We start from the raw sequence: 58,234 nt of genomic DNA on the forward strand, positions 1-58,234 counted from the left end.
ATTAATGCTTTTATTTCAGATTTCGAGCAAAAAGCACGTAATTCGACTCCTCTCTTGGCGGTAAACAAACATAAAATTGCCAACCCAAACTGCATCAAGTTTTAAAAACAATTTATCAATTTTATTGAATATAATCAATGCTCCATGCTGTTTCACTCAGAAAAGTCTTCAGGTGAAATGTTAGAAGACAAGACAGTGCATTTCTATATAATTCTTTGCATATTGTAGCTGAATAGAAAATGCGAATATTGAGTTGGTTGGAGCAAAATAACTTCCCAGTACAGAGTTAATTAGATTTATAACACCAGCATTGGTGAGAAGGTTGCCATTACAATTATAGTAATGTGTTTTACAGGTTTTTGTTATTAATGTGGATAAAGGAAAATATGATGGAAATAAATCAAGACAAAAGTGGGACAAAATGGAACATACTAATTATTGAATGTATGCAGATCAATTTAAATTTATTGTAGGTGTTTTTGACTGTGCTCAATTTTCTACAATCTAGCTAACCTGGAAGAATGAAATTTGGAAAAATCCAGACTGGATCACCTTGGCATGTGCACTACCTCCTTGGGGTAGGGCCCAAGGAACACAGCTCTTTTATTGGGATGTCCATTGTGAAAATGTCAGCCATGACTACCTTCAGAGCATGATTGCTGTTCACTTGCCAACATTCATATTAAACCCAAGAATGTAGTGACATGGGGCAGTCTGAAAGTCAACGGTGGCAAAACTGTTTAAGGGAACAAATTCCACCTTATTTCATTCTCAGTGCCACTTTCAAGGTTTTATAGCTATTCGGGAAGCTCACTGGAATAATGCAAAAAATTTCTAGCTAAATAGGGCAGTGCCAAGAATGGGTAGCACAAAATTATCCTGAAAGTGTTATGTCAACAGCGATCTGCAGATAAGGAATATTGGATATTAACTACTGGAGTCCAAAAATATGAAAATATGGATTATTTCTGTGCAGGCAGTAATGCTCAGCAAATCATCAGCCAAATGAATTTCTCCTATTAGTTTCAACCCACAGTACATCAAATCCAACTAAATCCTATTAGAACCTTGAGACAGAACTAAGGATTACTCCAAATTTATTGGGAGTTAAACCATGTGGCACCCAAGGGAAAAAAATGCAATAGATGGGGCATGGCTCCATATCAGATTTTGACAAACTAATTAATAAATCTTAGGAATGTACATTACGAGCCAAGTTAAAGTAATGGTTGAAATCAAGTCATAGTCAAGTTGCAAACAAAAACAAGTCAACATACCAAGCCAAGTTAGCCTGCATGAAAAAGCAGCAATGCCATCCAGGCAGGGAACTTTATATTTGGCAAACCTCGATAGATTTCTTGTTCCATTATATTAAATTACAATGCTCAACATTTACCTTGGGTGGGGCATGTTTTGTTATAATTAACTTATCCAAATAAACTGTAAAGAGATCTTAGTGGAATTTTTTTATAATCAGCAGGATCAGTGATTTTGTTGTGCATCTACTTTATCAGTTCAAAAAGAAGAAAACCGTTTTCTTTTTAAGAATTAACTTTTATTGCTTGGCCTGTCATTAGGACACTCTATAACAAAAGGATTATTTTAGCACATACAGTAAATCTGATCTTATACAGTCATTGGGAACAATACAAAAATGGTCCTTGGATAATCTACATATTATCACGCCGTATTCTCACTTTGCAAATTTGTTTTGTAGGTAAGCTAGCTGAGGATGTCTAATCCCCATATAAGATAGCTAAGGCAAACTACATCAAACCGTGGTCGTTTGTACGTACAGTTCTGATTGCACACAATAGTTAAAGCTTCAACTGCATCAGATTATTCAATAAACTCATTATCAGCTGCTTTATAATAAAATCATTTAGGTAAATAAAAACCTTAAGAATGTGCAGCAAGCCAAAAATCAATGTGCTAGGTGCCAGGGTTGTCACAGTAGGGAGATTTTTTATCTGAGAATGGTTTCAAAATTATTGGAATACTGCATTAATCTCACTCTTACTGGTAATTTATGATACTAGTAAACTCAATTGAGGAATGACCTTCACCTAATTATACAATTTGTCCAAGATAACAGATATTAAATATAAAGTACCAGATTTCACCTGTGCAAAATACTGGTCTATCTGGAGAGGGCACCTCCCATAAGCAGCAGCTGACTTAATTTTGTCTATACCAGGAATATCAAAACAAATTAGGCCAATACATCTCATCCTTACTCTCAACTTTATTTCCAAGGGAGTTTAAAGTGATGAAACAGGAAATAGCTCTCATTAGGAAGTAAATTCCAATTCAACATCAGGCATTAAAAGTCTAACTTACAGACTTCTATTAAGAAAAAACTCAACAGATGCAATTCATTGCCACAACCAGAAGAACTGGGCATGGCACTCCATTACTCGAGGCATTAATTGGATAACAAAAATCAAATCTTTAGTTACTACAACTGCTTAATAAAATGGAATATTGACCAATGCCAACTCCTACTCAAGTGAAAGTCACCATGCCCTCAGCACATAGTTTTTTTCCCAGAGATGTTTACAAAAGCATTCATCACCCTACACAGCATCATAAGGGAAGTGCACTAAAAAAAACTGAAAGTAATATGCAAGTTATATCTAATCATTTGCACTGTGCACATCATAGAGATAGCTGAAGTGATTTTGCAACTTTTCAGTTATCTCACTTATAGCAATATTAGTGCATAATAAACCTGGCTTAATTCTCCATGGAAATGCAATACTTGCAGAGCAAAATCTACAAACAGCTTATGTCCAACCCAACTCTCCAAGCAATTTAGTTTTAGCTTGCTGTACAATCCAAGCAATTATTCTAGTCTAAGTCATTCTATATAGAATAATGGATATAATTTGATCTAATTACAGCTGTGTGGAATTTGTAAAATGTGTGTGAAATAAGTGCACATGTAATACAAAGCTGTGAAATACTGAAATGTCATTAAGACTCAGCAAATGAGTTTCTCGCTTTCTTGAAAGCCTCAAAAAAAAAAATTGCATGTCATGCCTCACTAAAAAGCTGTTGTGGTACATTTCAGAATGCCAATGCATCGGCTAGTTCAGGATCAAACATCCAGTTTTTGGTTTCTGCCTTTTACTAGTGTGCCTGGGTGTACATTTGTGCAATATCAGCTGAGCTCTGGTGTATGCCAATAATGGAACAACAGCGCCAGCTACTGTGAGCTGCAAGGAAGTGCAACTATGATTAAACACAAAATAACACGGGTACTAAAAGCACTGCACCAACTTAAATGTCAGCCATTAATCTTCATTTAAATAGATACCATTTGCACCATTCCAGTTAAGCACAGGACAGTTACTTAATCCGTAAACATGTCCAGTGCTATTAATAAGAACCAGGAAGTAGTGGATAGTTTATAAGCTGGGTCAGGACTGCAGAGGAATTAGGGATGCCATCGCCCAACCTTGTGCTACCAGTGCTGGTCAAGTACAAGTGCACACTGTACCAGTACCTGTGATGGTGGTACTGGCTCGTTACCAAAAGGAATGTTTACTTTTTTTTGCCTTGGAATGAAATTACATCTGGTTAATACATAAAGTTTCATTTTGCAACCCTTTCACTGGCTCTGTCTCAGCAACAAATTGAAAGGCAACGCTGTGTAAAATTCAGGAGTAAATCCACAGGTTATCTAGTCTGTACCAACTGGTTCTCATGGTCACGAGCAGGGTTACTTTATCACAATAGCTGTACTTAAGTTAAAATCAGATAGTGGTGGCAATATAATACCCACGTCTACACAAGATCGATCATATTTCTAACTTTTCATTGTGATTGCGACTGACTTGAGGTTGATACTTGAAATTACATTTGTCTAGAAAAGAGCAACAATTGACATGGATAGTGTTTGTTGTCCTACTCCATGAAAGGACAATAATTTTCATAATATCACAAATTGAATCTGATCTGTAAAATCTATACTTTTACTTTGTGTCAGTAAAGTTAATATAAGCCTTTCAAATGAATGTGTTACATTTCTTGCCTGCAGAGAGCAAACCAATATATCTTGCTCTGTTAATCCATTCCTCCAGAATTCAACACTGTATATCCATCTCAATTTAGGTTGCAGAAAGTTTCTATTTATTCCAATAACTCCACCACTGCCCAGCAGGAAGCACGGTTCATGTGGAGCAAGACTATTCTAATTCCCTTGTTGCTGGAAATGGAATGGTACACTACACCTCCACGCAGTGCTCCATCATAACCAACAAAACACACCCTAGAAAACCAAACTCAAACAACACAAAGTTCAGAGGTTACTATCGGTACCCTTCTGGCTACAAATCAAATACCCCCAAGGTTATTGGAATTCAGCTGCTGTTATGTTTGGAAAAGAATCAAATGAAAAAGGGCTCCACTAATTCTCCGTTCACAAAGCATGCTTTGATACAGCCTTAGAACTGACATTGCAGAAATCTTGCAATGGGCATCTGTACAAAATCACTACCACTACCAAAATCTGTGCTCATCAAAATAAGGTCAGATCATCAAAAGGATTTCTGGCTTCCAAAGTAACAAGCTGACCCTTTAGCTAAACCCCATTAACCAAAGCATCACAAGTCCTAAAGCAGCTGCAATTTTGTTGTTTTATTTGTACCAAACAAACCAATTGGTATTGTACATAAATCAATACAAGTATACACTAACCTTTTCTCGAGCAAAGATTTGGCTGTCACAACCACTGCACAAAGACAAGCAGGTAAGTTTTGATAATTGGGTGACCACTAAATACAAGTCAGAAATTCCTGACAAAAATTAAAATGGGCTATCACCTCATGGATTTTTTTGTAAAAAGTCTGAATGTAACTTAATATGCAAATGGAGTGACATGAATAAATTTGGCAAAACCACACAGGCTGATAGGATCCTAAGCAAGACCTAAAACTACATAAAAGAAAATTCAATTTTAAATACTTTACAAATTGTTTCCAAAAAGGTTAAAATGTAACATTTATCTCAAAACTAAAACGTATGCGTTGAAAAAGTCTAACATCTCAATTTGGGTGTTTTCTCCTTGAATCTAAACAGAAATTATATTTTCAGAGCATGTTTATATTTAAGTGTTTTCAATCCTAGCCACATTAGAATAAACACATTCTGTAGTAACCCACATGTGGGTTTGAGCAGTCTCGAAAATAATTTTGAAGCCGTCCAGCCTACAACCCAAGATTTTCCATTAGTACACATTCATGGGATCCAAGACTCACGAATGTACGACAACATCGCTTGAAACAGAGCAAGCTAAAGGGTTCAAAAATCCTCTGCTCATGTAACCAAATCAAAGCTTAATTATCTGGGTATCAACTACATTTTATTTAAAACAGCGGAGTTTTAATCTTTATAAACAAGAACCAATGGGAAAGGTTCTACACACAAGCATCAAAGCAAAAAAAAAAAATCTTAACCGAAGCTGTATTGACTGTGTAGAAAGCTGGTGCAGTGAGAGAAAGACACAAAAGCAAATGTGGCATTGAATTCTACAAAGGGAATGCTTTCTCTGATGGATAGGAAGCTGTGGGACTGGTGGTGGTCTTGCCACAGGAAGCGGCATTTTAGACAGAAATGAGGCAGTTCGCTCTGGCAGATGTTACAGCGGAGGAGAGGATTTCAGACAGACAGCGATACAAAGCTGTTGTACTGCTGGATGTTTCGTTTGAGTATGTCAGAACAGGGGCCCAAGACACGTTCAAACCGAGGTCTGTCCAGTTTCACACACTTCAACGGACCACGTGCTACCACAGTAGCAGCGCGAGGACGGTTCATCAGAAGAGCAATTTCACCTGAGAGAAAAAGAAAAATTAACATTTCAAATCCATCCCTAGTGCTGAAAAACTGAAACCTATGAGCTACAGAACCAAGTTCCTGTGCTCTTCATGACCGAGGAGGTGAATTTACTCTGCTTTACTGTAACAAATTCGAGACAAATTATCAAGTTTGATTCCAATTGTTATTTGTCAGACAATCTTCAGCTGTACTGAAACTACATCACTTCAGTAGCCTACTGTTAGTGTCAGTAATCATAGTTTACCAGCCAATATTCTCACTTCCAAGGTCTACACAATTGAGAAACATTTTGGTTTTTTTTAAAAATCCATCAATTAGCTTCCCAGCTACCTTGATTTTTTAACAAGTTCATTCATTACAACACTTACGGTATCGAACCCAAAGATTTCTATGGTATGACAAACTCACCAAAATAATCTGATGGCCCCAGTCTTCCAACTTCTACAAACTCTTCGTTTTCTGATCTGCGCTGTAACACAGCTGCTGTACCCTACAACACAAATTTTAATATAAAGTACATTTGAAGCATTGTTATGAATGGTGCTGTATATTCCTATATGCCCATATATTCTGAACTTTGATCTTGAACTGGAAGGTGAACCCCACAAGAAATATTGTTCAAAACATCTCTTGCAATATACTTTTTGATAATGGGAGTTTCTTATGGCAAGTGAAAATAATCAGACTTATGGATATATTTATTGCTCTTAATACCAATAAAGTAAGGCTATCTACTTTCAAACTAAAGAAAACACTGAAAGGAGGAATTTGGTCACTGGAAATTTGAGTAATTCAGAATAAAATCTGTGCACAATTATTTTTCTGGAAATCCACGTTTAAATCGCTAGGAATCAGGTTTCTGCCCTGCCACAGTACCAAGTTTTAGAGAGAGAGCTTTAGTAAGAAATGACAGCTGATGTGACTGTAACAAAGGTGTTCCTCAATTTTTGACTTGTCTGTAGTCATTGGCATAGGCCATTTTCCTCCAGAGCCTTTTCACCGTCATTTCGATGGGTGGACCTACATATACCTGGTTCCATTTTTATCTATGGCCAGAAATTTATCTACAATGGCTTCTCTTCCCACTTCCACACTTAAGGATCCATCCTTACCTCCCTTTTTCTGATTTATGTGCTTTCCCTCAGTGACATCATCCGAAAAAACATTTTCCTATGTAATCTTACAACACCAAGTTCTACCTCACCAACATCTCTTTCGACCCAATCCCATCTTTAAATTGCCAGATTACATGTCCCAACATCCAGAGGATGGGAAACATTTCTTCGAACTAAACATTACAAAGAATGAACCCTAGTGTTCAGTGGGACACCAGAAATTCACGTTCCTAGCCATTGACTCCATTCCTCTTCTCGTCAGGTGTCTGAAACTGAACCAACTTTGGTGGCATACTTGAACCCAAAATGAGCTCCTGAGCACAGATCTGCACCAACGCCTCTGCCTGCTGTTGAAGTCCTCATGCATGACTATTTCAATGCACCTGGCTCCCCATGTATTATCCGATGTAAACTTGAGGTCATCCAAAACTCTGCCCATGTCCTCCCTAACCTGCACTAAATCACATTCATCCATCACCCATGCAGGCTGAACTAGTTCCACTATAAAATTCTCAGTGTTTTCAAATCCTTCCATGGCCATAACATTCCCCATCTCTGTAACCTCCTCTAGTATTGCAGTCCTCAGACATCTGTGCTCCGCTAATTCTTTGACGTTTGAAATCATTGGAATTTTAATTATTCCAACTTCTAGATTTTGACACAATTTAAACAATATGCACCAGAAACAAAATCAGCGGCAGAAAGGAAAATTATTTTTGTAAAGATCCATCAATCTTCATAAAAGAAAAAAATTGAATGAGCAAAATTTATAAATTGCCATTGGTTACATTCCTTTAATGGCTATAAATGTATAATTGTGTAGACATATATGACATACAAATATATTCTAGCATAACAAACAGCTAGCCCATGCAATATTCCATTCTCAAATGGGTTATGTCCTATATTTTAATTATTCATACCTCTAAAATAATGAAAAATTCATCGCCAGGTTCTCCTTGCACCACAATCTTCTGTCCATCTTCAAACTGTACTGGTTCCAAAGCGTCAGCCACAGTCAAACGCTCCCACTTATCCAGAGATTCTGAAAGGAAGAACTTTCCTTTACATTTTGAACAAAATGAATTTAAATGCTTTTTTCTTCATCTGTAAGCCTGTGTATAATGGTTTATAAGACTTCCAAAAAATCTTGCAAAATGCTGATATCATAATCTCCCTGTACAGTATTCATCCTAGTCTTATTCAAGTTATTACTTTGCCCGGTTATTAGAATTTGGCTATACACCTTGGCAAATTTTACTGGTTTTCTGTCAGAGTTCTAGGTAGGGCGGCACGGCAGCACAGTGGTTAGCACTGCTGCTTCACAGCTCCAGGGACCTGGGTTCGAATCCCGGCTCGGGTCGCTGTCTGTGTGGAGTTTGCACATTCTCCCTGTGTCTGCGTGGGTTTCCTCCGGGTGCTCCAGTTTCCTCCCACAGTCCAAAGATGTGCGGGCTAGGTTGATTGGCCATTCTAAATTGCCCCTTAATGTCCCGGGATGCATAGGTTAGAGGGGTTAGTGGGTAAATATGTAGGGATATGTGGATTGGGATTGTGGTTGGTGCAGACTCGATGGGCCGAATGGCCTCTTTCTGCACTGTAGGATTCGATAAAAAGGAACGCCCCACTTTACAGGCAGAATGATCCACAGTGGGGATAAAATAAAAATTCAGTTCAGTTCCATGACAGAAGCAGCAGGACAAGTAATTTAGTACGATGAGATGTTAAACCGAGTCCTTGGCTATCTGTTAAGGTAGCTGGGAAATAACTCATGGCACTTTTTTCCAAACAGGAGTATTCAAGCTTGTGCAAGCTAAGAATTCAATCGAAACAGATTAACTAATCATACATCTCAGTCCTATTTGTACTACACTGCTGTGTGCAAACGGATTGAAGCACTTGGGACTATTTCAAACCACCATGCGAATGCAACTTCTTACTTCAATCTGCTTTAAAATTCTATGGTGCTGGTCAAGTTTTTGCACGTAGAAAACCAAAGGATACATTTTCTGCTTACCTAAAATGGAGACCTTACTGAGAAACTCTTCATACATCTTTCTCTTTCTCAATGTACTTCCCTATAAAAGTAAACATTTTAATAATTCAACATTTTATACAGCTACACTTTTCAGCAATTTTACTCAGTCAAAATATTTAAAATTGCAATTCTTTAACAGAACTGGTATATAGGAAAGATAACTTAAAGAATACCTGTATTTAAAAGGCAAATACAAACACGTGTACGTTTTGCATGTACTAGGCAGTCAACTGTGATGTTGTACACATGAAGCCAAACAGTTTTCAGGTGAAGCAAATTGACACAGTCAGGTGGTGGTGAAGTGATAATTTCACCACATTTTCATATTATTTCAAATGAAATAGCAAAATTGCAGCAATTGTGACAGCAGAGAAACAGACAAACTTTACTGCAATTCCGACTAAACAACTGAGAGGTACATAACAGAGGCAGTACGATCCCATCAATAACGGATGGTTAGAATCCTATTATAACAAGTTTACATTGGCTGGGTTCATAATAAATAGGGCCAGGAGTTTAATGTACAAGTTGACACAAGTGTGAATTCTGAAAAGTTTTTTTTTGAGACCTTAAATGCAAAAGTACATGGTTTGGTCTTCAGCAATGAGAACATTGGTAAATAGAAAACACATTAAAAAGATAAGAGAGGCGGCACAATGGGACACTGGCTAGCATTGCTACCTCACAGAGCAAGGAACTCCGGTTCAATTCCAGCCTTGGAGGACTGCGTGGAGTTTCATTCTTCCTGTACCTGTGTGGGTTTCCTCCAGGTGCTATGGGGATAGGGCCTGGGTAGGATGCTCTGTTGGGAGAGTTGGTGCATACTCCTTCCGCACTGCAGGAATTCTATGATTCTATGATAAAAGGTGCACTCCCTGCATAGCAGGGTGTGACAAGTGGAAATTAGCTATGAACAAGGACTCCCTTCACTCTTCCTCCTTCTGCGATCACTTGCTAACAATTATGATTGTCCACCTAAGAAACTCGGCGTTACTGGTCATGGGTTCTGTGGGCCCTTGTGCGGCTGATAAGCTGCATCTCTGACCAGGCAGTGTTGCCAGGAGGTGAACTCTCAGATTGCTGGTATTCCTTTCTCATGCTCCACTACTGGGCTTGGTCTTGTGGTCGGGAGTCCTTGAAGTATTGGGTCCCCTCAATCAGGAGGTTCCTCCAAGTAGGTCTCTTCTGAGCAAGAGTCTCCCAGGTATTGATGTCTATGTTGCATTTATCAATGTCATCTGCATACTCAAGTTCCACGGGCAATGGCAGCATCATTTTCTTCTTGACTTTCAACTGGTTGAGGTTGAAACGTTTTCCTCTATCCTGTAGACAATATCCACTCCACTGGGAAGCTTGTTCTTGAAACGGTGAAGGGTAGTAGCAATTGAAGATGGAGAAAAAGGTGAGGGCAATGACACTTCCCTGCTCGACTCCAATCTTGATCACAAAAGGTTTCTGTCTCATTCCCATCGGTGAGGGCTGTCACTGACATCTTGTCATGAAGGTGTCAGAGAACGTTATGAATTTCTTTGGGCAGCCAGCCTTTGACAGGGTCTTCCAAAGCACTTCTCAATTAATTGATTCAAAAACCTTGTCAGATTGCCGAAGGTCATGTCTGGTTGAAGGCTATGTAGAGCAGTTGATGTTACTCCTGGCATTTCTCTTGACGTTGTTGAGCAGTGAAAATCATGTCCACTATTTCATGGTTTGGTCTGAAGGCTTTCAGAAAGCACTGGCTTTCTGGAAGGATTACTTCAGAGACTGGGAGAAGGTGGCTAGATGGAGAGTAGGGAGATTTCCCAGTAGTTCCTGTGTTCCACTTTACCAGATTGACAGAAGCAAACATTGAAACCTGAAAATTTTTCAGAGTTTTAGAATAATGTGAATAGGAAAATACTACTTCCTCCAATTGGAGAATCATAAGATAAGGTGTCAAGAAAATAGAGTATGAAGGGTGTTGACATTTATTTACACGTTTTGTCACAGGGAACTGGTTAATCAAAAACATTGCATCTTTAAAAGGAGAAAATAGGCTACCTTTTGAAACAGAGCAAAATACAGGATAATTATATGATTAATTTTGGATTCCTCCAGCCAAGAGCCAACACGGACACCATGCTGGATCAAACTCCAATGACAAACATGTGTTGACTAAAAAAGACAATAAAAGCCAAAAGTAATTCAATTCAAAAATGTTAATTTATAGTAAGCCAGGTGGTATAACTTTGTGTAATCAGTCTTACCATTAAGATTCGCCTATAGCTGTCTCGGTCAATACCCCACAATTTCACATTGGTCTTTGCTCGGACAGTTGCTGCTCTTGGGGTTCCATAAATCAGTGCAAGTTCTCCAAAACTGCCACCCTCCCCAATGCTGGTCACCCATTCATTGTTCACATAAACCTAAAAGGATACAGGAAAACAATAATCAAATCAAAACTAGTTTTAACTGTCAATACTGAAGTTCAACTTCTCAAAAACCACACAGTTATGAGGCAGTGTGTCAATATCAAAAGACAGATGGAATGTAACCTGTTCAGTTCTATTGGAAATATTTTAGAAGGAATATCTTGGCAACACTATTATCATCAATTCAGCTCATTTCATAAATTCTACTGCTATTGAGAAAAATTACATTTTTAAAAATCTGAACATCCAACTAGCTTGCTGAAAAGTATTACGCAGTCTGTATTTTCATAAAGCTGGAATGGCAGGAAGTGGCTTTTTTTTTAAAAAGCTGTAACTGGATTTTACTAGATGTCATCATGGTACCTAATCTATGACTTACACTGGCAATCCAGAAGCATAATAGTTACCAGAGCAATAGAGATGCTACCTACAATAAAAGGTCTCCATAATGGTAACATACTCAGCTGTACCACTTATATCACACTTGTGATCAAGTGACATGAGTGACTCATAGCAACTTCCCAGAAAATTCTGTCCTGACTTCTGTAAAAGAGGGAGTCACTGTCACGTCATGTTTCATACATCTCAAGCGTTTCATTCAGCCAGAGACAAACTATTTACCAACAGGAATGTTTTTAGGGGAGGGAAAATACATTTTCAATCTTTCATGTTTAACTGACAGAATAGCAGTTATGCTTTTTAGAGCAGTGTGTTGCTGCTGAAATTGTACACGTTTTGCACATGACTACAGCACAAAGTCATACTTAAAAGCAAACAGTTTACAGATTTTTGCACCTGTGTGCCATCAGTTTGATATGGATTTATAGCTGGTTATTAATTTGATACCAGATTTATTGTACATTACCAACAAGTCCATCTCCAAATTGAAGAAATCCATCTTGCACCAAGAAGAAAGCAATAACGCAATGCAATGGATGTACCTCTGTACGCCCATTTTGAAACCGTCTCAGATTTTAAAAATAGGCTCTACTGTATTATGTTGAGTCATTGGGCAGCCTGCAAACTTACATCCATCTCTCCTTGATCAATGACATAGAAGTTATCCCCTTCATCGCCTATAGGAATAGAGAAACACCGTCAAAACCACTTCATAGTATAACACCCCAATGACAATTCAGATCTATTTTAAGTATTTTTTAAAAACACTTCCTTCCCTGTCCCCAAAGCAAGTTATCTACCCTCAACACTGCCTCATCCCATTCCCCACAGCAACCAATCAAGTTTGAAGTACTCTTAACATTAAATAAAAGTTTGGGCTGCAAACGTTCAAAGTAAATTTCTGGCTTTCAAACCACTTCATCCACTGAACAAGAAATTAAATATCTGCTTTCTCCTCTCCACACATACATTTTCCCTTTCAAGGCACCTACTGGTTTCCAATAGAATCAATGTGATACACCACAGGAGGCTATTAGCAATTCGTCATGCCCATCTATGCCAGATTGAAAAATCTATCCAGTAGTCCTACATCTCCCCTCTGTACTCAGAGACCTGAAAACTTTCCATGCAAATACTTATCCAATTTCCTTTTGAAAATGATTGCATCTGCTTCCTCCTCCCTTTCATGCAGTGCATTCCAGAGTTCAACAACTCACTGCATAATTAAATTTGCCAATTCTCTTAAATCCCGCTGGTTGCTGACCCTCCTGCCATTGGAAACAGTTTCTTATTTACTTTACCAAGAAGACCCTTCAAGATTTTGAACACCCTCTAACAAACCTCCCCTTTTCCTTCCCTGCTCCAAGGAGAACAACCCAGTTTCTCCACTTAATTGAGGTTTTCCATCCCAGGTACCGTTTTAAATAAAAATAGTTCTATAGAAGGGTCATATGGACTCATAATTATAATTGTTTCTCACTTCACAGATGCTGCCAGACCTGTTGAGTTTATCCAGCATTTTGTTTTTATTTCAGATTTCCAGCATCCGCAGTATTTTGCTTTTATGCTACCTTTTAATAAATCTCATCTACTCCCTTATTAAAGCCTTTGCATCCTTTTTGGCTACAGCCGCCCCTCACTGGCTCCCCTAACACAACTCATTTTATCATTTGCACCTCCCCAGGTGGTTACATTTTCCCTTCCCAATGACTGGTTGTTGCACACCTCAATTCCCCCTACTTTTATGGGATCCAAGGGAAATGGACAAGTTGGATCCAAAACTGGCTCAGAGGAAGTCGAAAAGATCAATGGTTAATGGGTGGTTTTGTGACTGGATGGCTGTTTCCTGTGGGATTCCACGTGGCATGTTACTAGGTCCCTTAATTTTTGTGACATTTATCAATGGTTTTGACTTGCAAGTTTGTAGATGATACAAAAACCAGCCATGTGTATGATAAAGAAAGCTGCAATATGCAAGAAGATATCAATGGACTAGCCTGGTGGGTGGACCAGGTGGACCAATGGTGTTCAATCTTGAGAAAAATGAGATAATGCTTTTGAAGAAGGCTTGCAAGATGAGCAAACCCATAATAAATGGTTGGATACTGGGAGGTGTAGAAGAACAGAGGACCTTGGAGTGCATGCACACAGATTTCTGAAGGTGGCAGGACAGTTAGATAAGTTGTTCACGAAGGCATTCAGGATACTTGTCTTCATTGGCCAAGGCATAGAATATAAGCTGGGAAGCCGCAGCTAGAGAACTGCATTACAGGAAAGATAGGGGATTGCATCAGAGAGGGTTTCGAGGAGATTTATGAGTATGCTTAAACAGAAGAATTTTAGTTATGAGGCAAGATTGGGTCAGACTAGGGTTGTTATCCTTGAAGCAGATGACTCATTGAAATGTGTAAAATTAGACAGGATGTAGACAGAAGAGATAAAAAGGCCCCATTTCCCCTGGGGGTCCATATCCCAAACAAACAGCATGGTGGCAAAGTGGTTAGCACTGCTGCCTCGCAGCACTAGGGACCTGGGTTCGATTACCAACTCAGGTCACTGTCTGTGTGGAGTTTGCATTCTTCCTGTCTCTGCGTGGGTTTCCTCTGGGTGCTCCGGTTTCCTTCCACAGTCCAAAGATGTGCAGGTTAGGTGGATTGACCATGCTAAATTGCCCCTTAGTGTCAGGGGAACTAACTAAATGCATGGGGTTATGGGAATGGGGATTGGGTGGGATTGTGGTTGGTGCAGACTTGATGGGCCGAATGGCCTCCTTCCGCACTGTAGGGTTCTATGATCTAAATGCCCCCTAAATTAATATATAGGAAGTTTAGAGGGGATTTAAGGGAAAAGTACTTTCACCCAGAGGGTGGAGAGGATCTGGAACTTCTGAACCTGAAATAATAGAAATCCTCATTACAGCTAAGAAGTAGTTGGATAAGCACTCAAAGTGCCATAACCTTCAAGGCAACCAACCAAGAGCTGGAAAGTGGGATTAAGCACAAGCAGAAGGGTCCTAATTCCAATGATTGTTATCTAGTTCACCCTTCCTAGTTATAACTATCAAGTGTATCAATGTTATCTTCTTTCAAATGTATCCTTGTATCTTTCCTCCTTCTTGATTCATTATTTCTATTTTGCTTTCCGAGTTATCTGAAAGTTATTTTGAGTAAACATTCCAAGATAAAGGGTGCTACACAATTTAAGGTACCCAGCAAGGAACAGAATTGGGAACAATACTAAGCTATTGTATCATTCTGCAGAACTTGGGACAGAGGTGAAACCTTGGGGTGGGTAAAGGTTGATGAGAAGAATTCCCTTGAACACAAGAGATGGACTGGAGAAAAATCTAAAAATCATAACTATCTTCATTTTGACTCCATCCATATTTACATTTAGAACTACATCAAGTAGAGGCACAAACATAAAAGAGGAGCTCTACTGTTAACAACTAATCTCAAATCTGGACACAGTCTACTTTCAAGTTGTAAAGAGATAGATAGCCTTTTACCTTGCTGAATGACTGTTTCGCCAGCAATGTAAGTGACTGGAAACATGGCATCAAAAATATCACTAAGAAATAAAAAATAAATAATGTCAAAAATTGCTTCTCAGAATTATTTTAACAAACATAACTATGGCAGAAGTAGGTGTTGTGGTATTGTCGCTGGACTAGTAATGCTCTGGGGACCCGAATTCAAATCCTACCACGGCAGATGGTGGAATTTGAATTCAATCAATAAAAATCTGGAATGAAACTATTGTCAATTGTCATTAAAAAATCTACCTGTTTCACTTCAAGGAAGGAAATCTATCACCCTTACCTGGTCTGGTCTACATGTCACTCCAGACTTTAGCACACTGTGGTTGACTCTTAAATGCTCTCTGAAATGGCCTAACAAGCCACTCAGTTGCATCAAAGTACTGGAAAGTTAATAAGGAAGGAAACCAAATGTACCACCCAGCATTGACCTCTGCACTGGAAACAACAGCAGCAAACCCAGCCCTGTTGATCCCGCAAACACCACCTTGCTAATGTCGGTGCTAAATTGGGAGAGCTGTCGCACAGTTTAGCAACAATCTGATACATAGAATCATATCTTAATGCCCCAAACACCACAATCACCATCCCTGGATATGTCCTGTTCCATTAGCCAGAAAGAGCCATCAGAGGTGATGGGACCTTGGTATACAGTCAGAAGGGAGTTACCATGGAACCGTCAACATCGATTCCGGACCCCGTGAGGTCTCATGGCATCAGCTCCAACATGGGCAAGGAAACCTCCTACTAATTACCACTAACTACCTCTCTCAACTGATGAGTCAGTACTTCTCTATGTTGAGCATCACTTGGGGGGAGCACTGAGGATGGCAAGGGTGCAGAATGCACTCTGGGTGAAGGACTTTAATGTCCATCACCAAGAGTGACTCAGCAGCACCATTACAGACTGAGCTGGCCAAGTCCAAAAGGACATAACTGCAGCTGAAGGAACCAAAAAGAGGGAAAACAAACTTGACCTCATCCTTACCAACATGAATGCATCTATCCATGACAGTATGGCTAGGAGTGACCACCACACAGTCCTTGGGGAGATAAAGTCCCATCTTTACATCGAGGAGACCCTTCATCATGTTGTGTACCACTACCACTGTGCTAAATGGGATAGATTTATAGTAGATCTAGCAATTCAAGACTGAGCCAACACTGAGGTGCTGTGGGCCATTAACAGCTGCAGAATTATACACAATCACAATCTTATCTTCATATCCGCTACTCTACCTTTACCACCAAGCTAGGGATCAACTCTGGTTCAATGCAGAGTGCAAGAGAGCATGCTAGGAGCAGCACCAGGCATACCTAAAAATGAAATGTCAACCTGGTGAACCTACAACACAGACTATTTGCATGCATGCCAAACAGCATAAGCAGCAAGCATTAGATCTAAGCTCTACAGTCCTATCAAATCCAGGCATGAATGGTGGAGGAGAATTAAACAACTCACTGGAGGAGGCTCCACAAATATGCCCATCCTCAATGATGAGAAAGCCAGCACATAAGGCAAAAGATAAAACTGACGCATTTCCAACAATCTTAAGTCTGAAATGCCAAGTGGATGATTTATCGCAGCCTTTTCCAGAGGTCCCCAAAATCACAAACGCCAGACGACAGAAAATTCCATTCACTCCACGTGATATCAGGAAACAGCTAAAGGCACTAGATACTGAAAAGGCTACAAGCCCTGACAATATTCTGGTACAATAATGAAGACTTGTGCTCCAGAACTTGCAGCAGACCTAGCCAAGGTGTTTCCAGTACAGCTACAACATTGGCATCTTCTCAGCAAGATGGAAAATTGCCCAGATATGTCCTGTACACAGAAAATGGGGCAAATCTAACCCAGCCAATTACCACCCCATCAGCCTACACTTGACATCAATAAAGTGATGGAAGACATTAAACAATACTATCAAGCTGTACTTACTGAGCAATAGCCTGCTCATTGACACTCAGATGGATACTGCCTGGGTCAGTCACCTCCTGACCTCATTTCAGCCTTAGTTCAAACATGGATAAAAGAGCTGAACGGCAGAGGTAAGGTGAGTGTGACTGCCCTTGACATCAAGGCAGTATTTGACCAAGTGTAGCATCAAGGAGCCCTAGCAAAACGACAAGGTCAATGGGAATCGGGGAAAATTCTCCAATGATCGGAGCTATTCCTAGCCCAAAGGAAGATGGTTGTGGTCGTTAGATCAATCATCACAGTTCCAGGGCATCACTGCAGGTGTTCCTCAGAGTAGTGTCCCAATCTCAATCATCTTCAGTTGCTTTACTATCAATGATCTTCCTTCTATCATAAGGTCAGAATTGGGATGGTAGCTGATGACTGCACAATGTTCAGCACCATTTGTGACTCCTCGGTTACTGAAGCAGTCCATTTCCAAATGCAGCAAGACCTGGACAATATCCAGGCTTGGGCTCACAAGTAACATTTACACGCCAAGTGCCAAGCAATGACCATCTCCAACAAGAGAAAGCCAAACATTACCCCGTAATTTTCAATACCAATAGCTTTGCTGAACATCCATTATCAGCATTCTGGGGGTTACCATTGACAGCAAAACTGAACTGGGACTAGCCATATAAATACAGCTCCAAGAACAAGTCAGAAAGTAGGAATCCTGTAGCAAGTACTCATCTCTTGACTCTTGTTTACCATCTACCATGGAATACTCACCAATTGCCTGGATGAGTGTAACTCCAACAACACTCGAGCTTGACACCACCCAGAGCAAAGCAGTTCACTTGATTTGCATCCCATCCAGAAACATTCACTCTTTCCACCACCGATGCAGAGTGGCGGCAATATTTCGGGTAGCACAGTGGTTAGCACGGCTGCTTCACAGCTCCAGGGACCTGGGTTCGATTCCCGGCTTGGGTCACTGTCTGTGTGGAGTTTGCACATTCTCCTCGTGTCTGCGTGGGTTTCCTCCGGGTGCTCCGGTTTCCTCCCACAGTCCAAAGATGTGCGGGTTAGGTTCATTGGCCATGGTAAAATTGCCCCTTAGTGTCCTGGGATGCGTACATTAGAGGGATTAGTGGGTAAAATATATGGGGGTAGGGCCTGGGTGGATTGTGGTCAGTGCAGACTCGATGGGCCGAATGGCCTCTTTCTGTACTGTAGGGTTTCTATGGTTTCTATGATGTACAATCTAGAGGCACTGCAGAAACTCATCAAGACTCATTATACTACACTTTCCAAACCCACAACTACTACTACCCAGAAGGACAAGCGCAACAGTTGCAAGGGAACGCCACCGCCTGGAACTTTCCCTCTAACTGACAAATCATCTGACTTGAAAATATATTGCTGTTCCTTCACTGTCGCTGGGTAAAAATCATGGAACTCCCTCTCTAACAGCACTGTGTGTGTACGGACATCACATGGACTGCAGTAGTTCAAGGCAGCAGCTCACAACTACCTTTAAGGGCAAATGGGGTTGGGCAATAAATGCTGGTCTCGTCAGTGACACCCATGTCTCATGAATTAAAAAAGATATCAGGCAAAAGGTATGAAATGAAGGTTAAGCTCTCTGTCGAAACAAAATTCATCATACTTTCATCCCATTGGTACTCATTCCTATCAGAATACAGCATTTAAGCTTTGGAGCAACGTTCACTCTAAGCTGCACAGCTTTATAGCTGGCAGCAACTTGGAAATAAGTGTGCAGACCTCTTACTAGTATTCCCCTTTAACTGACCATGTTTGTGCAGCCACAGAAAAAGATTTAAAGGTAGCATGTTTTTAAACTTTAGTCTGTGCAAAACAAAAAAGGAACATTATTGAAGAGCATCCATAGAAACCATATATCACTATCTTCACAATTTCTGGCCGAGAGACTAATTAGTGGGATGGGAAAGGGAGAAGAGAATAATAGGTGAAGATCAAAACTGCAATTCAAGTCCCTAGATGTCAACAGAAAATAGGTAAAAATGAGAAACCTCGCAAAATACTCTGCAAAATGACTCAATATCGTGTTTCTTCAAAGTTCAAGTTAATCACAAATTGCTGGGGTAGTCTCTAGTCAGTAATCAATTTGCCCTATGTTTGGGGCAGGCTAGGGTATCAAAAGACTTAACATACATTGTTACATTCAAGACCCTCCCACCACCCAACATCATCGTCCGAAAGACATTTCAAACCCTTTTACAGTTGAAGAATTACTTTTAATGTATTATGTTGATGCATAAAGTCCTGTCAAAGATAAATTAAATGAATGGCCTGCCAAACTTAGTTATGTGATTTGGGTGAAAGAAGAATATTGGCCAGACTGCCCATCTCTCTACAAACAGGGTTGAGAGATTTTGTTTATCCACCTGAACAGGAAGGGATTTTTATGCAATGAGTTCTAAAATGGAACTTGAGCCCACAGATTTTTGATTCAGAAATGAGTTTCAATTAACTCAATCAAGTGAAGCTAACATGGACAAGAATAAGTTCTATAACAAAAGAAAACAGGTTAAATTATCTTTGCAATCAGTTAGAACTTCAAATCAGAAATGCCTCACCTTCTTTCATTGTCATCCAAATGTGAGAAGAGCACATTCTTTTCAATGGCCTTAGCCAAGGCAGCCATAGTCTTGTAATCCTTAGGAATTACCTATGTAGTTATAAAATAAACATATTCTGCTTTTAATAGGTAACTGAGAACAAAAGATTAAAGCATTATTGAGTAGAGTTTCGGCTTTGGACAATTTAGGGAAATTGTACTCAAAATTGTGCTGGTCAGGCGACAGGTCAGGTTTCCATAAAATGCATTGGCATAATCACAAATGTAAAATCTACAACCAATCTCTGCAATTGCACAACATCAGAAAAAAAACAACTGTTTGCTTTCCTTTTTCCATCAAAACATACTCGATGCATTTAAGGGTGTCAAGCATTTTAAAAAAGCATCCAGTCATTCTCTTTGAGTGATCCGATTTAAAAGGCACTGAGAACGACACCAGAATCTATACTGAACCATTTATTAGCACCGTTGTAGACACTAGTCGGTTTCATAGTAAATTAAGCATTTCTTGATACAATGAAAGTTTTTAAATTGACACACTAGTGTCTACACACCTAAGGAAATGATTGTAATTTAAAAAGTCTTAGCCAATCAGTGGTAGAAATCTTGCAATTTTGACAGTGTGCATGGGCTGTTTTGTTGGTGTCTCCTGACTAGGATACTTATCTGGCAGGGGTCAATGATCAGGCAGGTTGATCTCCCACGCTGGGGTAGAGTCAATGATCAGGGTAGCCGATGAGGTTCAACTAAGGTATTGCCTGATACAATTTTTCAAAAGATATCTCGGCGTTTTGGCTAAGATAAAGCATCAGATCAAGCCCAAGATGGGGTGCAGTGCCTCATCTTGTCAGCTTAGATCTTGTTTGTTTCTCTTATGGGGACCATGATATGAATTTGTTTTTTTTGGATGGGATAAAAATGAAGAAAAATAACTTTCTCTTGATCAGGTAAATTAAATTTTAAACCAGTATAAAAATTTATGGAACACAAGCAAGTGTTCTTAGGCACTATTCACTTACGGTTAACGCCCTCCAATCTTTTACACCAGCAGTGCCTGTCTGGATTACACTGATATTACTAACTGAAACTCTACCCTTCGTCTTACAATCAAATGTCACAGTTCAGAAGTAACCTCACTGCATGACCTGTGAAACTTGCATTGAAATGATAATTAGCTAGTATACAACCTGGAGTAACCAAGCAGTGGAGAAGAGTTTACACAACACCAGTGAATTATCTGTCAAAGAATTATTCTGAACATACTATAGTCTGTATAGGATTTGTTTCTACCTTTCTCACATATGATGCAGCATCTTCCTCAGTGTAAACCTCAGCACTGATCGCCCCACGTCGTCGGCGCCCCTTCACTACCGGATTCATGGGTGGAGGTGGAGAAATTTCATCCTCACGTGAATCAGATCGAGAACCTGATTTCTGCTGATTGTGCATCTGTTTGGCCTCCTCCTTTTTTGAAATAAATGAAGGAAAAAATGTTTCAGTTTCAGCACAAACATAATGGATTGAATGGCCTCTGAATAATTCAATTATTCCATAAGCAAAAGTATCATAAACCATGGTTTGTATTAAATCCTTGCCAAATTCTTTTTCTAATACTGCATAACAACCATAAGCTCAATAAAAAAAATTTGCTTGCAAGATATGAAGCCAAATATGAAAAAGAAAAATATGCACTCAGATATTTGAAGGAACTGCAAACTATGGCAGTTTTGCAAAGATTTCAAAATGTGCAACTCAGGGTTCTTCCCGATATTTTGACTTGTTTACAAGGCAAAGAAAGTTCAATCTGATAGGCAGAGCAATGCTTCCTTCAAATTAAGACCGGATGCTATATGCAAAGATCAACTGACTACACCTCAATCTTTAAACTGATAGTAAACACACACTGAAACTATATAATTTGAATTAAAGACTAAGATAGGTTCAGGAAGTAGTAATGTGGAATTCAGGCTCATGCTCATGTGTTGGAGCTGTACTGTTGAACCACACAACAAAAGCATTGGCAGGCATTTCTGCCCAAGTTTAAGCAATTCCTGACTACAGAACTGTAAATTAAAATCAAAATAAGATACAATGCACCAACCTGCCTGCTTGAGGACATGGAATACGCCGATACAATATGTGCATAATTCACTATACAATTACAGAACCTCATTATCCGATTTAATATCACGTGTATTTCCTGCATTTGGTAGAAAATTCCTGTCCAGGTTAATTTTATCCCCAAATCAAAATTTCACAAGCGGGCATTATAGGTCAACATCTGTGTTTGTTCATCCATAATTAAAAATTATGCACTCATACAACTTCTAAAATGACTCAGATTTTACAAACAGTGGCAAAGAAACAGTGCTTACTGCTGCCCTCAAAGAAATTTGCCCACAAAGATTTGGTGGGCTTTGGTGCATCAATATCCCCTTCTCCACAGGTTCCCAAGCTGTGAATCATGGCCCCACTGGACAAGAAATTGAGGTTGCAAAATTTCCCCCTTTTCTGGGGCAGCAATGATCAATGTGGAGCAGAATCTAGGACCAAACAGAACTCTTGCAATGGGCCACTTTGATGGAACCACAACTCTGACAAGAATCGGGCTAATTATTGTCAGATCTGCTGAAGCCAACACCCATTTTGCTGCCTTGAGTTTGAACCCAAGTTGGGCCACAAATTCTGTCTTTCCTGCAGCCCGATCACCACCTCACTTCTGCCCCCTTGCTTGCTTCCTCTCATCTCAACGCCCCTGTCCTGAGTCCTCGCTCACAGCGAGGAAAGCGGCAAGTTGGGAGGGTAACCGGTGAACAGAGGGTAGCAGTGAGCAACAGGGTCACGGAGTGGGAGGAAGGTAGTGAATTACAGGATTGTCAAGTGAAAGGAACGCATTTAGCAGCAGAGTTGAGGAGTGGCAGGCAGGCAATAACTGGAAAATCTGGCAAGCAGGAGGGAGGTGGCTAGCTTTGATATCATGCAGAGGGCAGAGGAATTCTCCCTCGGTTGCTGGGAATCAATCCAGGCAAAATTCAGAGTCTTCAAAACAACATTACAATTCCTCACCATGACCTTTTGCTTGCACTATGAGGTTGCATCAATTTAAAAGCAATAAAATGGGGTCACAGTACGAAATAGTTAAGGAAGCACTGTCTTTTTCTGATGTAACTTTCAATCTGGTGCCATCATTAGGAGATTTATGACTTCCAGCAACTGTCATGCCATCGAACAGGTCAAGCAGCCAGACTGAAGAATTCTCTCAGAGCACAAATGAGGAAGTAAAGAGTACAAATTACAGGTCAGGTATTCTTTGTTCAAAACCCTCGGGGCTAATTGCATTTTGAATTTCAAATAATTTTGATTTTCAGATACTGCATATAAATTTACATTACAATAGACTAAGCTAGGTCAACTATAGTCGAAAATAAATAAAATGATTAGAAAATGAAGATGCATGACTAAATAATAAAGAGGATACCAAAAAAAAGTTTGTTGATATGATTACCACAAAAGAATGCATGGTAAACATTGCAGGCAAACAGTTAGATCCCCGTGCAAAAAGTTAACATGGTTTTTAAAATGTTGCAATTGAATATGTTCCATTTTCAGATAAACTCTACCTGTATAATTCATCTATTAATCATTTTACAGAAAGCAAAATTACAAACAGCAAAATAAAGATTGGGGCACACTCTTTGAATTAAGATAGAAGCTGTTATTTTAAAGTCATGAAAACTTTAACCATACACTGGAGGAAATGATAAAATTATTTTTCCAGTACTACAGAAATTTCCTGTAGTAATTATAACTTAGTATAACGTTCAAAAGTTAGTTATACCTCACTCAACAACGTTTTAACATTTTCAAAAGCGAGAGTGGAGCTTAAATTTGAAATACTAACACAACTGCCAGTGTTGGTTCCACCACAATGACTGCACTAGTGGACCCTGCAGAAGAGCAACTTCCAGATTTCCACATTAGTGAAATACATAAATTGCCATCAGTTTTACACTACGCAGTGCAAGCGAATTCTGACAGTTTCACTGCAAATTCTGGGTCATTATATCTCTGCTGGATGGGCAAAACCAAATCATTGAAAATGCACCAAAGCAAATTTGTTCACTCGCACCTTCACCCTACCACCTCAGTAACTGAAAAATCCAATACTCAAAATAAACTTTTTAATAAACAAACAATTTAAATTCACTCACTGAATGGTCTTTTTTTTAATTTAAGTAGCTACAGTTTTTTAAAACCTGAAGACATCAACTTCTTCAGAAACCATGGATTTTAACATAACTCCATTAGCTGATCTTTGGAATTATTGGGTGCTACAGCCCAGAAGTAGATCACTCAGTCCATCATGCTGATATTGGTTCTTTGAAAGGGTTGACTAATTTTATCCCACACCTCGCTTTTTCCCCATAACCCTGCAAATTAAGGCTCAAGTTCATGTCCAATTGCTTTTGAAACATCCTGTGGAATCTGCTTTGAACAGTATTAACATTGTGCTGTTTTCCAGATCTTAAACTTTTTTTAAAAAAAATCTAATTTCTCCTCCAGTTCTTTTGCTGATTATTTTAATGGCGATCCTTGGTTTTAGACCCACTTGCCAGGACAGTTTCTCCCTCTTTCAATGCCAAAATCCTTCAATTTTGAATACTTCAAGTTTGTACGGAACCGTTAGAAATGGCGGAGGTGCTTAATGAATACTTTACCTCGGTATTCACGGTGGAAAGGGATCTGGGTGGTTGTACTGCTGGATTGCGGAGGACAGAAAGGATCGAGCATGTGGACATAAAGAAAGAGGATGTGTTGGAACTATTGAATGGCATCAAGGTTGGTAAGTCGCCGGGACCGGATGGGATGTACCCCAGGTTACTGTGGGAGGCGAGGGAGGAGATTGCGGAGCCTTTGGCGATGATCTTTGCATCGTCGATGGAGACGGGAGAGGTTCCGGAGGATTGGAGGATTGCGGATGTGGTCCCTATATTCAAGAAAGGGAACAGGGACAGCCCGGGAAATTACCGACCGGTGAGTCTAACCTCAGTGGTTGGTAAGTTGATGGAGAGGATCCTGAGAGACAGGATTTATGATCATCTAGAGAAGTTTAGTATGATCAAAAGTAGTCAGCACGGCTTTGTCAGGGGCAGGTCGTGCCTTACGAGCCTGGTTGAGTTCTTTGAAAATGTGACCAAGCACATTGACGAAGGAAGAGCGGTGGATGTGGTCTATATGGACTTCAGCAAAGCGTTCGATAAGGTCCCCCATGCAAGACTTCTTGAGAAAGTGAGAGGGCATGGGATCCAAGGGGCTGTTGCCTTGTGGATCCAGAACTGGCTTGCCTGCAGAAGGCAGAGAGTGGCTGTGGAGGGGTCTTTCTCTGCGTGGAGGTCAGTGACCAGTGGAGTGCCCCAGGGATCTGTTCTGGGACCCTTGCTGTTTGTCATTTTCATAAATGACCTGGATGAGGAAGTGGAGGGATGGGTTGGTAAGTTTGCTGACGACACCAAGGTAGGTGGTGTTGTGGATAGTTTGGAGGGATGTCAGAAGTTGCAGCGAGACATAGATAGAATGCAAGACTGGGCGGAGAAGTGGCAGATGGACTTCAACCCGGATAAGTGTGTAGTGATCCATTTTGGCAGATCCAATGGGATGGAGCAGCAGTATAAAATGAAGGGTACCATTCTTAGCAGTGTAGAGGATCAGAAGGACCTTGGGGTCCGGGTCCATAGGACTCTTAAATCGGCCTCGCAGGTGGAGGATGCGGTCAAGAAGGCGTATGGCGTACTAGCCTTCATTAATCGAGGGATTGAGTTTAGGAGTCGGGAGATAATGCTGCAGCTTTATAGGACCCTGGTTAGACCCCACTTGGAGTACTGCGCGCAGTTCTGGTCACCTCATTACAGGAAAGATGTTGAAGCCATTGAAAGGGTGCAGAGGAGATTTACAAGGATGTTGCCTGGATTGGGGGGCATGCCTTATGAGGATAGGTTGAGGGAGCTTGGTCTCTTCTCCCTGGAGAGACGAAGGATGAGAGGTGACCTGATAGAGGTTTACAAGATGTTGAGGGGTCTGGATAGGGTGGACTCTCAGAGGCTATTTCCAAGGGCTGAAATGGTTGCTACGAGAGGACACAGGTTTAAGGTGCTGGGGGGTAGGTACAGGGGGGATGTCAGGGGTAAGTTTTTCACTCAGAGGGTGGTGGGTGAGTGGAATCGGCTGACGTCGGTGGTGGTGGAGGCAAACTCGTTGGGGTCTTTTAAGAGACTTCTGGATGAGTACATGGGATTTAATGGGATTGAGGGCTATAGATAGGCCTAGAGGTGGGGATGTGATCGGCGCAACTTGTGGGCCGAAGGGCCTGTTTGTGCTGTGGCTTTCTATGTTCTATGTTCTATGTTCTATTAGGTCTCCAATTAATCTCCACTGCTTGAAGGAGAACAATCACAACTTTCCTATCTCTCCACATAACCGAAGTCTCTCATCCCTAGCATCAGCATGTTATATATGTTTTCTCTACCCTCTTCAGGTCCTTGACATCCTTCCTAAAATGTGGTGCCCAAAAATGAACACAAAAAAGCATAATAATTTTCATTGGTTTAGCACGACTTATTTGGTTTTGTATTCAGTGCCCCTATTTACCAAGCCAAGTATCCTATCATCTTACCTTTCCATCTTCAAAGGTTTGTGATTGTACACTAACAGGTCCCTCCATTCTTGTGCCCACTCGAAGTAGTACTATTTAGATTATATTATCCCTCAATGTTGTTCTTCCCAAAGTGCATCACTTCACTTATTTGTATTAAATTGCATCTACCATGAATCTTTCTTTCCATTTCCCAAGTCTATGCCCTCGTGAATGCTGTTCACTATTTACCATGTTGCTTAATTTTGTTTCACTCATTATATAAATAAACAAATTCAAAGTTAAAGAAAAGCTATGATTCAAACAATCTCTGGGATAATCCACTTCATTCTTCTCTTTAGTCAGAAGAACATGCATTCATTGCTGCTGCCTGACTCCTTATCCCGCAGCCAATTACAAAGCCAAGTTACCACTGTTCTTTTAATATCAGGTGCTTCTGTTTTCCAAAGAAGACTGCTACATAGCTCTTCATGAAGTGGCTTTTGAAAGTTCACATCTGCTGTACTACCTTCAACATTCTCATTTTATCAAAGACCTCAATCAGGTTGGTCAGATTCAATTTGCATTTAGCAAATGCACAGTGGTGGTCCGTTATTAACCAAGACTTCTCCAAGTGGGAATTAATATTTTCCTTGTTCATGTAGTAGCTTTCCTATGACTGTCAGGTTGTAGTTACCAAACTTATCATTATTTTTTTTTAAAATCAGGGATGCAAAATTTGCAATGCTCATGTCCTTCAGTAGCACTCAAACATCCAAGTAGGTTGGTCTAGTTAAAGAGCCAGAGGACAAATTTCAAATACATACTTCATAAGTAAATTTAACGTGAAGTATTTATCAAAAATTGCAAGATGATGGGCATTGAGAGAAAACGGTATAAGAATTGGGGGGGGGGGGAATATTTATTGATTTCATTCATAGCTTGAAATAACGAGTCTATTAGCTTAAACTATATAGAGATGAAACCTTCTCCAATTTAAAGATTTCTGTTATCACTTCTACTTGCGCACGGTCAGAGAATGTAAACATTCTAGTCAGCGATGGTTTCATTTTATTATACAAGATTCAGGGATAAAGAAAATTAAAGCTGGTTTTGGCAGGTTGTGAAAGAAATGGACAATGAGAAGCGAATGCGTTTGCTGCAGTTTGTCACTGGAACATGCCGTTTACCGGTTGGTGGTTTTGCTGATCTCATGGGTAAGTTGTAGTCGAAACCAAACAGCTGAAGATAATAATGAGGAATTTGTTCATTCAAATTGCTTGTTTGTTCTGCAAGCATTCATTGACCATTTTCAGGCATGTTTTCAGTATCTGGTTTTAAAATCTTATTGTGTAATGGGAGATGAGTGTCCCTGCCAAGTTTAGTAAGTAAGTACACCACATTGATATACCTGGATTTACGACCATTTAGAAAGATGCGGATGGATTTACGACCATTTAGAAAGATGCGGATTAATCCGGGATAGTCAGCACGGATTCGTGAAGGGCAAGTCGTGCCTCACAAATTTGATTGAAGTTTTTGAGGAGGTAACTAAGTGTGTTGATGAAGGTAGGGCAGTTGATGTCATATACATGGATTTTAGTAAGGCGTTTGATAAGGTCCCCCATGGTCGGCTTATGATGAAAGTGAGGAGGTGTGGGACAGAGGGAAAGTTGGTCGATTGGATAGGTAACTGGCTGTCTGATCGAAGACAGAGGGTGGTGGTGGATGGAAAATTTTCGGATTGGAGGCAGGTTGCTAGCGGAATGCCACAGGGATCAGTGCTTGGTCCTCTGCTCTTTGTGATTTTTATTAATGACCTAGAGGAGGGGGCTGAAGGGTGGATCAGTAAATTTGCTGATGACACCAAGATTGGTGGAGTAGTGGATGAGGTGGAGGGCTGTTGTAGGCTGCAAAGAGACATAGATAGGATGCAAAGCTGGGCTGAAAAATGGCAAATGGAGTTTAACCCTGATAAATGTGAGGTGATTCATTTTGGTAGGACTAATTTAAATGTGGATTACAGGGTCAAAGGTAGGGTTCTGAAGACTGTGGAGGAACAGAGAGATCTTGGGGTCCATATCCACAGATCTCTAAAGCTGTGAAGGCGGCCTATAGTGTGTTAGCTTTTATTAACAGGGGGTTGGAGTTTAAGAGCCGTGGGGTTATGCTGCAACTGTACAGGACCTTGGCGAGACCACATTTGGAATATTGTGTGCAGTTCTGGTCACCTCACTATAAGAAGGATGTGGAAGCGCTGGAAAGAGTGCAGAGGAGATTTACCAGGATGCTGCCTGGTTTGGAGTGTCGGTCTTATGAGGAAAGGTTGAGGGAGCTAGGGCTGTTCTCTCTGGAGCGGAGGAGGCTGAGGGGAGACTTAATAGAGGTTTATAAGATGATGAAGGGGATAGATAGAGTGAACGTTCAAAGACTATTTCCTCGGGTGGATGGAGCTATTACAAGGGGACATAACTATAGGGTTCGTGGTGGGAGATATAGGAAGGATATCAGAGGTAGGTTCTTTATGCAGAGAGTGGTTGGGGTGTGGAATGGACTGCCTGCAGTGATAGTGGAGTCAGACACTTTAGGAACATTTAAGTGGTTATTGGATAGGCACATGGAGCACACCAGGATGATAGGGAGTGGGATAGTTTGATCTTGGTTTCAGATAAAGCTTGGCACAACATCATGGGCCGAAGGACCTGTTCTGTGCTGTACTGTTCTATGTTCTACGTTCAAATCTAAGAGCATGGGAGACAGCCGACTGACCCCATGATGTCTGTGTTGGCTCTTTGAAAAATTCATTAGTTCCAATCCTCAGCTCTTTGCCATTGGCCCACAAAACTTTCCTTTTCAAATCAAAGTGCTTAAAAATGACTGGATCCTGCTGCACCTAACATTGTAAGAGTTTTAACAACACCAGGTTAAAGTCCAACAGGTTTATTTGGTAGCAAATACCATTAGCTTTTGGAGCGCTGCTCCTTCATCAGATGGAGTGGAAATCTGCTCTCAGACAGAGCACAGAGACACAAAATCAAGTTACAGAATACTGATTAGAATGCGAATCCCTACAGCCAACCAGGTCTTAAAGATACAGACAATGTGAGTGGAGGGAGCATTAAGCACAGGTTAAAGAGATGTGTATTGTCTCCAGACAGGACAGCCAGTGAGATTCTGCAAGTCCAGGAGGCAAGCTGTGGGGGTTACTGATAGTGTGACATAACATTCACAGCACACAGGCACACATTCACAGCCTGCTCAGAACTAGAGTGTAAATGCTGGAAATTCTTGAGATCTGGACATTTGACTGGGGCTAGGTGCTATGTTTCAGAGACTGTGCAGAATCAGGGTAAAAGATCAAGGGAATTCTGGTGTAATTATCTTTTACTTGGAAAGTTGGTGTTAGATTGTTTCAGGGCAAATTGTCCGGAAATTCCAGGCCAATATTCCCTTCAATTACAGACAAATACGTGATGGTTTGGAATTCCCTATCATTAGACAAATTTGACCTCTGTGAAAGTGATTGTCCATCATTTTAAGTAATATTTGGATAGTTCCCCCTCCTCCCAGATTAGAAATTGTTACATTACACCAGTGCTTCTCAATTTTTCTCCCTCTTTGACCACATTCTGAAGCTTGAAAACTGCTGCAACTCATTCAGTGCTCCATGGATTTTGTGTCTCTGTGCACTGTTGGAGAACAGATTTTCACTCCATCTGGCGAAGGGGCAGCGCTCCGAAAGCTTATGGTATTTGCTACCAAATAAACCTGTTGGACTTTAACCTGGTGTTGTGAGACTTCTTACTATTGCTGCCCCAGAGCTCATAACCCCAAAATTTCATCTTGCGACCCAGTTGGGAAGCACTGAATTACACGTGTAGGAAAGAGCAAAAAAAAGCACAAAACTTTGATGCAGGCTTCTCTAATGTTGAAACAGACGCCCATCATGATATACTATCTTTGTACAAGCCAAGCACACAAGAACGCAACCAGGTTACATGATATTCTGAGACTTGATTGACTGATTGATTTGATTTATTGTCACCTGTACTGAGATAGTGAAAAGTGTTGTTTCTTGCACACTATACAGGTAAAACATGCCGTTCATGAAGTATATAGGGGAAAAGGAAAAGGATGGGTCAGAATATAGTGTTGCAGTTTCAGGTAGTGTGAAGAGAAAGATTAGCTTAATATATAATAGGAACATTCAAAAGTCTGATGACAGCAGGGAAGAAGCTGTTCTCAAGTCTGTCGCTATGTGTTTTCAGATTTTTGTATCTTTTTCCTGACGGAAGGTGGAAGAGAGTATATCCAGGGTATGTGGGGGCTTTGATTATGCTGGCTGCTTTCCTGAAGCAGCGGGAAGTGTAGACAGGGGTAATGGATGGGAGGCTAGTTTACGTGATGAACTGAGCTATGTTCACAACCCTTTGTAGTTTCTTGTGGTCTTGGTCAGAGCAGGAGCCATACCAAGCTGTGATACAACCAGATAGGATGCATTCTATAGTGCATCCGCAAAAATTGGTGAGCACCGTAGTGACTTCAATCTCAAGAGTATCCTATCAAGATACCATCAACATATTGCCTGTCCCACCAGATGCCCAAACATCTTTGACCACTGCTACACAAACATCAAACGTGCCTACCACTATCTCCCATCCTCACTTTGGCAAATCAGACCACAAGGCTGTGCTCCTGCTTCCGGCACAAGCAGAAACTGAAACAGGAGAATCAGATAAAGAAAGTCATGCAATGTTGGTCTGAGGCAACAGATGATCTCCAGCAGGACTGCTCTGACTTGGTGGACTGGTCAATATTTAAGAACTCAGCGACCAACCTTGCTTTCTCCATTAGACAAATGGCAGATTTCCCAAGTAGGCTCAGCATAATGGATTAGTATAATATAAACATTTATCATGATTCTTTGAATCAATATTAATTACGATTCAGCTTGTAATTGGCAATCCTCGCGCTTGATGCAAAATACAATTTTAAAAAACTTATGAAAACAATTGTACGGTTTCTTTAAAATGTCTCAAAAAACTTCAACGCCCACAGTCGAGATCTTCCAAGAAGTTTGGAATCTCAAGTTCCTATAGCACAGTTAAAATCCACCAACAATTCGTAACACTGAATTGCCAGAACTCTGAAGTCATTTTTCTTCCTCATTCTAAAAACCCAACTCTCTAGCCAGACATTTGGTCACCGCATCCAATCTTTTTCAGGCTATTCTCCCACCACCAACATTGGGTTATATATCTAAATGTTCAGAAATTGAATGCTGTGAAATAAATTTTCATATTCTTAATAAACAAACTGCCTTAGTACAAACAGTAGAAACATAGGAACAATAGTCATCCATTTAATGCTTTAAGCCTGTTCTGCATTCAATGAGATAATAGCTGGTCTGGTTACCTTCACCCCTTATCTCCTAATCATTTTCAGTAAAAAAAAATCAATCGCAAATTTAAAATTAATTGATCAAGCATTGTCAGTTATGGAATACAGTTCCATGTCCTTATGTGGGAAGTGTTTCCTAATTTCACTCCCGAAATGTCTGACTAACTTTTAGACAATTCCCTCTCGTCCTCGACTCCCCAATCAGTCAAAATATTTTTTCTCTATCCATCCTCTGTTCCCCATAATATTTTGAAAGTTTTGATAAATTATGCCACAAACTTCAGGGAATACAATTCTAGTTTTTATAATCTCTCCTCATAATTTACTCAATGCTCAACTTTACCTTCTAAAAAGAGACATTTAATGTTAAAAATACAATAATTCCAGACAATTATCTGTAGATTCAGCTAACATGCAAACTGAATTAACTCAAATTGCATGTTAAAAATAAGGGAATGGGAAAGTAATACATATTAGAGGGAACCAATTTTTGGGAAGCAATTTACAGTCAAGCTAAAAATTAATATAGCAATATTTTACAATGCGCAACATTTATTTCTCTCTAAACTTTAAAAAGCAATACTTAAAATAAATTTGCACCCAAGAGCAATAATATTAAATCTTTTGTAATAGGAAAGGAGTCATTTGGGGGACTGCCATATCATCTTTCCCTGTAGCCATCATGGTGACGTGCTCAACAGAACATCTTTGACCACCTTAACTGATCAATATTGGCATCTTTCCTGACCACTGTGCTGCAGTTGAATTCACTCTCAATACATGCATTTATCTAGCACTTCACAAATCAAAGCACATAAAACACAGTACAAAATAAATTACTTTTAAAAGGTAAAGAGTGTTACACAGAGCCCTTGTGCCTGTATTGGCTCACAGCCATTAGATGAACCAATACTCAATTTGGTGAACTCTGCTTTCTTCAAATAGCGTCATGGGATCTTTTACGTCTAAACAAACAGGTCCTCTATTTGATAGCCATCCAAATTCAACATCAGGCTAGAATGATGGATATCACTCCAGTAACCCAATATGTAGGTTATAAGCAGACTTTCTGCAATTTACACCAGACAGTATGAATTACAGGTAGGGTAGCATAATGGTTGTTACTAGACATGCAATCCAGAGACTGCCTAATGATCCAGAGACTTATTTAAATTCCAACATAGCAACTGAGGAATTTAAATTCAGTTAATTAAATCAAACTGGAATAAAAAGCTATCAGTAATGGTGGCCAGGTAACTTGCAAACTGTCATTAAAACCCATTCAGTTCACTAATGCCCTTTTGGGAAGAAATCAACCATTCTTATTCAATCTGGCCTGTGATTCCAGACAGACAAATGTGGTTGATTCTTAACTAACCTTTGTAATAGCCTAGCAAGCTACTAGTGGTACTAAACCGCTACAACAAAATACAAGAATAAAACCAGAGGCCAACCAGCATGACCTCGGCATTAGAGGCTTGTCAAACAACAGTCTGACAAACTGAGTCAGAATGATATCTTTCAGCCAGCAAAGAGTCCATCACCATCCCCCTGGTTTGTCCAAATGCACCAGCTCAAGACACCCAATGGTGGCATAATGGTACATGGTTAAAAGGAGTAACCATCATCACCTCCCATGCGTGTGACTTTTACTACATAAAAGGCAATAACAGCAAACAGATGGGAACATAATCAGGTAATTTCCAAATCAACTTGATTTGGAAATATAAGGTGCGTTCCTTCATTGTAGTCAAAATCCTAGAAATCTCTCCCTATCAGCATCATTGGAGTATCACCACCAGATAGACTGCTGCAATTTATGCTGGTGGTTCCTCAAGGATAAATAGGGATGGATAATAAATTATCACATTTTACGAATGATTAAAAAAAAATCCCTTCTACTGAGAAGCTGGAATATCTGTTTTCGTATCGAACAGCTTAAGCCTTCACAGTTTGGGAAGGACTAAGGCAGACAAATTTGAAGTTAATGGCTTTCACCAACTTCTTCCCACCAAGAATACTGTTACTCAATTATGGTTCCATCGAAAGAAGCCAGATCACAGAAATTATCAGAGGAGGTCATTCAGCCCATTGTGTCTATGCCAGCCAAGACAGAGATTCCAGCCTAATCCCAATTTCCACCCCAGGGTTCACAACTTAGGTTATGGTACATCAATTGCACAGCCACATAGCTTTTTTTTAAAATGCAATGAGGGGTTGCTGCTTCTACCACCCTTTCAAGCAATAAGTTCAGGTTCCATCACCCTCTAGGCAGAATTTTTAATCTGTCAATTACTATAAATTAATATTAACCTCAATATTAATAAGGGAAATAGGTTCTTTCTATCCATTCTATTTGGACCTCAAACTTTTATACACTACAATTAAATATCCCCTCGACCTTTCAATTCCAAACAGAAAACAACCCGAGTCCATTAATCTTTCCTCATAGCTAAAACTCTCCAGTCCTAGGAATATCCTTTGTTGAAAGTAAATGCACAGGTACAGCAGGCAGTAAAAAAAGGCAAATGGTATGTTGGCCTTCATAGTGACATGATTTGAGTATAGGAATAGGGATGTTTTGCTGCATTTGTATAGGGCATTGGTGAGGCCACACCTCAAGTACTGTGTGCAGTTTTGGTGTCCATATCTGAGGAAGGGTGTCCTTGCTATAGAAGGAATCCAGCAAAGGTTAACCAGGCTGATTCCTGGGGTGGCAGGTCTGTCATATGAGGAGAGACCAAGTTGGCTAGGATTATATTCACTGGAGTTTAGAAGAGTGAGGGGGGATCTCATAGAAACTTATAAAATTCTAACAGGGTTAGACAGGGTAGATTCAGAAAGAATGTTCCCAATGGTGGGGGAGTCCAGAACTAGGGATCATAGATTGAGGATAAGGGGTAAGCCTTGTAGAAGAGGCGAGGAGGAATTTCTTCACTCAGAGGATGGTGAACGTGTGGAATTCACTACCACAGAAAGTGGTTGAGGCCAAAACATTGTCTGATTTCAAGAATAAATTAGATATAGCTCTTGGGGCTAAAAAGATCAAGGGATTTGGGGGTGGAGGGGAAAATCAGGATATTGAATTTGCTGATCAGCCATGATCAAAATGAATGGCAGAACAAGCTTGAAGGGCCGAATGACTTTTAGTTTTTAATCTCTATGTCCTCATTAGATAATCACATCCATCCTGTAACATAGGGATCAGATTATACATAGGACTCTAGCTGTGGCCTAGTATTTTATAGAATATAAGCATGTTATGCTAGAATTGTATGACTGAGCTAATAAATGATAAGAGCCAGCTGATCTAGTCGGCCTGCTACCTTCAGGAATCTGTGAATATGCACTCCCAAGGTCCGTCCCTATCTCCCTCTGCACTTTTCAATATTGTACCCTTTAACACAAATTCCCTTGCATTATTTGCCTTCCCCAAATGCATTTTCAACACTTTCTGCATACCTACCGAACTCATTGATATCTTTCCGAAACATTTTTCCCCACCAATTATAGCCATTTTCTAAAAATCATCTGCAAACTTCTTAATCATTCCCTCTGCATTTAAAACCAAACTATTGATATGTTCCACAAAAAGCAAGCAATCCCAATACTGAATTCTACTAAACCCCAATGTAAATGGCCATCCAGTCCAGTTGCTTTGAGTCCTGCCACTGCATCGATTTCGGATCCAACTTGCCACTTCCCCTTGGATCCCATGACTTTTACTTTTCTGACTAGTTTGCGAAGGCTTTGTCAAAGGCCTTGCTAAAATCCATGTAGGCTAGCTACATTAATTGCACAATCCTCACTGATCCTTCTTGTTACCTCCTCAACAAGGCAGCTGGACACTAGTTTCCTTGAGCAAACCTATGTTTACCATCCTTATTAAACTGCTTGTTGAAGTGATAATTTATGCCACTCAGATTTTTCCCCCCAATATTTTCCTCATCAGAGAGGTTTGGTTAACTGGCCTGTACCTACTTGGCCTATCCTTTTCTCTTTTAAACAACAATGAAATATTAGCAGGTTTCCAACACCATGTCTATAGCCAGAAGAAAATTATGATTCGAGCCTCTATTTTCTCCCTTGCTCTCAACAGACTGGGGGAATCATCTCATCTAAGCCTGGCAATAGTGTTCCTTAAAATTTACAGAAGCTTGCCACAGGTAGTGCTTCAATTATATTTAAGGCCATCCACTTTAAAGTAATAGTAAACAACCGGGACAAAGTTTCTGATCCAACATTCTAGGTGACTTAAAAATAAACCAGCAAACAGTAAAAAGTGATTCAGTTTGAATGAACACCTATATTTAGGATTGGTCTTCCAACTTGCATCATTATCTCTGCCTCACCCTGATCCAAACTAACACTGTTCACTTGTCCATATTTCACATTCATAAATTGTTATGCAAGAATTTTTCCATCAATTTACTTGAACAGCAATTTGAACTTTTACATTGCAGCCAAATGATACTTTGATTTAGTCTGTTTTGTTGCAACTCAGGCTTTTCATGTGTACAAGCCACAAGTCAGCTCTCAAAAGGCAAGCATGCTCTTCCTATGAATGAAAATTTGACCATGTGTTCCAAGTATCCAGGACAATAGAACTTCTAGGTAAACAGTAATTCCTTTGCTGTCATGACAAACAACAGGAAATAGCACAGGACATTGTAAACCTTTGATTGCTGACTATCAGTAAACACATGCTTTATCTTGAGCTCAAGCTAAAACTTTATATTTAAGATTCAATATTGCACAAAAGGATAGCTATGGATAAATTTTTATTTACAATCTACTCAAAAATAACAAGTCTAAAATGTAGAAGTTCTCTTAATGACAGAAGATGATCCACAATGAGAACGGATATAACCAGTATAACCCTTTGGCCTCTGGTTTAGCAGTCACTCCTCTGTGACAATTTCTGTTCCCAACTCAAGTGTGAAGGCATACTGCAGTAACTGAGTTTCTTAATCATCTACAATGACATGTTTCCCTGGTCCCTCAATTTGGGTCAAAAGTTTATTTAAAAAAAAATAATTTTCCAAAATCAGTATTCCTTTGCTGGTACAAGTAAACAATCTGTAAAGCATCCCCCCATGACTCAACTTAAATCTTGAGAAATCAACTTTTTGGTTTTCCGAGAGTTACATGCTTTTGAGCTATAATGACCAAAGTTGGTCAAGATATTCCAATATAATTTCGGTAATACCACCTCACTGTCTTCTCTTGGTAATGGGAATTTTTGGAGATTTCCCAATGATTTTGTTATATAGTTGAACAAAGTGCTTATTACTTGAGAATGTCCCAAAACTATGCTTGATTTTAAATAATTTCAAAATTATTTTGTAATGCTTCTATAAATTATTCCAGTGATAGCCAATTCTTTGGCAAATTTGACTTACTTTGTGTAAACAGTCAACTTGTTTACAAGCAAAATGCTCTGACGTAACAGCAAATATACAACACCCAGTTAGATCTGCACTATTTCTGTTAAGCACATCAATAAACACCTCATTGGCATCAATATAGTCAAACCCATCTATCCACCAAGTGGCATCTGGTACAACAAACTTAAAAAGGGTGATGATTTAGTGGTAAATCAGGTATAAATGTAACTTCCAAGAGCAGCTTATCAGGCAATGTCTTCATCAGGCACTAGAAATTATTACAATCGTACAGGTTACAAATCACTAAGCAACTGTGTCATTAAGTGTGCTGAATTTTGCAGGTGACTGTCTAAATTTAAATACAAATTTAAAACAAATATTGCTGAAATAAATGCTGACCAGTCAAGTTTTATTTGCAAGCAATATTTTACTGCCACTTTTCTAAATATACCTGAAATTATAGGCAAATCCTAAAAGGCTTCAGAGGTCTGTCTGCTGTCCAAGGTTTAATTCTTATATGTACAGTGCAAACAAATATTGAAGACAAAGGTGCCCACTTTGGTCAATTCTCCCTTTCTTACTTTTAAATAAGTAAAAACATTTTGTTCTACCAAGTATACAAATCTTTTGTCAATGGAAATACTGGACAACTGGAGTATGTCACCTTTTAAGAGAAAGTATAACACTGCAATCCGTGTGAAGGTACTTCCACTGTACTGTTAAGTAACGATCCATGAATTTGACCCAACCATATTGAAGCAACAGATATATTTCCAATATGGTGCGTTACTTAAAGCAGGACTTGCAGTTGGTAGTGTTCTCATGCACCTGCTGCCCATGTCCTTCTTCTCGATGGTGAAAGAAGCCTTGGCATGTTGTAGATGGTACACACTGCAACATGGGTGGCAGAGGTATGAATGTTTAAGGTGATGGTGGACTGTTTTGTCCTAAATTAGTTGAGTTTTGAGTGTTTTTTGAAGGTACATTAACTCAGTCAAGTGGAGAATATTCCATATTTGTGTGATGTAGATGGTGGAAAGGTTACAGAATCAATGAAATGTTGCATGCAAGGGCCTTTGGTGAATGAGGGATTGAATGTCAGGACTGCTACATAGCTCTCGAGTCATAGAAGTATAGTTAAAATATTGTCTTGTGCTTTTAATAGGATTTGAATAATTTTAATAAATTGGAGTTATCCAAGTAATCATTATCCAATCATAGTCAGAATTTCCTCCTATGTCTTTTTCTCCTGCCCCTACAATGCACTTCAAGCTCCCAAGGATCTATCCGTGTACATTTGCTAGATAATATCCAGCCCTATGACCGGATCTCACACCGGTCAAGAGATAGAGGTATATATATACACATTATATATATATATATGTCTAATGTCATGGATGATGTCAACAAGGGGAAGTGCGTAGATTTGAAATAAGATGGGTCATGAATAGATCGTTGGGGAACTCCAACGGTATACTGTGGGGAGGCAGGAAGAGAAGTCACAGGAGAAAATTCTGATTATGACTGGATAGAAATGAATTATACCCCCAAAAAATGCTGTTAAATCACAGGATTACACAAAGTGGTTTAATTATACTTCTACAGTTAATGCGTTATTTAAAGTCCTGGCTTCAATGACTCATTCACCAATGACCCTCAAATGCAATGTTCCATTGATATTTGAAGCAAATCTCTGGCCACTATTATAGATCAATGAGCAATTCAGGAGAGAGAAAATGAATTATACTGAATGCATACTTCTGCACTTAGCTCCTATGGACTGAGGGCACTCAAAAGACAGGGCCGGGGGGGGGGCAGGGTTATAGTATTAACCTTTCCGAATGTGCAAGATACTCACCTTAAATGTTTTTCAGGTCCACTGATAATGATTTAAGGAGGGTTTGCATCCTGTTTCACTTTGTTTCTGCTTCGCAAACTGGCTCAACAAATTTATGCACCGAGATATAAGAGACACTTTTCACCCCCCATTTCGGCATTAAAATTGGATCTCCATCAATCATCCCACACCATGACGGCGATGTTCCTAACACTCCTGAGGCAATTGCCGTTTTACCCTCAAACCTACATTCTGCACCCTCTCCTTTCCTTCTCTATGAACGGTATGCTTTGTCAATATAGCGCACAAGAAACAATACTTTTCACTGTATCCCAATGCAAATGACAATAATAAATCAAATCAAATCCCCGACATAAACAAGGCCACTCCATGTTTCCTTTGGAGAAAAATGAAGCCCGCCGCCCTCCTAACTCACTTTCTCGAGTTTCTCGAAGTATTCCCTGAGGTAGGTGATGGGTTTCTCGGGCCTGGCGATGCAGAGCTGCACGATGCAGTCCTTGAGGACCTGCTGGATGTTGTGCTTGTGGACATACTGCTCGCACTCTCGCAGGCTGCGCTCTTCTTCCCCGCTGCTGCCCGTCGCCGCCGCCATCTTAAGCCGCCCAGTCGACGCTTCAGAGAAAAAAAAATAGGCCGGAGAAACTGTCGACGGCGAGTTCACCCGGCGCCCGGCCGAGCCGAGCGACACCAACTCCCCGCCCGAAAAAAATAACACGAAGGAAAATACAGGCGGCCCGACCGGTGGGGGAAGGGGGGGGTCTGTTCCTCCGCCGCTAACGGGTGAGGCGAGGCCGAGCTGACGGGACTGTCGGTTGGAAGGCCTGGCTGGAAGCGGCTGCGACAGGAGCAGTTCCCTCAGTCACTGTCACCCCCACCGGAAACCAGCCGCGCTGCTGACGTCAATCCGCCTCGCTCTGGACTGCGGGTGGGGGAGGGGCGGCAACCACAAATCAGCCACTGTAAATGTTACACACAAGCTGCTGTGTGCACATTGCAACCTACACGCACACACATGCAGCATGCACACACACCTCAATATGAACCCTGCACAGCATGCACACACATTTCAATACCTGCACACCATATACATGCAGCATGCACACACACCTCAATATGAATCCTGCACAGCATGCACACACATTTCAATACCTGCACACCATACACATGCAGCATGCACACACACCTCAATATGAACCCTCCCCACACACCTCAATATGAACCCTACACATTATATACATGCAGCATGCACACACACCTCAATATGAACCCTGCACAGCATGCACCTACATTTCAATACCTGCACACCATACACACATGCAGCATGCACACACTTCAATACCTGCACACCATACACATGCAAAACACATACACACTTCAATATGAACCTGCACACCATTCACATGAAGCATGCACACACACCTCAATGTGAATCCTGCACACCATACATACACAGATGCAGCATGCCCACACACCTGATTTGCTTTATAATTGTCACATGCATTAGTATACAGTGAAAAGTATTGTTTCTTGCGCGCTATACAGACAAAGCATACCCGTTCATAGAGGAGCAAAGGAGAGGGTGCAGAATGTAGTATTACAGTCATAGCTAGGGTGTAGAGAAAGATCAACTTATAACATAGGTCCATTCAAAAGCCTAATGGCAGCAGGGAAGAAGCTGTTCTTGAGTCGGTTAGTACATGTCCTCAGGCGTTTGTACCTTTTTCTCAACAGAACAAGATCGCAGAGAGTATGTCAGGGATGTGTGGGGTCCTTGATTATGCTAGCTGCTTCTCCAAAGCAGCGGGAAGTGTAGACAGAGTCAATGGATGGGAGGCTGATTTGCATGATGGACTGGACTACGTTCACGGCCCTTTGTAGTTTCTTGTTGTCTTGGACAGATTATGAACCTTGCACACCATACACACACATGCAGCATGCACACATATCTCAATACCTGCACACCATACACACACACACTCAAAGGGGAGGCGATGGCCTTAAGGTATTATTACCAGAATATTAATCCAGAAACTCAGCTAATGTTCTGGGGATGAAGGTAAAATACTGTTGGAGTCTGAAACAAAAATAGAAAATGCTGGGAAAATCTCAGCAGATCTGACAGCATCTCTGGAGAGAGATTAGAGCCAACGTTTCGAGTCAGGATGACCCTTCATCGGTTCTGGGCACCCCTCCGGTTCGAATCCTGCCACAGCAGATGGTGGAATTTGAATTCAATAAAAAATATTAAGAATCCACTGATGACCATGAAATCATTGCTGATTGTCAGAAAAATCCATCTGGTTCACTAAATGTCCTTTAGGGAAGGAAATCTGCTGTCCTTACCCAATCTGGCCTACATGTGACTCCAGAGCCACAGCAATGTGCTGACTCTCAACTGCCCTTGTGCAACTAGGGATGGGCAATAAACGCTGGCCAACCAGTGACATCCATGTCCCATGAATGAATAATAAAAAAATCATGCTCAAAAATACATGTTTCCAATAAAGCAAAGCAGACATACAGAAGTGCATGCAGAGATAACAAGAGAAAATCAGTAAAACCTGGAAATGAAAGGTAACAGTATAACTTATCCAAACTGGTCTTGTGTACTTTAAAATGGAACTCCAGTATTATCGGTGCCAGTATTAATGATTTTTATTGGGATTTGAAACTTGTGAAATGGTTTTTCCTTAGAGTTTCAGCTACAATATATTCACGCAAGCATAGGAACAAGACTGCATTATTTAGCCCATTCAATGACATCATGGCAGATATGTAGCTGAACTCTACATGCTCACCTTTACCCCGTATTTATTAATACCTTTGGTTAACAAAAAGCTATCAATTTCAGGATGAAAACTGATGGAGCAACAATTGCTGTTTCCAAGAGAACATTCCAAACTTCTACCACCTCTTCCTGTACTGTAAATTCTGACAAAAAGTAATTATTTAACATGTCAGTCATCTCAGTCCCAGGACATCGCTGCAGGAATTGATGAATTCCTCAACCTAGTGTCCTAGGCCCAACCATTTCAGCTGCTCCATCAATGATCTTCCCTCCATCATAAGATCAGAAGTGGGAATATTCACGATGATTACACAGTGTTCAGTACCATTCGTGACTTCTCAGATACTGAAGCTGTCCGTGCCCATATTCAATAAGACCTGGACAATATTCAGGCCTCGGCTGTTAATTTGCAAGCAATATTCATGCCATACAAATGCCTGACAATGACCACCTTCAACGAGAAACTAACCATTGCTCCTTGAAATTTAATGGCATTACTTTCGCTGCATCCGCCACTATCAACATCCCGGGGTTACCATTGACCAGAAGCTGAACTGGACCAACCATATAAATCCCATGGTTATAGGAATTCTGTGGCAAGTAACTCACCTCCTGACTTCCAAAAGTCTGTCCACTATGTACAAGATACAAATGGAATACTCACCACTTGCCTGGATGAGTGCAGCTCCAACAACACTCAAGAAGTTCAACACCATCCAGGACAAAGCAGCCCGCTTGATTGCCAGCCCCATTCATCATCTTCAACATTCACTTCCTCTACTACTCTTGCACAGTGGCAGAAATCTATGCCATCTTCAAGATGCGCTTCAGCAACTCACCAAGTCTCCTTCAGTAGCACCTTCCAAACCCGTGACCTTTACTACCTAGAAGGATAAGAACAGCAGATGCATGGGGACACCACCACCTTCAAGTTCCCCTCTCCACCACACGCCATCCTGATTTGGATCTATATCACTGTTCCTTCATTGTCGCTGGGTCAAAATCTTGGAACTCCCTCCCTAACCGCACTGTAGGTATATCTACACCACACAGACTGCAGTGGTTCAAGAAGGCAGCTCGCCACCACCAGCATATCAAGAAAAATTAGGAATGGGCAACAAATGCTGGCCTAGCAGCGACATCCCCATTATGTGAAAGAATTGTAAAAATGTCCACTATTTCCATACTTTCATTGACAGTGTCATCAGTTTCAGTTTTCAAAGGGTCCACATTGCTCCTCTAACATGAGTGTAAACATGTGTTTGTTTTGATAACCCTTGCATGTTTCTTTGCATACTTTTTGTAGTATTGATTTTGCCACCCTTTGCTATTTTTTCATAGCTTTTCCATTCGAGAGGATCCATTTTTTTTGCATTTTTGTATGTTTTTTTCTTTTAGTTCTATGTTGTCTTTTACCTCTTCCAAAGAGGTCCAAAGATGTGTGGGTTAGGTGGATTGGCCATGCTAAATAGACCCTTAGTGTCAGGGGGGCTAGCTAGAGTAAATGTATGGGGTTATGGGGATAGGACCTGGATGGGATTGTGGCCGGTGCAGACTCGATGGGGCAAATGGCCTCCTTCTGCACTGTATGAATCTATAATTCAGTCATCTATTTTTTGGGACAATGTGAGCTCTTGTGTCTTCGGGGCATGAACTGTTTCTGTATCATTTTCAATTCTCTTTTGAGTAAATCCCACTGGCCTTTTTTAAACATTTAACAGAATAGTTAGTTCTCTGTGGACAGTTTCTGTCCCATTCCACTGAAGTCAACTTTACTTAAATTTAGAATCTTACTAGCTGTTTCACGCTTCTCCCTCTCAAACACTATGTTGAACTCAATTCATTTAGGATCGTTATTAGATAAATATTCACACACTATTATACTGTTAACTACATTGCTTCAATACGGGTACATATTACTGAATCAGATATGGCATGCCCCCTTGTTGGTCCTAGGACATGTTGTTGCAGAAAACTATCTTGAACACACTTGAGAAATCCACAACCTTTTTGGCATGTGCTAATTGCTTATCACAATCAATACTAAAGTTAAAACTCCCCACTAAAACCATTCTGCCTTTACTACATGTTTGGCTAATCTCTGCATTTACACAATCTACCACTTCCCAGCTGCTAGTAGATGACCTCTGCACAATTCCCATAACTGTCTTAAATCTTTTTCTATTTCTTAATTCTAACGGTACCACTCCACCACCTGCTTGTTATATCCTCTCTTATCATTGAAGCGATTTCATCCTTTAATCACTAAAGCTGTTCCTCCCCTTCTATACTGAATTCCCACTCTCATCAAATTCCTAACTTTTACACACAATGCATTCCATTTACAGAGACTACATGTAACCAGATCAATTTTAATCTTTTTGTCCCTAGCAAAGCCTTTGCTCTCTCACATCCAAATCCTTTCCCCTCAAATGGCCAACATCTTTGCTCCACAACTTCAAGGGGGACAGACTTAAGTGTATCTGATGCTGATCTGTTTTACTTTGCCATCACCAAATCTGGTTGGGTGACATTGAGTGTTATCTCACTCTCCTCTGTGAAAGCTACCCACTATTCCAAGATCATTTTGGTGAGCAAAAGTAATCCCTGACTTCCGCACAAGTGTCTCCATGCTCTCACCTCCAACCAGAGCAGCAAACAAATTATGGACTTCCATAACATTACTCGCCTCCTCCCTTCCTTCAAGCCACCAGCTTCTTAACCCCTCATCCATACATTTGTCATCTTCAAATTTCAATGTGCTCCTCGCTGGTTTCCATCCTTCATCCTCTGTAAATTTCAGGTCATTCAAAATAGCTCATACCAAATGCTGTTCACTTATCAGCTTTACCAGCCTCCAATTTTAAATTCTGATCCTCATACTTAAATCCCTTTATGGTTTTGCCCTCCCTATCTCTGGAATCTTTTCTACCCTCATAACCCTATTCCCAAACACTCTGTTTCTCTGATCCTGACAACTTTCAGTTGACTACTGGAGGACATTAGTTGTCTACACCCCTCCATCTCCCTGCCATCCTTTTTCTTTAAGATCCTCTGTAAAATCCACCTTTTTTGAGCATGTTTAACATCCAATTTTTTTCTAACTGCACCACCGTCAAGCACATTGGGATGTTTTTCTGTGTTAAAAATGCTCTATGTGTTGTGCAAAGTAGGCTTGATAAAGTCTTCAGAGCGTTTAGTAGGTTAACTGCAAGTCTTTGCTGACTACTAGACTAGAACTATTTGCAAATATAGAGTAAAGGATTCAAGCTAAGAGCTGTTTCCAAGGTTAGGCCTGCATACAGCTCTGTCCAACATCACACTGACCATGGAGGCACTTCATTTGCACTCTTACATCACTATGTGGGTTGTACTATATTCAGTCCCATATTAACCCTATATGTGCCAGATCCTTATGTTACAAGGGGTGGGATTCTCCGGTTTCCCAGCCGTGTGTTTCTCAGCAGTGGAAGGCAGCGTGCCATTCACTGGCAGTGGGATTCTCTAGTCCCACCGCTGTAAAGGAGATTTCCCAATGAAGGCACCCCATGCTGCAAGGAAACAGACAGGCAGGGGTGCACTGCCAGCAGGACCAGAGCATCCCGCTGGCGTGAGCAGCCAGAGAATTCTGGCCATTATATACGCAAGTTGTTGTTTTAATGAATTTTATTATTTTGATTTGATTTGGTTTATTATTGTCACATGTATTAACATAAGGTGAAAAGTATTGTTTCTTGCGTGCTGTACAGAAAAAGCATACTGTTCATAGAGAAGGAAATGAGAGAGTGCAGAATGTAGTGTTACAGTCATAGCCAGGGTGTAGAGAAAGATCAACTTAATGCAAGGTAAGTCCATTCAAAAGTCTGACAGCAGCAGGGAAGAAGCTGTTCTTGGGCCCCATGGAGTGGAAGAAGATTTCAGAAACTTATTTCACAGAGCCTTCTACTAGCAAGAAAGTGCAACTATATTGTTACAAGCAAATGTTTACAAGCATGTTTGGGCGGAATTTTCACAAAAAATTTCAAAGTGTCAGAAGGGCAAGAATAATGGAGTGATCCACGACAGTCTCTCAGGCAAGCTCCGCAACCGCAATCCTCCCATACTCACTCACTTTTTTGGAGAGTTGGGAGTTTTCTACCAGCACTGGGGGAGCGAAGCCTAAACACGCTGGTGAGGCCAGCTTCTGAGTACTCGGGCGCTGTTTCAGAAGGGTGCCCTGATCTCAGAGTGCATTGGGAGATCCCCTCCTCACCCCATGGAATCAGGACCACTCCCTCTTCATGGGCAGCAAATTCATCTACCCCACCCCACCCCCTCCCGCCCCCAACTGGATCACCGATATCAGGGCATTAGGAGCTCCGATGGTTCCCCTGCCCAACCCCTGACATGCCCCCCCCCTCCCCCAATCAGGACCCCTGATGTGCACCCCAATAAGACTGCCTTCATGACACCCCTGTCAGACCCCCCCTTTGTAGCCACCCATGATGGTACCCAACTGACAATGCCAGGCTGTCCGGTAGCCACTAGAGGGTGTCCTATGGCCACTGCTGGGGATCACCGGTGTGCCAGTGGAGCAACAGCAGTGTGCCAAGTGGGCCCTGCCAGATGGGCACTTCCTAATGGACACCACCGGCCATGCCCCCAACCACCCAGGGGGTTTCAGTGGTCTCCGAGCCTCCCCTGCATGACCAGTAGTGATTCTGTCCATTATTGCATCCGAAGGCCAGTGAAGTCCATGCGCTGTGATTTGAATGGGCTTTGCATATGTAAATGCTACTTTAAATAAGCTATCCGTCTTGCGCCCTTTCTGGGTGTGATCCATTAGGAAGGGGCCAGGAGACTCATAAACTGGCGCCAGGGGCAAAATGGATTTTAAGATCCGCATGCTATTCTCTGGGTTTGGTACAATCTACTAATGGCACGGCGGGTCGGAGAATCGCCCCCCCATAAAGTAATGTAGTATTTCATTAATTCTAAATGTTTTACATTAGTGGTTTTAATGTTAAATGTTGACAAAAGGTGTGACCAAGATCCATGATAACATGAATTATATGTGTACACACACACACACACACACACACACACACACACACACGCGTACACATGGAGAATCTGATCTGAGTAGCATTCTGTTGTGTGCCATATGTGTGAATATTGAAGTGGAAATTGATTCAATAAAAGTCAAGGACATTGTTATGACCCTGGCTATGAGAATACTGGAAAGCCTAATACTTATATACTGGCTTGATGGACCATAATCATTTAAAGAATGTAACGCATTGAAGAACCAAGGGTAAGGAAATAAGTATCAGGTCTCCAAGATTAAACTGACGCATTGAAAGAACCTTTGCCATACAAACTTCAACAAAACAAATAAGCAATAATGACTAAAAAGGAACACTGAACAAATACATCAATGATTCTAAACAATATGAACTTCTACCTTCAACTCAATCCAACACGTTTAACCCAGCTTAACTTTTTACTTTGGCTTTCACTCCAATAGACTTTTACACATTCATAGCCTGGGAGGCGTCTGGCTGCACAGGTCACAGCTCAGATCTATGGTATCTTCCTACCCATATGAACCCCTGGTCCAAGTATAGGCATCATTGATGGTTAAACACCACAACCCACCTGACACACATAGACACTCCATTGGTGCCCATTCTGTAGCTAGATTTTGCCTCTCTTTACTGAGCTTGGTCCTACTCAGTTCTCTCGAACTCCTTCTTTTTCTCTCTTAACAGACAGGATTGAGTTCTCTGGTTAAGTACAACAGACAGGGTGTCTGCAGCCTCCAGGTCAGCTTTTATTACATTATTTTATTCCTTAAAAAAGAAACCAGTTTTCCTTTTGTAGCAGAGCATAACTCCATTGCCATTTTTCTCCATCGCAACTTCAGGGGTTTCTTGCTTCTAAAAGCCTCTCACCAGGGTCAAAAGTCCAAACATTGTTTGAAAACACACACAGGCACTCTAAACCAAATGAACGTAAAGCCCAATTCAGCTTAAATTGAAACCAAAATTCTTCTTAACCCTTAATATAACCCAGAATAGAAACAGTTATATCATCTCCTCCCCAAAAAAAATGAAAATGCCTCTGAAAGAAACCAAATTATGTATCTAATCATGTTATCTCTCTTAATTCTTATCTTTATTTATACTTTATATACTAATATTTTCTTTATAGTACATCGAAATAAAGGTAAAAGATTCTTCCAAACTACTGTACACAAATTCATTCGACAATGTCAGTCTCCTCACAGAGAATCATTTGAACAGTTACACTCTCAATATAATCCACTCATAAACCCTTAATTCAATCCTCAAAAGAGACAATTATAACAACACACATGCACACATAGAGGGGAAGAAGACAGAGCACATTCAGTTCAGCAATTGAAATACAGATTTGTGTATTTATGAAATAATCCACTGTCGGCATTAGAGAAGTAAGCCCTCAAATTAAACAGAAAGAGAATATGGTTAACGTTACATAAACTTTCTCCGTAGTCTAAACCTAGAGAGGGATCTTATGAATCACTTACAAATACATAAAGAAACAAACTAACAAGCAGACAAATAAGCAAGCAACATCCTGAACACATTTATCTCACCCAAGAAATGTGGGGTAGCTGTGTTGCCCAAGCCTCTTCCTATGCGCCATGGATTCAATCAATAATTTTAATAGTTCTATAAGATATTGTGTTACTTGTATCATTTACTTGAGCCATGTTGACCTAAGAGGTGACACGAGCTTTTCCTTAAAGACGCGTTCATCCATACAATACTCAATTACCTAATATAAAAGCAAAATACTGCAGATGCTGGAAGCTGGACGGCTCTGATGAAGTGTCACCTAGACTCGAAACGTTGGCTCTATTCTTTCCCCACAGACAGCTCTGATGAAGGGTCATCTAGAGTCGAACGATGGCTCTATTCTCTCCCCACAGGTGCTGTCAGACCTGGTAAGCTTTTCCAGCATTTGCTGTTTTTGTCTCAATTACCTAACGTTCCTTTTTATCCATATTAAGCAATAACATCTTTCCTCAGTAGCTGTACTTTTAAATAATAACCAGACACTTGATATGATAAGACAAAAGGCTGGTGATCATAGATTTAAATAACTACTCTCTAAATGTAATAATATGCAGAATTTATTTAAATTGAAATATGGTGAAATCCATGGTCTGCTTGCTTCCCTTGATCCTTTCTAGTGCCTTTTCCACTTCTGCAGCAATGAATGTAAGTGCTTTAGGATTTAGCAATCTTATGCTTTTCACGGACCCATCTTTGGATTGATTACTGCTTGGGTTCCCAAATTCTCCCTAATAGTTAGATCATCCTGAATATATTGTATGTGAATATTGACTTTAGTGGTGCGTCCTCACACTCCAGTTTATTTTACTCAATGGGTGACTGTATATAGCACATGTTATTGTTCCTGAACCCCAAAAGGAGACAAGATAATCCACATAGTTTACGCATTCTGGTTAAGTTTTAAGGATGTGATACCTGACAAAACAGTACAAAATTTAAGGGAGCACTGGATGACAGGAAATCAGCACAAATAAACCTTATAACACCCATTAATATAGGAAATATTTAAACACAATGGTTGATGAAGGGGATTAATACCCATACTAATAGCTATGGAGAAAATAATAGTCACATTAATGACTGCGTCCACTGAAAGGGTTAACAGAGACAAATAACAAAAGCCTACACAATGTTTAAATGCAGGATAGTAAGCAGCTAGTTCCAGACACCTGACCTTCAGATAAGGAAGAGAGAAAGATATTATGCTGAGAGAAGGTCTTTAAATCATGCATTGGACAAGGGAATGATTCATGTTTAATATCCAGACACAGCTGGGATGCGTAAAAGATAGTGGAAAACAATGCTCAATTGAGGCAAGTAAAAACCTTACGTCAACTGGAAATTATAGTTAAGCAAGTGTAAGGCGATTGTGATTGGTTTTAAAAACTGTACTTTTATATGATGTAACCTCAATTCATAACTATGATTGGTTAGAAATAACTCCTATTCTTTTATTGGTATGTGCTAATTACTTGTAATCGGACTTGAAACTATAATTACCATGTATTTTGAATTTTTCACTTTGAATGGTCTGAATGACTTCATTCGGAGTCCTATAGTGGAAGGGTCTTTTTCCGGTTGGAGGCCTGTGACTAGTGGTGTTCACTAGTGACTAGTGGTGTTCCGCAGGGCTCTGTATTGGGACCTCTGCTGTTTGTGATTTATATAAATGATCTGGAAGAAGGTGTAACTGGGGTGATCAGTAAGTTTGCGGACGACACAAAATTGGCAGGACTTGCAGATAGTGAGGAGCATTGTCAGAAGCTACAGAAGGATATAGATAGGCTGGAAATTTGGGCAAAGAAATGGCAGATGGAGTTCAATCCTGATAAGTGCAAAGTGATGCATTTTGGTAGAAATAATGTAGGGAGGAGCTATATGATAAATGGCAGAACCATAAAGGGTGTAGATACGCAGAGGGACCTGGGTGTGCAAGTCCACAGATCCTTGAAAGTGACATCACAGGTGGAGAAGGTGGTGAAGAAGGCATATGGCATGCTTGCCTTTATAGGACGGGGCATAGAGTATAAAAGTTGGGGTCTGATGTTGCAGATGTATAGAATGTTGGTTCGGCCGCATCTGGAATACTGCGTCCAGTTCTGGTCGCCACACTACCAGAAGGACGTGGAGGCTTTGGAGCGAGTACAGAGGAGGTTTACCAGGATGTTACCTGGTATGGAGGGGCTTAGTTATGAGGAGAGATTGGGTAAACTGGGGTTGTTCTCCCTAGAAAGACGGAGGATGAGAAGAGACTTAATAGAGGTGTATAAAATTATGAAAGGCATAGATAGGGTGAACGGTGGGAAGCTTTTCCCCAGGTCGGTGGTGACGTTCACGAGGGGTCATAGATTCAAGGTGAAGGGGGGGAGGTTTAACACAGATATCAGACGGACATATTTTACACAGAGGGTGGTGGGGGCCTGGAATGCGCTGCCAGGCAAGGTGGTGGAGGCGGACACACTGGGAACATTTAAGACTTATCTAGACAGCCATATGAACGGAGTGGGAATGGAGGGATACAAAAGAATGGTCTAGTTTGGACCAGGGAGCGGCGCGGGCTTGGAGGGCCGAAGGGCCTGTTCCTGTGCTGTATTGTTCTTTGTTCTATAGCTTTAGTCTTCTTTTAATAAATCATCTTGAAAGCACTCTGTGACTTTGTCTGGCTACTTGAGGGGAACAATAGTTTTAAATACAATAAGAAAACCATCGTAACAGCCCCGTAACAATTGAAAAGTGGGAGAACTCTTTTAATTAAAAGCAAATTACTGCGGATGCTGGAATCTGAAACCAAAAGAGAAAATGCTGGAAAATCTCAGCAGGTCTGGCAGCATCTGTAAGGAGAGAAAAGAGCTGATGTTTCAAGTCCAGATGACCCTTTGTCAAAGCTTCTTAATTCTTTTAATTAGACAGTTAGAATCAGGATAAGATAAATAAATATCAAAGCTACTAGTTAAGAATCAACCAGGAATGGACAGGGAAAGAAAAATATTACTAAAATAAGGACTCCAAGAAATAAAAGAAAGGAAACTGAATGTTAAATGCATTAAACATAAGTTCAACAGCAAAAGCTGATGTAATCGGAAGTTTAAGTGATTAAGCAAATGACGCAAGTAAATAAAAATCACAATGGAAGCAGACAAATAATACTTAGAGCTAGATAGTAGAAGAGATTATCGGGTAAAATAACTCAAATGGATTTAGTTGATCAGATTAGATTACTATAAAACAAATCATATGTGAGTATTAAAAGCGTAATCAGTGAAATTTAGCACAGAAAATGGTTATTCAGTTATTTGTACCTGTGTCTTATGAGCTTTTCAAATTTGCACTTTACTCACATATGGGCTGGAAGTTTACCACCTTGCCCACCATGGGAATTGTAGCAGGCGAGGGACGTTCCATGAGAAGGTCTGTTGATCTCGGGTGGGATTTTAAGGTTTGGAATGAGCAAGACCGTAAAATCCAACCCATGGTTCTTGCCAATATGGAAGTTCAGAAAACATGTTTTAGTGCATATCCACGTGGGAACAAAGTTACACTATCACTATTTGACTTCTTTCATTGACCATATTCATTGGTAAGTCAACTACCAACTGTTGCCTTGTTTACTTAATACTTGTTTACTTTCAATGTTTAGAATAGTTCCTGAATTTCCCTGATTGTCCTACATACAGTAAGAAGTCTCACAACACCAGGTTAAAGTCCAACAGGTTTATTTGGTAGCAAATACCATAAGCTTTCGGAGCACAGCTCCTTCGTCAGATGGAGTGGATATCTGTTCTCCAACAGTGCACAGACACAGAAATCAAGTTACAGAATACTAATTAGAATGCAAATCTCTCCAGCCAGCCAGGTCTTAAAGGTACAGATAATGTGGGTGGAGGGAGCATTCAACACAGGTTAAAGAGATGTGTATTGTCTCCAGACAGAACAGCTAGTGAGATTCTACAAGCCCAGGAGGCAAGCTGTGGGGGTTACTGATAATGTGACCTAAGACCTGGCTGGCTGTAGAGATTTGCATTGTAATTAGTATTCTGTAACTTGATTTCTGTGTCTGTGCACTGTTGGAGAACAGATATCCACTCCATCTGACGAAGGAGCTGTGCTCCGAAAGCTTATGGTATTTGCTACCAAATAAACCTGTTGGACTTTAACCTGGTGTTGTGAGACTTCTTACTGTGCTTACCCCAGTCCAACGCCGGCATCTGCACATCATGTCCTACATAGTCAGAGGTTTTTTTCCCAGGATGGAAAGGTCAACTACAAGAGGGCACGGGTTTAAGGTGAGAGGGGGTAAGTTTAGGGGAGACATACGGGGAAAGTTTTTCACACAGAGGGTGGTGGGTGCCTGGAACACACTGTCAGTGGAGGTGGTAGAAGCAGGCACATTAGCAATGTTCAAGGCGTATCTTGATAGACACGGGAGGCAAACAGCGGGATAGAAATCACGTACTGGCGCAAGCTTGGTGGGCCGAAGAGCCTACTCCTGTGCTGTATTGTTCTTTGTACATCATGAACTGATTTGAATTTTCTGGTGTAAATGACCATAGCAAAAAATGTGATTGAATGCCAGCTGACAGTAGCTGAGAATGTTCCTGCTATTCGAACAGGAGTTAAAATGGCTAGTAAAAGGTGAGAAAAATGGCAAATGCAAAAATCATCAATCTACTTATAAAAAAGGCATTTCTAACTTTGTCACAGGTAACAGTTCATTACATTCTCCAATTTCTACAATCCCATTGCCAATCAATAATAGCTTCCTCTGTAACAAAATCATAAACCTGTCTATAGGGATTGTGTTTCCAATTTCTGAACTTTCTGCCAAATCATCCAAATGATCTAGATAGGCTTGACCTTGTCTGACTTCTTCCAGCCTTTGAGTGGGACAAATTTTACTGAAAAAAACATTGGTGGCTGAACAACATGTGCCATTATTAATGTGCAAATCAGCCAGTCAAGGAACAGATACCCTATAAATTCTGAACCATCAGAAATTCTGCCCTTCCATTCGCTTTTAAAAAAATGGCATGACACGCTTAACATGTCAAAGGTTTTCATGAAATTGCTGTATTTACAAATTCATTATCCATTAAACTCATCATAGAGAGTTAAGTCCAGTACTTACAGTATAAGCATATTTTTAACAATGTGATCGTTGTTAATGACTAACGATCAACCCTTCTTGCCCAGAAAGTGCACAGATACGTGTGGAGCCTAATTACTTATGAGGTGAAAGGTTTTAGGTGATTTTGAAAATGTCAAATTAAGAAAAGAAAACTTACGTTTCCTTTTCATCTTTTTTCTCCATTCTTTATTTCTCTATTCTTTATTTCTCTTTCTCGCTCTTTCTCTCTACCAAGACCTGATATTGTATTTGCCCATTCAAAATTATTCTCCTCCTCCATCCTTCCTCTGCTTAATTACCAATCCTTAAATCCCATTGGTTGAGTACGTACGCCGTCTGTTGTTAATCAGAGTCCCAGAAACCTTTGCTGCACCATTACCAGTTCACATTTCCAGTAACTTAGTAGGCAAAAGCTTTTAAAATGTAAATGTGCACAAACAACTAACGGTGCATGCCATATGTTGCCCCACTCTAGCAAAATCTGGCCCTTTGAATGTTAATGGATTATTCTGGCACAACATTGCTGCTTTATTATGCCTACCAGTATATGCAGGCCCCATGCCCGAACTAACCTTCTTCACTGTTGGCACTCAAACATGTTTTTAAACAATTGCACACATCAGGGCTGAATTGTTGAACTTTAGCAACATTTATGCCTATCAAGTGGCTATTTAGTTGCTGGAGAAACATTGAAAAATCACAATTGCAGGTCCAAATCAGCACAAAAAAAATTTATAACCCTTTTTTAGCCTTTATTTATTCATGTCACAAGTAGGCTTACATTAACACTGCAACAAAGTTACTGTGAAAATCCCCAAGTTGCCACACTCTGGCGCCTGTTCGGGTATACTGAGGAAGAATTTAGCATGGCCAATGCACCTAACCTGCATGTCTTTTGAACTGTGAAACCCACACAGACACGGGGAGAATGTGCAAATTCCGCCCGGACAGTGACCCAAGCTGAGAATCGAATCCGGGTCCCTGGCACTGTGAGGCAGCAGTGCTAACCAATGTGCCACCTTGTCACCCTCGTTAGTATGGAAAGAAAATTAACCACATTGTTAAGAAGTGGGCAAATCTCTTTTAATTAGCCAGTTCTAATCATGTTAGAAACTGACCATTTCATTAGTAGTTCAGAAATTTGGAGAACAACACGTTTTAGCATTAAGAGGATTGTTAGGCTTCTAGACTCTAGATAGTAAATGTTTCACACATATATACAAACATACCTGGAGAATCTCAACGTGGGTAGAATGTTTCATACAGCAGGGTTATAAGGAGGGAACAATGGAAATGGCAACTCTTGTAGTGTATCTCTGGATAGGGATTTTGAAAGTTGGGATATCTGGTAAGATGACAAATCAGGAATGCCACTAAAATTAGTTAATTATTCAGTTATCTGATACACAGCTAAGCCTTTTTATTTTGCTCTTATTCACCATTGTCACAAATTGCTTGATACATCTAGATGAATATCAGTCTGATTATCAGTAACACGTGATGATTAATTTGATCCACGTCACAAATTTTATCTAAACTTATCTGTGCTGCAATGGCAGGATGGGGGAGATATAAATATATGTGGATTATATGATGTGTGATGGGTTTCATTATCTGAGTGAAATGTGAAATAGGGGTAAGTTTCAAAATGGAATTGGGCAGTAGATTGAGTTACCATGAGTTTTCGCTTCTGGGAAAGTTCAAATCAAGCTCAGAATGAAGGGATGAAGTTTTTTTCTATTGACTGTAAAAGTCCTATTTGAAATTATTTTGATTGGAAAACGATCTGAAGTGCTCATTTTCTTCAGGGCAAATGCTCGGTGTGTGACATCCTATATTTCATGGACCCGATGTGACATAATTAAATCAATGCCCATTTTGAAATGTCTGTGGACATTAGAAATATTCAGTTCCTTGCTTTAGGAATGTGGTCTCCAAATAGTCAATTGCAGAGTCTCAAAAAGTCGATTGTCATTGGCTGTTGAACCACTGCCAAAATTCATGAGTCTCGGGCTTCTTGTGATGATGAGCGAATCAGCTCATTGACTGCCAGATCGCAGGTGCCAAAACATGGACCCAGCTGGGTGAAGACAAAATAATGAGTAAGGAGCCAGGGGCCTCCAAGGGGGTAAAAACCTACCATTTCCACCAGGAATGGGAAAGTGAATTTCTTTTTACGAATGCTAAAGGCAAAACCATTTGTCTTATTTGTCAACAGGGTGTAGTCTTGAGTAAAAGGGGTAATTTGGAATGGCATCACAAGACAACGCATGTAAAATTTCAAGAACATTTCTCTTTAAACAGTGCCATTCAGACAAAGAAAGTTGGGGAGTTAAAGGGAACATTGCAAGCTTTTTTGAAAACCTGTGGCTAACGGCAAGGCAAGAAAAGAGGTGTCTTTTTGCATTAACCATCTGCTGGCAAAACATAAGCAACTGTTTATCGATGGCGAAGTTATCAAGGAAGCTATGATGGTTGCTGTCGACATCTTGTTCAAAGACTTTAAAAAGAAAGATGAAATTACGACAGCCATCAGGAGCATGCTGTTTAATGTTTTAACAGTGGCCAGAAGAGTGGAATCATTGTCCGAAGATGTGTCTCAGCAAATACACCAAGACTTAAAAGGCTGTGAATGTTTCTCACTGCAGTCTGATGAGTCAAGAGACATGATTGATGTGGCCCAGCTTTTTATTTTGTTCGCAATACATTCACAGATACAACAAGAAAGGAGGGCTTCCTCACTCTTTTGCCACTCAAAAAGAGGACAATGAATTAAAAAGGTTTTAAAATTAAATCTAAATTTAAAATTGAAGCTGGTTTCAATCACTACTGATGGTGCACCATCAATGCTGGGTGTCAATGCAGGTTGCACTTTGCAGAAATGATGCTGTATTCCCCTCCTTTGTCAATTACCACCGCGTTATTCACCAACAAATGTTTGTGAACAAAGTTATTGATTTTTCTCATGTAATGACAATTATTGTCAAGATCATTAGCTTAATTCGTGCCAGAGCTCTGCAACATTGTTTGTTCAAATTGTTACTCGAAAAGCATAATGCCACCTACAGTGAGCTAATCCTTTATGCAGATGTGAGGTGGTTAAGTCGAGGAGAAGTCCTCCAGAGATTTTTAGATCTGCTCCCTGAAATTTCACCTTTCTTAAATCAAGAAATGAGGTGTACAGTGAGCTATCAGATAATACATGGTTGCTAGACTTGACGTTTCTTACGGACATAAGTGTAAAGTTGAATGAGCTGAATTGTGAACTGCAGAGGAGAGACAGAGATTTGTCACACATGATCAGTGCAGTGAATGTGTTCAAGTTGAAACTGGGCCTGTGGTCCTCCCAGTTAAAGAGCGAAATTACTGAGCACTTCCCAAATCTGGAGAAAATCCAACAGGTCAAAGAGAAAGGGTTCCATCCAAATAAATTCTGTGACCACCTGAACAAATTGGAAAAGGATTTCAACAGACAATTTCAGGAGTTAGACAAGATGGAATAAAATTATTATGTTTGTCTCAAATGCCTCAAATTATTAAGTTTGTCTTCAAGTGGACAGCAAAATTTCAGCCGGTGTTCAAACAAAGCCATGGGCTTGACATGGAAATAATCACCATGCAAAATGACAGAGTTGAAAGCTAGGTCAAGTGGTAAAGGCTTTTGGGGTCTTGTAAATAGAGAGAAGTATCCTCTTCTGATGTTGTGTGCACTCAAGGTGAAGGCCTATTTTGGTTCCACATACCTCTGTGAGATGGCTTTTTCCCAGATAAAAATCATTAAGTCCAAGAGTCGCATTCATCTCACAGATGCCCATCTGATAGACTGTATGAGACTGTCCATCTCAAACCACGACCAAGACTTCACAGCACTCACAGATAATGTACAAGCACAGGTGTCACACTGAGAATATTTAAGTGTTATGCATAACTACATCTTGGAGGGTTTCAGTGAAGTCAAATTTTTAAGAGTAGATCTTGTGCTGCATTTTGATGCTAAAAGTGATCTTGTGCTTCAAATGGTTGGAGAACACTTCTTTAGGTGATCATTGGGTAGTCTTCCTCTGGAAGCCAGGCGCAGCATAATCCTCCCTTTATAAATGCAGTTGCAACTTTACTACACCTCATGCACTGAGGAATAATTTTCCTTTTACATGGTTTATATTGGGACAACTGAGTGGTAATGGTGGCCGACAAAGTTGTTAAAGTAGCACGCTCCTCAATAAAGATTGGGTCTACTTCTCACTATCAGTAAGCAATCTTCAAAGCTCATTACTATTGATGGAATCATTTGCTGAAACAATGCCTTTGGAGTTTCTTTAGTTCCAGAGGTAAATGTTGAATTCATTTTTACAAGTGCTACAAAACTTTTGTAACTGCACTTACAAAAGTGCAGAGGTATCTGCACTTTTATTTGTCTCGAGCTGATCATTATTGGTATGTCACCTCATACATAAAAATAATGAACTTTTGGTGAAGTGAAAACTATCACTAATGAAAGATTAACAGGGCACACTCTATGAGACATAAAATAATTTACCTTACGGTATGGGGATAGCAGCTGAAAAGAACAATGAAGACTTA

General features: G+C 40.3%; 1 protein-coding gene across 1 annotated transcript; it reads right to left on the reverse strand.

Annotated features, from left to right (window-relative positions):
• Window positions 1-1,533: 1,533 nt before the first annotated feature.
• LOC144501685 (cAMP-dependent protein kinase type I-alpha regulatory subunit) lies at window positions 1,534-40,059 on the reverse strand. The gene is made up of 10 exons (XM_078225616.1): window positions 39,554-40,059; window positions 21,156-21,329; window positions 19,864-19,955; window positions 15,307-15,368; window positions 12,429-12,475; window positions 11,235-11,393; window positions 8,971-9,031; window positions 7,877-7,998; window positions 6,247-6,328; window positions 1,534-5,834 (listed from the first exon to the last, which is right to left on the reverse strand). Exons 1-10 carry the CDS (start codon window positions 39,728-39,730, stop codon window positions 5,662-5,664), a joined length of 1,149 nt encoding a protein of 382 aa, XP_078081742.1. The 5' UTR covers window positions 39,731-40,059; the 3' UTR covers window positions 1,534-5,661.
• Window positions 40,060-58,234: the final 18,175 nt, after the last annotated feature.

This window comes from Mustelus asterias, chromosome 12 (assembly GCF_964213995.1).
Source record: "Mustelus asterias chromosome 12, sMusAst1.hap1.1, whole genome shotgun sequence".
Lineage (NCBI taxonomy): Eukaryota > Metazoa > Chordata > Chondrichthyes > Carcharhiniformes > Triakidae > Mustelus > Mustelus asterias.

Coding starts and splice junctions, on each gene's coding strand:
- LOC144501685 (XM_078225616.1), bottom strand. CDS start 39,730: ATGGCGGCGGCGACGGGCAGCAGCGGGGAAGAAGAGCGCAGCCTGCGA. Junction 12,476..15,306: donor CGAAACAGTCATTCAGCAAG/GTAAAAGGCTAT, acceptor CTATTCCTATAG/GCGATGAAGGGGATAACTTC. Junction 11,394..12,428: donor TTGATCAAGGAGAGATGGAT/GTAAGTTTGCAG, acceptor GTATCCTTTTAG/GTTTATGTGAACAATGAATG.